The 72,089-nt window shown below is 43.6% G+C and overlaps 1 protein-coding gene, 1 long non-coding RNA gene and 3 other non-coding genes across 7 annotated transcripts; 3 read left to right on the top strand and 2 right to left on the bottom strand.

The window, feature by feature from the left end:
• Positions 1–6,971: 6,971 nt before the first annotated feature.
• On the top strand, positions 6,972–7,270 carry LOC146181060 (signal recognition particle RNA). Its single transcript, XR_014700470.1, has one exon.
• Positions 7,271–23,522: 16,252 nt separating this feature from the next.
• On the top strand, positions 23,523–23,821 carry LOC146181059 (signal recognition particle RNA). The gene has a single exon (XR_014700509.1).
• Positions 23,822–33,255: 9,434 nt separating this feature from the next.
• On the top strand, positions 33,256–38,852 carry LOC146181058 (uncharacterized). 2 transcript variants are annotated; one of them, XR_014700150.1, is made up of 4 exons: positions 33,256–33,756; positions 34,594–34,679; positions 34,913–34,978; positions 38,714–38,852. It is a non-coding gene; the product is annotated as an uncharacterized LOC146181058 (long non-coding RNA). The 2 variants fall into 2 exon arrangements; XR_014700151.1 differs by lacking the exon at positions 33,256–33,756 and having other exon boundaries at positions 34,303–34,679; positions 38,710–38,847.
• A 475-nt stretch (positions 38,853–39,327) lies between these two features.
• Positions 39,328–44,812, bottom strand: LOC146181057 (uncharacterized). Of its 2 annotated transcripts, none has more exons than XR_014700149.1 (3): positions 44,346–44,812; positions 41,654–41,855; positions 39,328–41,278 (listed from the first exon to the last, which is right to left on the bottom strand). XR_014700149.1 is itself a non-coding variant. In XM_084576238.1 (3 exons), exons 1-3 carry the CDS (start codon positions 44,478–44,480, stop codon positions 41,213–41,215), a joined length of 426 nt encoding a protein of 141 aa, XP_084432364.1. In that variant the 5' UTR covers positions 44,481–44,812; the 3' UTR covers positions 39,328–41,212. The 2 variants fall into 2 exon arrangements, 1 of the variants encoding a protein (XP_084432364.1); XM_084576238.1 differs by having other exon boundaries at positions 41,654–41,878.
• A 22,781-nt stretch (positions 44,813–67,593) lies between these two features.
• On the bottom strand, positions 67,594–67,666 carry TRNAP-CGG (transfer RNA proline (anticodon CGG)). The gene has a single exon. It is a non-coding gene; the product is annotated as a tRNA-Pro (tRNA).
• Positions 67,667–72,089: the final 4,423 nt, after the last annotated feature.

The following is a 72,089-nucleotide window of genomic DNA, read 5'->3' as shown; positions in this document are numbered from 1 at the left end:
ATTTTTTACTACATCAACTCATAAACTGCAACTACAAAACATGTTTTTAATAACTCCCATAAAAGTAAAATTTGCATAGATTTAGTGGATAAAAAGAATAGGTGAGAAGCTTTTAGTACGCTAGCAGCAGGTCTCCAAACTTTCAACATTTTTAAATAGCAAAACTGCATTTTTCCCCTGCACCGATATACGACTTTTTCCCAAAGAAACTACACCACACCTTGCAAAACTAAACCCATATTTGTGCAGAGACAATTGCCCACCACATATAACAATTTCACTGAAAACAAAAAATGGTGATAGGACCTCAATTACAGTTCTTATCTGAATACACCGATAAGATATTGTAGATTGCTTTTTTCAATGACAGCTATTTCATATTTCAGTAAATCATGAAGCTGCTTAACCGGCTTCAATGTTGTGGTGTATTGGGCATTATGGCACATAGGCGGGTAAGGCCATTATGCATTAGGCTTATTTCTGTAACCGGAACCACTTTTATTTCACTTTATAAGGTTACCTTGCCCGGTTTTTGGAAAGTTACTTCTACCACTTTTTTACCCATGCCTGGCAAACAGTAAAGAAATAAGATCAATAAATCATCTTGATTCTGCTCACAACAGTACATAGAAGAAAAATCTCTCACTTAAAGGTATTTTATAACCCTTTTTTTCTGCTGTTCGGGACATAATTCTACTACCACCTATGAGCATCATTGCAGCTCTCACATGGAGTTCTCCTGTTATCACTGATGAAAAGAATTCATTATATTGGACCACTCTCTCATTAAATGCGGCCCTTCCAAGTTCAGTTGGCAGCTTATATTTCACTTGGAGCATGAGCACATGCTAATTTTGCCTTTCATTTCGTTTTATTTGTATCTTTCAAGTGTATTAAAGGTGTATATGGCTTTTCTTTCTTGGTGCCTGCAGTATCTAAACTGTAAGACTTCTGCCACTCTTCCAAGTTACCTCTCTCAACTAGAGGACCTTAAAAGACAATAAAATAATGATTATCCTTTGTATTTTGCATTATCTGTACACATTGTTTCCAAGAATACTAAGCAAGGGTTGAGGGTGAGTCTAAGTCCAGAAGCCAGCATTTCAATAAAGGTACTTGTCCTCATCTTGGCAGTGTGGTTATCAGTTGTGGAGCTTGCATATACTTTTGTTTTACAAGAAGAAAGCAGAGGAGGGAAGGGTTAAGAGAATGTTATCTTTTAAATAGCTTTCTCTGAGCTGGGCTACAGCAGCAGCAGCAGAGTACTTTTGAAAAGCATTCCGGAGGTGGCGAATTAAATACCAGCGTTAGGTGTCCAGGAGTGTAGTGATAAAAAAAGAATTATATGTCGCACGTGAATAGTGAAAAATTATAGAACATTATCAAGAAAAAAAAATATAAAAAGACAGAACTTTGGTTAAACACATTGAGTCATGCATTGGAAAAAGTATTTATTACCTACTGTCTAGAAAAACAAAAATTGGAGACAGGGCAATGAATGAGCATAACATCAAATAGTCGTCGGGCAGGCACAAGCAAAACCTTCCTGAATGCAGTCTATAGCCTTTAAATGAAATTAGTCATAATGTTGATAAAATTAGGGTATTTATCTCGAGTAAGCTTTAATTTTTCAAAAACCAACTATAGGGAGCCATTTCTAATCCATGAATTTAGAGCAGTGGAAAATAAATATCTCGAAAGAAACGTTTGAATCCCTTAAATACAATCCCCCCAAACCATAAGTAGTTGGCAAGGCAGTCACATGCACCATGAATGGTGCAATTTATTTACAGCAAGTGTATCGCCACTAGCATAAGCTGAACATGTTTATTAAACATTTCCTCATTATCACTGGTGACTTTGGTTACCCCTTGAATATTTCGTCTGATAATGCCTTTTTTGGCAGGTAAGGCTTACTCAAATTTATTTTTTTCAGTTGTCCTTTCTCCTCAGCATTTCATTTATGTTTTGCATGGCATTCTTAGCCTATGCTAGTACTTAACAATTTCCAAATAGCTCTTAACAACTATTCAACTTCAGGTTTATTGCCTGTTCCTTTCAAGAAACATGTGCCAGCATTGAACCTGCTTTAGATGCTGACTTTTCTACCCCATACTGTAGTTTTCCCTGCTACTTCCACCTTTTTATTTTTTTTCTGGTGATAGACCATACAGACCATAGTCATAGAAGTTAATACTCAGGCAAACATAATTTCACTTCTTGCTCTGCCCCTCTTTCTCTCCCCTCCCTCCCTTTCTCAGTTTTCTTCTTGGGAAGTAAAAGGTTCTTCCCTGCCAGTGATGCTCATGGTGTCCAGATAGACAAGCGCCTTTTCAAATTTTTGGCTTGGCTTGCAAACTGAAGCTTTTCTGCTACCCTTCAATTCTCTTTCATGCTATCTAGTCACCTTGATCTTGTTCTATCCTGGATCATTTTATAACAAGTAGTATGTGTATGTGCAGGTAATGCCCAAAGTTCTATGGGCCTCTACTGCCCAAAAGGGAGTCTATAATCTGAAAGACTAACAGTAGTCCTGTCAACCTACATGCAAAGTAAAACCATAAATAAAATGTGATCTAAAGGCCTAAAACATATTACGGAGAGCTGCTAAATGTCATTTTGATTCCATAGCTTACTGTCTTCAGGATTTGTTATAAGCTTCACCATGTCGCATTTGAAATTGTATTGTGCAGAAGAAAATAATTCCTTTAGAGCTATGACGGTAAAGAGCAACAGAAGCATCAAAGAGCCTATAGAACTGTGAGCAAGAGCAGGTGGCACATTGTATCGGCAGGTGGAGCAGTTTCCCAATCATACAACATGAAAAAAGAAATGCTGCTTTCAACTAAACGCTAAGCTTTAAAATATGCAGTCTTCACGCACATACCTATTGTCAGCATTCCACCTGCACTCGTGCCACTTTTTTTCTGTTTCATAACGAATTTTTATGACATCTCTAGATAACTTGCAGATTACACTTGGCAAAGAAATTGTGTCATGCGTATTTTCATCAGTGTTTAATTAAATAACAAACATATTGACATGAGTAAATTTGGAATAATTACAAAAAAAACGAAAGCTGCCAATTTAGACATTGTAGGTTTGCTGGCCTTTGCCCACAAATTTACATTTCGCTTAAGCAACTTTTGTGTGCATAAATATCAAACAAACCGTTTGTATTGTTAACATTCTTTGTATTATAGTGAGATAATTTGTAGCATTTCAGTAGCTATAAAAGAAGTGGGTTTGAAGGAATACTTTAACAAATCTTGAAGATGGGCTACATGATGCATTGCAACTTGACGAAAGGTAAAAGCGCACAGGAAGACACAAACCCAAGTGAAGACGACACATGACACACGGGACAGTGCATGTCCTGTGTCGTCTTTACTCAAGTGTGTCTTCCTGTGCACTTTCAACTTTTGTTGCAAGAATACCTCTTCAGCAATCGGCACTGATGCAATATTTTATTGCCACTGCAGGACTCGTGTACCAGCTACTCCTGTCAGCATATACTCTGGGGAAAATATTGAAGATGTCGACCTGCTGCGCATCCACGTGGACCATGAAAGGCTGTTCTCTGCGACAAGTGAGTGGAGTGACTGGCAGCGGTTCTGTCCGCCAACATGGTCTTCAACATTCAATATGACTGCAAGCTATTCAACAGATGTTCTAGGTGCTTCTTCTTTCATTATGCATTGTACCTAGAGTGGTGGCTACCAAGTTCTTGAACAGTCACCTAAAGTATGTCAATTTTCATGTGCTAGGAGTTGTATGTTCTGCTGTCTTGTCATAAATATACATGCCTTTTTTGTATATCTACACATTTCTTAGCCATTTGTGTATGAGAGGGTGCCATGCACTAAATAAGTGATGCAATATTTTGCTCTTGCTCTGACATGTCATTATGTTGTGATACTACACTGTAATAAATTGTAGACATTCCTCCAGCCTAAGTGATTTTGAGTTGTCCAACCCTATAAACCAGCCAAATAACTTGCTGATAGTGTGAATAAACTTTGCTACCAAAACTGTAGGTGACACTTGTATATGATTGTAAAGCTGCCTCTGAGTAACTTTGCAGCACACACTTTTTCCCATTATTGTTTCAAGAATCTCCATGCCCTATTTTTGGCATGTTTTTGCTCAGCATGCTTGTCTGAACAGTTGCCAAGCATCTACATGACATGCACAGATGGACCTTCAAATTGAGCAGTATACATGCCATTGTACCTCATCAAAATTACATATACCTAAACATGGAAAGTATTTGTGTTAGATGCTTATAGGATGTTCTTCATAGACTCGCCCTGAAGCAGAAGCCTGGGATTGATGTGTGGCAGGAAAGGCATGCACAAATGTAGAATTCTGTGGCCCCATATTCTTAGTTGCATTGTTTTTGCCCTCAACTTATTGATACAAACACAGGAACTCGTCAATGCTGACTAGCAAACGAGCAGGCTTCTCTGCAATGCTTTAACCAGTGCAGGGGAAAGTGAAAATGACACTTCGGACAGATCACTGGTGCATGAAAACTTTTGAATTTGAGTTTTCATGCACCCTTGACCTGTCCGAAGTGTCATTTTCACTTTCTCTTGCAATGGTTAAAGAATTTCAAAGATGTCTGTTGGGTTGCCAGTCAGCATTGACAAGGATTTCCTGTGTTTTTACCAATCTGTTGAGAGCGAAAACGATGCAAACTAAGAATATGGGCCCACAGAGTTCTATATTTATGCTTACAATTCCTGCCGCATATCAATCCCAGGCTACTGCTTTAGAGCGAATCTATGTGGTGCAACCTTTGCCACCTATTTCGTAAGGGTGCAAAGGAAAAAGTGCACCCTTGGAGAAGTGTGCAACAATTGCACCCTCTAAAATTTTAAGCTGGGCACCCTTCTTTAAGGGTGTGGTATCTGCACCCTATTTTTTGCACCCTATTGGTTGCACCCTTTAGGTAAGAAAGGGTGAGCGTCTGGGGACAAGCCAATTTTCACCTTTAAGGGTGAGAAATTGTTTAGTGTGTATACCATTGAATTACTTTTCTTCGAATGTTATAGTATACTAGATTGTACTAAGTACAGTCAGATAGTGTGGCTGGCTTGAAGATTTCTGCAAGGTATTAATTTTTCACATGAGTTGTTTCCCAAATTCGTTGCTTATTCGCGACGTTCCACCCTTAAGACATCACCCGCTGCTGTCAACACACAGTCAATATAAACAATGGGGAGGTACTACAGCGCACGACCACTAGCGTACCCTGTCGTAGATTCGCTGCACTTCAATGCCAGTTTCCACTTCATTTCTTAAACGCCGCGCTTCTTTGTCGGCGCTTTGAAAAGGCGCTCCAGGCAAGACCGCTGAAAATATGAAATAACCGTCCGTATGTGTTTCCACGGGGCCATCAGGCGCGGATTCTTGTGCGGAACAATACCAAGTTCGGTTCAATTAGGCCAAACGCTAGGGAAGGTTCTGACATCGTCATTTGAAAAGTGCTCCGGACGCCGTCCGTCGATTGCTTGCACGGTAAGGTGGTAGCCGCGTGCAGTGGCGTCGATAAGGTCACCCGCACCCGGTGCGGAGGCGCGGCACAGCAACCCCCCCTCCCCCCCTTTCCTGTCCGCGCGATTCAAGCACCGAATCGCAACTTCCTTTCTACCTCCTCCATGATCATGGTTTGTGCTGAATTTCGCTTTGCACCCAATCACGCACTGCCAGTGGCATTTTTTTTTCCTTTTTAACACTTACACGCAGTGATCGTGCCCCGCGACTGATAATTCAGTTTAACATCAGATCAAAAGCACATATATTCGAAAAAGGCAGAAACATCAGCGCGTGTAAGTTGCGAGAAAATTCACTGAGCACAAGGCTCAAGACAGATGATTGCCCAGTACCGGACCATAAGAACAAAGCGCCCTCTCAACTACGCAATGTGTACACATTAGGCGTGTGAACCACTGAAGCCGTATGCACACAAATATAACAAGGATGTGAAGTGGTATAAATGCTACAATGACTATAACGGAGTAGCAATGCAACTTCGCATACATAATAGAAGACTATATTTAGAGACATATTTCGAGGCGAATAGCAAGGCGCCCGTGTGCTGTGCGATGTCAGTGCACGTTAAAGAAACACAGGTGGTCGAAATTTCCGGAGTGCTCCGCTACGGCGTCTCTCATAGCCTGAGTTACTTTGGGACGTTAAACTCCACAAAGCAAACAAACCAAACCATTGCACATCATCAGGGTTTCGTTTAAGAAAATTATCCTTTTCTGCCTTTGGGGTTATTCGTGTCATACCTGTCATTTTAGTTTTACGTAAATAAAATGAAAAGCGTATATCTTCTCCTTTTTTTTAAGATATCAAATTGTTGCGAGGAATTATTATGTGCAATTATGTGTATCCTTAACAGAATATCGAGCGTTGCTCTGTTTCTTGAATATTGAAATACTCAAACTGCGGACTCGTCGGTAAAAAACTTCCTTCCGCCGATTATGTTTTAGGTTTTGCTTACGCACGTTCAACTACGCTCGATTCTATAATTTCTAACAAAGAGCAGGCTGTCTAGAGGATCGATTCTCTGAGATATTCAGTATGGCAGATTCTATACTGTGCTAAGTCCATTCAAAATATCGCGCTCATTCCCTCGGCCTCCCATATTTCGAACGGGTATCGAAGCTCCGGTTTAAGGCCGAGGATGGCGCCACCAAGCGAACAAGAGAGGAGGTTACCTCGCTGCGCTTAGCGCGGCATCTCTTGAGGTCAGAATAAAACCAGACGCCCTTGCGGAAGCGTATATTTCAGCATGCTGATATTTCAGCTGTAAACCAGGATTTGTCACACAACTTCCTTATGAGAACACGAAAACATACGTGCGCCGGAGACAGTATCCACTAAAAAAAAAATGACTATAACGATGGGGGAATCAGACTATTGTGCATATAAGAAATGGCTACATTGATCACTGCACCGCCGGGGGTAGTGGCGTGCCCCTGTAATCCAGCTGCTTGGAGGCTGGCGATAGAGGACGGGTTGAGGCTGGGAGCCCTGCCCCACGTCTGCCCATGTTGATCGGGTGTCCGCGCTAAGCTGGGCGCCGATATGGTGGCCCCGGGGGAGCTCGGTGGCGGCCAGGTCGCCTAAGGAGGAGCGAACCGGCCCAGGGCGGAAACGCAGCAGGCAAAAGCTCCCGCGCTCTGCAGTAGCGGGATAGCACCTGTGAATCGGCGGCGTGGGGTAGCCCAGACAATACACTCGAACCTAGAGCCTTTTTTTCTTTTTTTTAAGTCGTTCGAGTTGCACGAAAAGCTACTGATATGTTGGTCCCCATATGTGGTCAATTTTGTCGCATGTTTTGGAATAGATATTGTATCGCGTTTACGGAAGCTGCACACATTAGTATCACTTTAATCTCACCACCTTGTATTTTCAGCTTGGGCGCTTACTGATGTTGCCGTGTGATGTTTCGAAAGTCAAGTTTATAAGAAGATAGCACTGATATCTTGGCATGTGTTCAGACTTACAGTGGCATGAACATGCATGAGTTTGTTTCCACGAGTTTTCGGAAAATTATCGCATAGGACAGGATATCTCCCCAATTAAGAAAATCTGGTTGAGACTCTCTACTCTAATTTAGACAAGTCTAAACATTTAGAACAATTTGTATTTATTCGTTAGTATGACTTAAATTACTGATTACTGATGCCCACTTGCGAATATATTTACCTATGACCCCCAGATTTCAGCCGCAATTGTGATGAGTTCATTCATTTTTTTTAGTTTGAGCACTATAAGCATTGCGCCTTTAAAAATCGCCCTAATGCTTTACCGTAGTAAACTCTGCAAGGTGCAGATTATACTACTGTCGGGATGGCGGCGATTGAAATCCAGGCACATCGTCCGCTTATCCGGACACTCACAATTGCACAATTTGTTTTTAATTTGTGCCAGGAAGAGGACTCTGTGTGTGATCTCTAGTGCGCTGCTCTAACTGTCGAAAACGAGGTGCGGAAATGAATTTGTTTGCCGCAGTGCGTCATATTTGAAAATATTTCTTTTGCTGGTATTTAGCACGTTTCACATCATTCGCAACATGCCTTGTACACTGTGTTCTCATGCCCGGTGGGACAAAGTTAGCAGCCTGAGCAATTTTACTAACGTGAGCCTGAACGAGGCTGAAGTAATTGTAACCAAAAAAGCGGCTGGCTCTACGGGGTCAGTAAATTATGATTTATTCATGCCTTTTAGAGTTATTTATAAAGACAATGATAGTTCTGATATTTTTGGTATGTGTGAGAACAATTTGTTTGAAGGGTTTTTTTTTCTTGCGCAACGTGGAGCCGGCTAGGAAGTAAACTTTGCCCGAAGGCGGGTTCAGTTTCACTTTAGCAGCGACAGATGCCACCACAGACACACTAACCGCAAGAAATGGGGCGGGAGCGCAAATTTGGAAATTATGGTACACACATTTCAAGGAGAAATCAAAATTAAAATTAGTGAATTCGACAAGTGACGACTACGGCCAGGCAGCTGAATAGTATACCGGCTTAAACGTTTACAGCCTACGTAAAATGCTTGATGGATGGCGCCTGATGCAACACAGAGTTACAGTGAACAAGAATATTTTCGAAAATATTCTAGTTCACTGTAAGAGAGCTTGAATATGCGATCATGTGTCTGCATAGAACTGAACTGATGAAAAACAGAAAATTACAAAAATTCTAAACATGAAAACTGCAGGAAGTTTTCCATTTATTACGAAAACATAAACCGGTAAATCTTAACATTTCTTCACTTGCAGACTTGAGCAAATTTGATTTGTTAAGTTTATTTTAAGGGGTACAGTGTTGACAAGACACACGGTTTGAAAGGTTACAATAAACATTAGCTGGGGTTAATCTTTAGTTACACCCGGAAGGATGCGTAAGCGAAGCCGACGTAGCTTGTATTTCTGTTCTTTCTTCTTCTGTGGCGCGGCGTGGCTGCCAACCGGGTTTACCCGGCGGCTGCGGTCGCTCTAAAGGTCGAACGTAGCTACCGGCCGGGTTTAAGGGACGAGCTGAAACCTGGTGTAGTATTGCTTACGCAATAAAATAACAAATTATTGTATATAACTAAAGTGCTTTTCAAAGAGCAAGCCTTTGCGATTTTGAAACTAAAAACAGAAAATCGCAAATCACCTCGCAAACCAGCAGTTATATTTTATAGTTGTAAGTAAAAGTTATAGGATGATAATAAAAACAAGCAGTTATAAGAAGACGAGGCTTTCCAAAGCCCCTCGAATGTCTATTTCAAGTCACGCCGTAGAATGTGGGAGCGAGATGTGGGAGTGACAGAACAGAGGTGAGTATTCAATAGCATCACAGCACAGCCATACCATTTCTTGCTTCGGTAAACAATATAATTGCTGATATCTCTGCAAAAAAATTAGTTTCGTGTATGACGATCAACTTATTCATGACAGAACTTTGATTAGTTCATCCCAATGTAACAGCATAGTACATGCATGTAATCGGCTCTTAGAAATGTTATTCAATCTTGAAGCGTCCCCACCGCAGACAAAATGGTGTCCACGCGTAGTATGTGGTTCTTACTCAGGGTGGCATGGGGTCTCCGTATGCAACGTCGCTTAGCGGGCCAACTCAAGGAAAGCACGGCACGTTCAAGGGCACAGCAGCTATCGTATGCCTACTGTTTGTCATCACCACCGTCGTTGCAGTCGTCGTCTACTTTAGATGTGCCACGCCAAGACCATACATTGTTCCCGTGGGCTGCAACAAGCTGGCTTCCTTGGATGACGTACAGCTTTTGGGCATGAAACAATACAAAAGCTCCCAGGACTGCATAAATTTTGGTCAGTTCGTGTGCTCTGGTTGGCCGTACAATGACACCTTTGCAGGTGCATCCACGGAGAATTTTCACTTGCCGCGCTGGCTCTCTCGATGGACAGTGCTCCACGAGGTGCCCGATATTCCCATAACGAAATGAGTGGAAGACACCACTACAGACATCGACGACTTGCAAAACCATGTTGAGTTCATGTGCAAGGAGGTGTTCCCGTGGCTGCTAGATGATACTGGCGCTCTGCATGGAAACCCTGATGATTACTCAGAGCCTTTGCGGGCTTTTGTTAAGCTGTCCCTGGTATGGGCCACGCCACTGTGTGTTCTTTCTTGTCTTTATAGAGCCTTGCTATGGCACCGCCCACTGTAGGTCAGCGACCATGAGCCCTTCGGCAATGTTATCACTTGGAAAAAGGTTAATCTAAAGATCAATAACCACAGAGACTTATTACAAAGGACGTATGGCCGTCTTCAGCCGCCCTTTTTCCGAAACCAGGCGATTTGCCTGCATTCACCGAGTTCGCAATGACAAGCATTGACATTCAGTGCTCTATTTTCGGAAACATGTTGCTGGTATTCAACACAACACATTCAAGGCCCCGTCATTTATTTATTCTTCAGTTACCAGCGATTGTTCTGAATATTAAAGCTCTAGACTTGTTCGACACCTTCCAATCAGGTTTCAAAGCGAAACCGCCGCTAACCGGTCAAGACACACTGGTCGCCCCCTACTGAAGCCTGCGTAATGCATACACATCTTCTTCTCTTCTCCCTCAGCACTGTGAAGTGACCTTCCATATTGCTTGGTGGTTCATTCAGCTCCTCGGCCCTGTCACAAGTGACACAATACGAAGTTTCTTCATGAAACGCCCGCTCTCTAATCAATTCTACCCAATGTCTAGCTGATTAATTGCGGCCCTTTAGTACACAGTCATTTTATCTAGTGTCGACAACAGCTCAGTGCCCAAAGTCAAAGACTCACCTATATGAACCTTTCTAGCAACGGACACAAGAGGGTGCTGGTGAAGGTCGGCTTCTTGTCCACCCTGTCAACCAAAGCAGTCCGCAATGTATACTCACTGCTTCAGCGAATCAGTACCGTGTTACGGCCTCTCAAAGAATACTTGACCAACATACATGAGTCTTTATGTCCTCTACGAACGCGACTACGGAACGAAACAGAGTTTCTTCGAACACTGGCACAAGAGTCGCGAGAAGCTGGAAAAGTCAGTGGGGAGTGATTAGTACCAGGCAAGCCTGCGGCTCTTCCGTTTGCAGTCGGCACACCTGGCTGTATACAACCCCATGACGACGTCATTTGCATCTCCGTGTTTGCCATTTCAGCCCCGTACTACGGCGATGAAAGGCACTAATGTCATAACTTACGGGGACCTCGGATTCCTGTACGCGATGCAGGTAATGTGGCCGTGCCATGCGAATTGCGGATGGTTTATATAATTCTATCACTTTGAATTCTTTGCATGGTGATAGAATATATTTCAAGGATAACATGTTTTAACATTTACAGGTCCGCATGTTTGCATTTTTTTCGTTGTACTTCTGCGCATGCCTCCAGATTAAAATGTTCAGGCTTGGGGAGGTTTTTCCTTCTAACGTGCGCCGATTGTTCGCTCGCTTTTGGTTAGCTTCTTACTCAGTGATGTAAATTACTTTATAAATATCAAAATCAGTAATTCGTGAGAATTTATTTGTGTTATCATTCTCTTCCCTAGAAAAAATATGCACTCTAAACACAACCATAAAAAAGTACAAATAATGCGAAATGAGTTGAAAAAAGAAAACATGGGAGGAAGGAAAGAGTAGGAGGTCGGATACGTCATCATCATCATCATCATGCATCTGCAATGAGGTTTTCAGACCTCTTCAGATATTCGATCGAAAAGTTATAATGCAGTAATCGAGCAGACCATCCGGATAATCGAAGGGCCAATGTCCGGCGCCAGCCGGCGAAAGCAGTTACCAAAGCTTGATGGTCTACGCGCAACACAAAACGTCTTCCCAAAAGGTAGACATGCCAATGCTCGCATGCAAGTGGACTGTACCGCATCTTCGCCCACGTACTGCAGAAATCGATGGTCGCCTGGGCTGCAACACATGGTCACCTCACTGAACCACAGTGCGAATTCCGACACGGCCGACAAATGGACAACCTATTCACCCTGACGCAGTGCATCGAAATCCCACGGCAGGAGTCACGGGGACTCGTCGGATACTTCCTAGACGTGGAGAAGGCATACAGCAGTGTCCCCCATGAACCTTTGCTACGTGGAATGAATGAGTTGGGTATGCCTAAGGAGTGCTTTAACCTACTAGACCGCCTATACCCAGGTAAGACAGTGGTGGCTAACCTTCAGGGCAGCATATCGCAACCAGTCGCTGTGCGACGGGGCCTAAAGCAGGGATGTCCCCTGACCCCGTTCATGTATATGCTCTACACGTCAGAAGTAGAATTGCTGCTACTCGATTCTGATATAGGCTTCCCACTCCCGTTTTGCGGGCGGGTCTCCCAAAAATACTGACGTTGTTAGGGCTAGCATTTGCGGACGATATCAATTGTTGGCTGAAACCGAGGCACAGCTGCAGCGGCTGGTAACACTGTGTGCAAAACATCTGGCTACACAGGGACAGTCTTTCAACCCCAAAAAATCAGCTGTGGTCCGGCTCTCGGGCCCGCCCGACGCAAAGCCTGCGGTGCTGCTGCCCAACGTAGATAACATATCGCAATCAACCCAATATCGTTACCTGGGAGTACAGCTGTGCACGGAAGGAGCCCTATAGGTTGCACATGAAAAACACCTAATAGTAAAATCCACCCGTGAAACTAGTATCCTACGCCGACAATGCCTGTGGGGCTGCAACCGATATGTGGTAGTGCGTGACCTAAGGAAGGGTGTGCATGTGTGAGGCCTACCCTGTGCCAACGCCATCGTGTGCCTCTCTGCCCCCAGAAGAGATTGGCTCGAGAGCGGACAGCGCGATGTGGGCCGGATAGCGCTTGGCTGTCGCGGTCGAGTTGCTGTTGAGGCGATTTAGGGCCACATGGGATGGTCGACCTTTGAAGCCTGGGAAGCCCACAGCACAATGGCATATCAGGCACGCCTACGCATCATGAAAGACGTCCGCTGGGCACGGAAGGTATTCCGCTTTGTGCACCTAAAGGGCATCCGCGCGCAATTGTGTACCCGTGTACAGCCCCTGCTCTGGAAATACGGCTTTTGGTCGAGCGGTACAACGGAGGCCGCCGAGTGCAAAACTTCCATACGGACGCAAGTACGCCAAGCGGAGAACACTATGTGGAATGCTTCAGTACAGAGGACGACACTGACGCTGTACCTAGAACACAAAGAAACAGTGTCGACGGAGCCTCTCTTCGACAGCAATGTCGGTAGCACGCTCCTGTTCGTTGCACAGACGGGAGTACTCCGCACTTTGATCTACCGCCGTCGCTTCGACCCCTCCCCAGAAATAGAGGCAGCGATGTGCAGGGCATGTGGGAGCGAAGACGAGACGGCGCAGCACATCATTCTCCGTTCATGGCTTCCGAGATTACCCCTCTCCCCCCCCCCCCCCCCCCTGTATGCGCGGAAGTCATCTCAAAGGCCATGCTCCATTGCGCAAAACTATCGCCCCAGTCGAAAGAGAACACCACGCTAACGCGCGCACTGGGATTTGAATCGGCCGAATGCGGACAACACAGTGGCGCCATCCGCACGGCGAAAGCCCGTATTCGCATGTGATGGACAATAATTAGACGCAGATAGTGCGCATAGCAGTTCTACCCTATCTTTTCTCATTTCTCTATCCTTTTTAGTTTCTCTATTCTCTGCCGGCTAGGGCACATTACTGAGCCCACCCGATGCAAAGGGTGCAGGCACTACTCATCACCATCATCATCACCTACAATGTCCAGCCGCCACAGTACATCTCCGCGCGCAATGCTCACGTCAGTTGCTAGCTAGCGCTCGTTGTTTGAGGGGCGGACTTAGTGAAGGTTGTTTAATATGAGTCCTTATGCTGGGTGTATGCGCCAGAAAAAAAAAAAATTCTAAAGAGGCCCTCAAGCCATCAAAAAGCTCTGCGAGTAGCTGTTTTCTTACGCTGCCGGAGGAAAACTCCCGTTCACAATTGCCTTCCGCGTTTTGAACACTGCGGTAACTTGACTCAGCCTTGGGTTCCAGGAAAAGTCCCTTGGTGGCTGAGCCGGGCGCGATTAGCGCGCCGTCGACTGCCTTCGACAAGCTTGGAACTCCGTGGCGCGGAGGGTCGACTGGTGCGCTTGCGGCATAAACAATTCGTGGCGCTAGCGGGCACATATGCCACCAGTGTCTCGGAACTGTGGCCCTACCGTACACAGAACGTGACATTTTGCTGTGGTTGCCAGTTGGCTTCGATGTTGCCCTGTTCACTTGAACCTGCGCACAGAGAAATGATTTTGTCGCTGATCGTTACATGATGGAAAAATGACGGCATAAGGAGAAAATTCTTCGTCCCTCGATGTAAATCCAGGTACAATTAGGACATGCTCTGAGAAGGGCTCCATGTTCGCTGCTCCATCAGATGAAGGCCACTTAAAAGCTTCTCGGCGCGCAATACCGCGAAAGGACCGTTTGCTGCAGCCGACTGACTGTCAGCGAGAAGCTCTTTGAACCCAGTTTTGTTACCAAAACGTGGCCAGCTGATTACAACGGGAAGGTGCTGGAAAGTACGCTAGGAACTGATGTTCTGGCTGGAGAAGCAGTTGAGAAGCTCTTTGAACCCAGTTTTGTTACCAAAACGTGGCCAGCTGATTACAACGGGAAGGTGCTGGAAAGTACGCTAGGAACTGATGTTCTGGTTGGAGAAGCAGTTCCGACGTTTTTTTTTCTCTGGTTTCCTGAAATACTTCCTGAAGACGACAACAATACAAAGAAAAGAACCCATAGATCCTCAAAGCCGTTCGCTTTCAAACCGGAGCTCCCAGCAGAGGACTACCTGCAAACCTATTTACATTGACGTCTGCATTTTAAGTGCACAATAATGTGTTCGAAAGAAATGATTACGTGTGTATAGGACTGAAATCTACCAATGTCATTAAAGGTGAGCGTGAGAGGAAGATTCAAGGAACCAGATTATGTTAGAATAAAATTATAACTCGGACGCAAGCAAACGTCAGACTCCTGATGCCCTCACTGAGCTTAAAAATGTTTGATTACTGGAGCCTTAAAGGGAGGCTGTACTGTTTTTACAACACATACAAGCTACGTGTTCCCTACATGAAATGTTGACGTGTTCATCTATATGGTATGGCCGTCCTACAAGCCAACGTTCCACATTTTTGGTGAACTGAGGGATGTACTGAAGCACTTTTATAGCACATTGTTACCATGCGTCGTGCAAACCCTACCGCTTGCGCCGTCTCGAGGTGGACGAGGGAAGTAGGGATAGATATGTCTCACCTCCGGAGGCGTCGTCGTATCACCTAAACTGCCTCCAACGCCTTGGACTACACTAAGTGACTCTGAAGCCAGTTTGCTCGAGTTCTAGTGGCCCCGGCACCTAGGCAAACGAGAACGGTGGAATGTTACAAGACGCCAGCGACCACGCTCTAGGGAAGAAGTTCGGACTTAGTTCTACAAAGATTTACATTATAGTCAAAATATAGCACTGACAAAGTGGAAACCAAGACACACTTCCTTATAGGCCAAAAACGTGTGTTCATCGGAGTTAACAATAAAATGATTACATAAGTTAAACTAAGCCTTTGTCTTCATGATAAACCAAGCAATACTGATTTAACCCAAGGAAGAACCACCCATAGTATTGCTTTCTCAAGCCTGTAGCTTAACCAGAGTTAAACTATAGCTATTTTGTTTATGAGGGCCGGCATGGGTTGAGCTCAGAAGGAACATCAATTTTGGCCGCCCATATGTTTAGTGCTAATGATGCTAGCTTAGGAATTCTTGCGGTTCAGATTGATGGGAAACCTATTGCTAGTGCGTGTTTTATAATTGTAGTAAACAGCTTTTCATGGGCCGTTTACTAGACACATAATAGCAAGCAGCACGAATTCGCAACGTGCCTAGAAAATCACGTCGACAGAGTACGATTAATTACAGTCAAGTGATTTACTCAGTCATGACACTTCATAGAACACTTGGTTAAAATTCAAGCATACTAATGAAATGTCTGGTAATGCGATTAAATTGCGTCTCCTGCTTGCGTGCGTGCTATATTATTATCTCCATTCCACTGTCAAGCTAAGAAATACAGTTGAAGAGCGCAGCTCTCTAGTGCATAGTCGATAACCACGTCATTACATAGCAGAGGATGATGACAGAAAAGGGAATCAATGACTCCGGTGTGTCAGTTCGTCGTTTCTCTGTTTCTTTTTGTCCAGTCCTACCAGAGGTTTCTCAGAAATAATTTCCGCCGCGAGCGATGACTAGAAGTTGGTTTGCAGTGAACGGCTGAGCAAACGAAGGAATATGCTGGCGTAGAAAATCCTTGAACATTGAAGTGGTCACCGTCTTGGGCGTCACACGTTACCAGCGAAAGTTGCAATGCCTTTCTTTACATTGACAGACAAAAGCTTGCATATTTGGCTTTGTTACAGTTGCGCATTATCCCTTTTAGAGCATGGTGGTGTGTCTGAAATATAAACTTATACAAAACAATTTTTTTTCAAGTTGCTCAAGTTGTTTTGTATTGAATATATATGAAATCTCTCAAAAGCAAGCGTGAATGAAGAAAACAGAAATAGTATCACACGAACGTTCTTCAGCTAAAAAGTAGTTTTTTTTATTTGTTATCGACGGCGTCAGTGCCTTTACGGCTTTTATTTGTGCAGAAGACATATAAAGAATAGGCTGGCAGCACCGAATTGAATACAAAGCAACTTGGGGACGACGACAAAAAGAAAGAGATGCATGCATTTTGTATGATGCCTTCATATTCATGCAATATTGCTCTAACTGGGATAATAGGTAACCGAAAAAAAAGCAAGACGTTCAACATGGTATATATATATATATATATATATATATATATATATATATATATATATATATATATATATATAATTATTTATTTATTTCAAAAAATTACATACAAATACGAGCCTGCCCAAGCCAACAACGGGCTTGTGGGGCAGCGCTCGGCAGAATGGAGCAAGCCCAGGGGCGGCACAGTAAGTCAATTACTCAAGACTCAAACTAAAAACTAAAGAAAGGCAGTAAGAAATGACGGGGAAGAAAAAAAGATAAAAAAAAATAAAAACAAAGAAAGAAAGAAACAAAATTACACATACAGATTAAAGATATAAGATTTTGCTTCTTTCCGCGTGCTGGAAGATAAAACATTATCTGGCAGGTCGCTTAACACATCAGGTACATAGAAGGCACGGACACGTTTCCCGTATCTTGTCCGTACTCTTGGTAAGGAAAAGCGGTCGCGTGGACGTAATGTTCTGGCGGGGACATACGGGAGGCAGAACTCATTGTTCCATATATAGGAAAGGATTACTGTTTCTTTGAATAACAGCCTGAACGAGGGCATGTGCGAGCATGAAAAAAGACCAGGATTGTTAGTAATGTGCACACCATACATCACCGCCCGAATTATGGATTTTAGTAAAGAATCGACTTTATTGCGCCAAAACACTGAACAGAAATAAAAAGGACAAATTCCATATCTCAGCACACTGTACGCCAATGCATGTGCTATTGTTTTCCTTACGTAAATTGGGCATAGTGCTTTAATAGAATACAGCAGGCAGGCTATTTTGCGCAGCCTTTCACAAACGTTAGCCAAGTGAGTGTTCCAAGACATGTTATAATCGAAATGAACACCGAGATAATTGACAGTTGAGAGGTATGGAATAGGAGAGCAAGAACAGTTGTTACACAGAGGAGAATGAAGAAACACTGGAGTGATGACAGGAATAGATTTCAGCGGATCGTGAAAACATGCTAATTTAGTTTTATTTTGGTTAATAGAAATTAAGTTATTACGGTACCAACTGATAACATTTGTAGTGTCAGTTTGTAATTCAGCCACGGCTTAATGGCAATTAGTATGACGAGATACTAAAAGCGTGTTATCTGCGTATTGAAACACCCGACAGCGAAAAATTGCTTGACTGAGATCATTAACGTACAAGTTGAATAAAAGGGGAGCTAAAATCGACCCCTGGGGTACTCCAGCGCTCAACTGCCTAGGTTTGCTTTTAATATTTCCGAGAACTACTACTTGGATCCGACCGTGCAAATAATTCTCAAGGAAAGTTAGGAAAGGCCCTCGGAAGCCATAGCTATGAAGTTTACGAAGTAAAATTTTATGGTTTACGGAGTCAAAAGCTTTTGATGCATCTAGAAATAATGCACAAGCGAATGCACTAATTTCAAGAGTACTGTTAAGGTAATCGGTTAATTCATCTAATGGTAATCTAGTGCCACGCCCACAAGTAAATCCGTACTGATTAGGCGACAGTATGTTGTGCGCATCAATGAAGCTCTGCATTACGTGAAAAATATGCTTTTCAAGTATAAGAGCAATGCACGAAAGTATCGAAATTGGCCTGCAGTTTGTGACAACATTGACCTGTCCGCTTTTGAACAGAGGAACTACAAGCGCTTCCTTGAGGCCAGGTGGAATTTCTTGCGTGGTTATAATGTTATTTATAATTGCTAAAAGAACATTCTTCAGGGTCTCGAAATTTCTGCGAAGGACGTCCACAGACACACCATCTAATCCAACCGACTTGTGCTGTTTTAAGTTAAATAAAATATAGCGATTATCATCCTCGGTACACTCAGGCAGGAAGGCAGACTCAACTACCGATTGTGGCATACAATAACTAGCCGTATTACCGGATAAACTTGCTGCAGTAGACGAGAAAAAGGAATTAAATTGGTCTGCTAACGTTATAGATGGTGGACCGAAATTCTTGGCAATAGTTTGGTATGCGCCTTTCCGGGGACGACCCCTTAATTCGTTAACCACGGACCAAGCCTTGGACGGGTTATTTCTAAATTCAGAAAATTTACCTCGGACGTGCTGTCGCTTGGCACTCCTAAGCACAGCAGTGACTTTATTGCGAGCTATCTTATAAGCTTCACGAAGATACTGATTATTAGGTGAGCGACGACAACGCGCCCAGGCTAGTTCTTTTTCAGCTATCGCGGGTAGAGCATTTCCATTTATCCACGGGCATCCCGGCTTTCGTTGCTTTAAGACGACTAAGTTTTTGCAAGAGTGCACTGTCTGCGTATAAACGGCAATAAAAGATTTATAGAGGTGACTGGCAGGAACTTCTGCTAGGAAAGATTTCCAGTCGTAGCGTTGCAACAATGAGTCCAGCTTTCTTTTATCAACAACCTCTATCTGTGATACTGGGTTGTTAGCCGCAGCATGCTGAGACGATAGAAAGCTTCACCCAACATAGAAGTGATCGGATAGCTTTTGCTCAATAATAAACGGAAATACCTGGTCGTTTTCAGTGCGAACGTTGACGTGATCTATGCATGAAGACACAAGTGATGTACCCAAAATTTCGACACGTGTGGGAAGGTTGATAATAGATTCTATCCCAACGTCAGCAAGCGTGTTCAAGTAATCAGCTACAATGTGTCGTTCTTTCTTCAGCACGTCAATGTTAACATCACCTATTATGCACACGTGACCAGATGGGAAAGCAAGTAGACGCAATTCGTCCACAAACTTTCTGACACTGTGATTTGGCGGCCTATAAATAGCGAGCAATGTGATGGCAAAAGATTGTGTGTGAATACGAAGGGCTAGCGATTCAGCACTTGTGAAAATTATGTTTAGAGGACTTGAAATCCAATCATTTTTAATCAAAATGGCAATTCCACCACCACGGCCGTCCTTGCGCGTCAAAAAATGATTGTGATAACCTTAGAGTTGAAAGAGACCAGTATGTTCCTGCCCAATATTAATTTCAGTTAAGACGAAAACATCAGCTATATCACGTACTGCACCAGCGTGGACACAAAATTCATTCCAGTGCTTGCGAATACTACGCACGTTTACATGAATAACAGTGAATGTGCCTTCACCTGGTTTTAAAAGAACAGAAAAAGAAGGAAAGTCTCGAAATTGTTCGCACGAAGCCATGAATCAAGAAAAAAGATTACAACAGACAAAGCAGGGAATAGATGAGGTCAGACTAGCCGAGACAAGTCACAAGGGCTCATTATGCGCACAACTAGGTCGCCCTCCTTCTTACGGGCATAAATTTTGCCATGTTTCACCCATACGAACTTGAATTCGGCCTCCTTGGCCTTAGTCTTTGTCTCCCAAAACAATTCTCTTGTATTTCGTCAAGTTTTCGACAAAGAAAACCGAGGGCTCATTTTCCTTCGCCAGAGATTCCAGTTTCTTTCGCTTTACCAGCCAGCTGTCACGTATGTCCGCCGAAAGGAAGCGCACTAAAACTGGAGCTGTTTTGCTCTTCCTGGGCAACCGGTGCACAGCTACTACATGACCTGGCAAGAATGAGTCAATGCCCTGTTGAGCGGCCAGTTCAGCAACGGTAGCAGTCAAGTTTTCACTAGGAAGTGTGGGTAGGTTATGAATTTCGAGGTTTGAGGACCTACTATACTGTTCAGATGCATTTATTTCGCCTCTAAGATCTTGAATGACAGCTGCCTGAGAAGCGACCTGATCCTCAAGTACCACCACTCTAGAAGACAATTCAGTCACCTGTTTCTCTCGCTTTGCTGATTCTTTCAGCAAGGAATCATATTTATTTGAAAGAAAGTCAACCGAGTCGTGTATTTCCTGCATTTTTGTTCTCACTACTTCGATCTCGGACTTGAGGCACAACAGTTCGTCTATTTTCGACGGAACCAGGGAAAGAGATTCAACTTTCTCGCGAATAGAATCCAGCAACGATAGCTTTTCAGCAATAGCTGTTAACTGGCTAGAACTGCCTTGGGAAGAATCCATTGATCTGCATGTTTTGCACCGCCACTTTTCTCTCTTTTTCGGGCCCATCGACGAAAATGTGCCTTCAGCCACGCCTGAGCACTCATGACCGAGGTGATACAACGATGCACAGTTGGAGCATTCCATGCACCGGTCTTCGTCAGCAAAATCATCCCCACATTGAGCCCAATTTTGTCCCTCCATCACACATGCGTACAAGTGAACACACGCGGTAGATCAAGCAAATGGCAGTTTTGCAGTTGGCGGCATGGAATGTACAGAAAAGTCGCTACAGCGAAACCAGCTCACCTGCAGTAACAGAACAAATCGTTTAGGGCCGGCTCTGGACGTGCCGCCAACTGCGCTTGCTACTTGCAAGCGATGCGCTTTTATGGGGACGATGACGGCGCTTGTTGATCAGAGCACCATCTTGTGACACGAACCGAAGTCAAGAAGAACTGGAAAAGTTCCACGTATTTTCAGCAGAGCTGCCACACCTACGAAGTCATCCGTGCAAAAGAGCATCCGACGTCCGATGACCACTTAAAACTGTTTCGACGTAGTTGCGCACCTGCAGTAACAGAACAAATCGTTTAGGGCCGGCTCTGGACGTGCCGCCAACTGCGCTTGCTGCTTGCAAGCGATGCGCTTTTATGGGGACGATGACGGCACTTGTTGATCAGAGCACCATCTTGTGACACGAACCGAAGTCAAGAAGAACTGGAAAAGTTCCACGTATTTTCAGCAGAGCTGCCACACCTACGAAGTCATCCGTGCAAAAGAGCATCCGACGTCCGATGACCACTTGAAACTGTTTCGACGTAGTTGCGCACCTGCAGTAACAGAACAAATCGTTTAGGGCCGGCTCTGGACGTGCCGCCAACTGCGCTTGCTGCTTGCAAGCGATGCGCTTTTATGGGGACGATGACGGCGCTTGTTGATCAGAGCACCATCTTGTGACACGAACCGAAGTCAAGAAGAACTGGAAAAGTTCCACGTATTTTCAGCAGAGCTGCCACACCTACGAAGTCATCCGTGCAAAAGAGCATCCGACGTCCGATGACCACTTGAAACTGTTTCGACGTAGTTGCGCACCTGCAGTAACAGAACAAATCGTTTAGGGCCGGCTCTGGACGTGCCGCCAACTGCGCTTGCTGCTTGCAAGCGATGCGCTTTTATGGGGACGATGACGGCACTTGTTGATCAGAGCACCATCTTGTGACGCGAACCGAAGTCAAGAAGAACTGGAAAAGTTCCACGTATTTTTCAGAGCTGCCACACCTACGAAGTCATCCGTGCAAAAGAGCATCCGACGTCCGATGACCACTTGAAACTGTTTCGACGTAGTTGCGCACCTGCAGTAACAGAACAAATCGTTTAGGGCCGGCTCTGGACGTGCCGCCAACTGCGCTTGCTGCTTGCAAGCGATGCGCTTTTATGGGGATGATGACGGCACATGTTGATCAGAGCACCATCTTGTGACGCGAACCGAAGTCAAGAAGAACTGTAAAAGTTCCACGTATTTTCAGCAGAGATGCCACACCTACGAAGTCATCCGTGCAAAAGAGCATCCGACGTCCGATGACCACTTGAAACTGTTGCGACGTAGTTGCGCACCTGCAGTAACAGAACAAATCGTTTAGGGCCGGCTCTGGACGTGCCGCCAACTGCGAGACATACTTTTTTTTGCGTAAAAGATAGAGTCCCTTAACATTTCTTTCTGGCACGCCATTCCACTGAAGCATTGTTCAATTAAAGAAACTGTAGTTGAACACATATTCCCTTCAAGCGCTCTGATGCATATTTTCTGATTGACCTGTGCAGTGCACGCAAAAATATGCTTCTTAATATGGCACTGTTTCAAATGCGTAGTAGTTCAAACAGAAATTTTCCGCAGTCTCACAGTATATTTCCCCCCGGGAATTTCAGTCTTTTCAACACTAACAATTTTTATACTTCAAATATTTGCAGTCGAGCAGCAAAGCTATATAATAACTCCTCAGAACAATTTGATATCATATAAAAAATGGAGAAATTAATGCGGTTTTCCTTTTATTTATGTAAAAATGACAATAATTTGGAGACAGGCATGATAGGAATACCGTAAAAGGAAGAGAAGAATAATTTCTTAACCGAAACTTGGATAACACGCAATAATGTGAATCCTTAACAGAATACCGAGCGGTGCTCTGTTTCTTGCGTATTGAAATGTTACAACTGCGCACTCGTCAGTAAAAAACTTCCCTGCTCCGATTATGTTTTAGGCTCCGCTTACGCACGTTCAACGACACTCGGTTCTATAATTACGAATAAAGAACAGGCGGTCTAGCGGATCGATTCTGTGAGATGTTAAGTATGGCGGATTCTATACTGTGCTAAAGACATTCAAAATATCGCACTAATTGCCTCGGCCTCCCAGCTTTCGAACGGGTATCGAAGCTCCGGTTTAAGCCCGAGGTTGGCGCCACCGAGCGAACAAGAGAGGAGGTTAGCTCGCGGCGCTTAGCGCGGCATCTCTTGAGGTCAAAATAAAACCAGACGCCCTTGCGGATGCGTATATTTCAACATGCTCATATTTTTGCTGTAAACCAGGATTGATCACAGAAATTTCCTCATGAGAACATGAAAACATACGTGCGCCGGAGAGAGTATCCACTAAAAAAAAAAGGGCTATAACGATGGGGGAATTAGACTATTGTGCATATAAGAAGTGGCTACATTGCTGAGTGTACCGCCGGGGGTTGTGGCGTGCCCCTGTAATCTAGCTGCTTGGAGGCTGACGTTAGAGGACGGGTTGAGGCTGGGAGGCCTGCCCCACGTCTGCCCATGTTGATCGGGTCTCCGCGCTAAGCTGTGCACCGATATGGTGGCCCCGGGGGAGCTCGGTGGCGACCAGATCGCCTAAGGAGGAGCGAACCGGCCCAGGGCGGAAACGCAGCAGGCGAAAGCTCCCGCGCTCTGCAGTATCGGGAGAGCACCTGTGAATAGGCGGCGTGGGGTAGCCCAGACAACACACTCGGACCTCGCGCCTTATTTTTTTTTCAAGTATATCTTTCGAATTGCAAGAAAAGCTACTGCAATGTGTTTCCTCATCTGTGGCCAATCAATGTCGCATGTTTTCAAACAGAAGTTGCATCGAGTTTGAGTAAGCTTCACGCGTCAGTATCTCTAATTTCACCGCCTTGTTTGTTTTCAGCTTGAGCGGTTACTGATGTGCCCGTTTGATGCTTGGAAAGTCTAGTTTATAAGATGTTACACTGATATCTTTGCATGTGTTCAGAGTTACAGTGGCCGGCACATGCATGAGTTTCCTTCCACGAGGTTTCGGCAAATTATCGCATAGGATAGGATATCTCCTTCGTTAAAGAAATGTGGTTTCGACTTTACTAAGTTTTGCAAATCTAAACATTTATAACAACATCTATTCGTTAGTCTGGCTGAAAATACTGAATAATGATGCCTACTTGCGAAGATATTTACCTGTGACCCGCAGATTTCAGCCGCAATTGGGACAAGTTCATTCCTTTTTTTAACATTCGGCCTTTATAAATCGCCCTCACTCTTTACCTTGGTAAAATCTGCTAGGTGCAGGTTACACTCCTGTCGGGATGGCGGTTATTGAAATCCAGGCACATCGTCCGCTCATCCGGACACTCACAATTGCACAATTGTTTCTTAATTTGTGCCAGTGAGAGGGCTCGCTCTAGAGAAGTGCTGTAACTTCCGAAAACGAGGTACGGAAATAAATTTGTTTGCCGCAGTGCGTCATATTTGAAACATTTCTTTTGCTGATATTTAGCACATTTAACACCATTCGCAACATGCCTTGTACACTGTGTTCTCATGCCCTGTGGGACAAAGTAGCTGCTTGAGCAATTTTACTAACCTGAGCCTGAACAAGGCTCAAGTAATTGTCACCCAAAAGGCGGCGGGTTCTACGGGATCAGTATATTACGATTTATTCATGCCTTTTAGAGTCAGTTATAAAGATAATGATAGTTCTGATATTTTCGGTATGTGTTAGAACTATTTGTTTGAAAGCATTTACTTTAGCGCAAAATGGAGCCGTCAAGGAAGTAAACTTTGACCGAAGGCGGGTTCAGTTTCGTTGTAGCAGCGACAGATGCCACCACAGGCGCACTAACCGCAAGAAATGCCGCGGGAGCGCAAATTTTGAAATTATTGTGCATCAATTTCAAGGAAAAAACAAAATTAAAATTAGTGAATTCCACAAGTGACGACTACGGTCAGGCGGCTACATAGTATACTGGCTTAAAATGTTATAGCCTACATAAAATGCGTCTTGGGTTCCACTTTGTCAATGCTGTATTAAAGTGAATCTTTGTAGAACGAAATCCAAACATATTCCCTAGTGCGCGGTCGCTGGCGTCTTGTAACTTTCTACATTCTCGTTTGCCTAGGCGCCGGGGGCCACTAGAACTCGAGCAAACTGTCTTCAGAGTCACTTAGCGTAGTCCACGGCATTAGAAGCAGTTTAGGTGATACGACGACACCGCCGGAGGTGAGACATATCTATCCCTACTTCCCTCGTCCACCTCGATATGGCGCGAGGGGTAGTGTTTGCACGACGCATGGCAACAATGTGCTGTAAAAGTGCTTCAGTAGATTCCTCAGTTAAAAAAAAATGTGGGTAGTTGGCTTGTCGGCGGCCGTACCATATGGATGAACACGTAGGCAAAACGTCTTGTAACACATGGCAGAAGTCAACATTTTATGTGGGGAACACGCAGCTTGTATGTGAGTTACAAACAATACATCCTTTCTTTTAGGCTCCAGTAATCAAATATTTTTCAGCTCAGTGAGGGCATCAGGAGTCTGTCCTTTGCTTGCGTGCTTCCGAGCAGCAAGCGGCTCTGATACACGCAAATGTGTGTTCACTTAATCACAAAACATTTATCTACTCCTCAGTTATTCTGCAAAATAATAAGCATACAGTCATAAGCTGCCAGATTATGTGAAGAACAACCTGACTTACATATAGATCGTCTTTTTATCTAAAACGCACCAACGCGCCCTCGTGGCATATCCATCCTTCTGAAAGGACAGCGCCTCCTTTATTTAACTTCAAGAAGTTAAATAAAGGAGGCGCTGAAAAGGCGAAATCAGTTGGCATCGTCTGCCACTATGGCCGTATCACGAGGGCTCGTAACGTCGCTTGCATTCAGAATTGTTGAATGCTACCTCATGACAATTTGCGAGCTACCACCTGCAGAGGGATGCCCATTGTCTATCGCTCACAACGCTGACACCTGATTTCGAGAAAAAGAGGTATTGACGACTATCGCACTAATGTTTTTGTTATCGCCATAGACGTGTGTGAGAACATCAGTCACCGCCGTCTGTGTGACTATTTTGGCACTAATGTGGAGGAAACAACGGCCTTAAGCAACATTACTACTGCGAAGAAAGCTGTAGGGCAAGGCTGACAATCTGCTTCGACAGACAATAGTCCATGTTAACTCACGAGGAGACTATGGCGCCTTCAACATGAGGCACAATACTTGCGGGCGTGCGTTGGAGGTTGTACTAGTCTGTGTTCATCGAAATCAGTATTTGGTAGTGCAGAATAAGACAGACATCAGAGAATATTTTTACAGCTCTTGCTATTAGTTCTTTAGTGACATGACAACCAAAAAGCCCTGTTGTCTTTTCAGTTGGTCCCAGCGCTTTCTCGGATGATTTGCATGGCTCACATATCACAGGCGTCTGAAACAATAAATGTTTGAAGTATTGAGTTTCGTTCGCTTCCGTGAATTCAGTCATATTATATTTGTGATTGTTTTTCATTCGTAATGAGGGCAATAATCACTTCTCAATGCTCTTAGTGCTTATTTGCTGATGCCATTTGTAAGGCGAAAGCCTTTAATGCCTCATCGTGTTCGACAGAGGGTTGTCAGCAGAGGTGTCGCGCTTTCGAGAGCGAGAGTTAAAAATTGATTTATAAACCTTGTCTCAACGCGGAATCGAACCTTCATCCCTTGGATCCCCAGCCCAGCGCTTCACCAACAGTGCCACGCCCCGGATCGTGAAACTGTCTCAATTCCCCGGATGATAGCGGGATTTCGCTAGTGATAGATACTGCGCTTTTCCTTTCCTGTAAACGAAATATAGAACGGCGGTGAACTTTGACGCATTAAATGTGATGCTTGTTTTGTTCGACAAGGGACGCACGATGCACTCTCACGACAGATCATGACGTCAGCAGGCGATTTATGCCTAGATGAAGCTAACCCCACAGGGCGTCTGATCCAGGCGTCCGTGCGGCGACTTTGATTTGCCGCTTCCTCAATCGCCGAACCACACAGCAAACAAAAGCAGACAAAGATATCTAGGAGGCGTTAGTACAGCGATCATAAGAGGTGTTTGAAATTGCTTTGCAGGATAGGCAAGGTGCTGCAGTTGATACAATTCTTCGCGGACACATGTTCCAGGCCGTAAAGAAAGGGAGGAAGGGGGGAGTGAAATTAGAGAGGGGAACAGAGGCTACGATCCACCGCGCAATAATGGCTTTCGCTTCATCGCTCTTTAGTGGTCCAAAGTGCCTTCTAGTATTTTTATTTTGGTAGAATGTTTTCCTGTTCTTTTTACGAACTACAAACTACGACGCTTTTTTATCAACTGGCAACTGATTATTTTTTCGTCTACATTTCAGGCCAATGGGAACAAGCCATCCACTTTACCCCCATCTTAGCGGTTATAGAGCGGTAAGATGCGCGTTTACTTGTGTATTTCGTGATGTTTGACAGAGTAGTGACACAGCTGAACTACAGAGGCGGCATATGGTCCTCCAAAGCCTCTGTTACTGAGATCATCCAGAAAAGCCTGTTCATGGCCATTCCTACGACCCGATGAGCAGGATGTGCAGTACTGAAGTTTACAAATCGCTGAGAAAATAACGAAATTGCAACTTCCTTAGATAACAGTGCTGTAAAGTTTCGCAGCTTTGGCATAAGGAGGAGCATAATGTCTGTGAGAGACGCTGAATTGGAGGACAGGGAATCACTACTGTTTGCTGTTCATACCATTGTCAGGCCTAATACCAAGCTGAGACACGGCCTCTATCTTGACAGTGATTGTCACAGAGGACGCTTCGCAGTATTTCTTTGTTGTCTAATAGTTGCACACCATACGACCATAAAAAAGAGCCAGACCCCTGGCTCATAGCCGTCAGCTACGGAATCCAAAATCACGGGTGTGCGCAAAAAGCTACAACGCCCGGCTCACCGATGGATGGTATACACAAATGCATCCTTGCGCAGCATAATGTAAGCGTGCCTAAACAACATAGGCAGGTATAATTATTGTAGTTTCCCCAAACTCGGGGACCCTGGTAACAATTTCTTCGCTTCTGATTATGAAGTCGAAAGATTTAGCAGTCTTAGCCAGAAATGAAACGTACAAGTTCAATGAATATAGATATTATGGCGGTGGGAAGTTTCGGTTTTCGCGATAATTCTGAGAAAGACGGCATGCATTTTCTTTAAACCACAGCGATGCTTATATTACCTTTGAATTGGCATTGTAGTACGAAATATTATAACTAAATTCAGGGTAATTGAAAATTCTCGCGTGGGTTTTTCAAGCTCCATGTTTTACTAGAATCACTCGAATTATTTATATCTAGCAATGAAAATACTAATTCTATTCGTCCTTTTTATAACTATCCCTTCAACATCTCAGTGAGTACTTTTAAATTGATGGTGTTCAAGGAATGTGAAATCTTTCAAGTCCGCATGCAGCTTCGAAAACGCATTATTTATAGATGACACCCTGAATTAACTAGATGATAAAAGAATGATAAATTTGCTTACTACCCGCAACTACAATTGCAACCTAATACCTTGGCTTGCTGTGGTTTATATCCAAAATAGAAACAAGCTTATTCGTCTGTAATTTTATTTTTAACCTATCATTTCGGCAAATCTTGTACATAATATCCACCTTGGCCGCTATTAGCTGCGTAGAGAGTAGCGGTGTACTGTTTAGGCAGCTTGGGTACCAAGAAGCAATGACAGAAAAAAAAAGCATATCTTTTTTCTTCTCACCATATACCTCAAGTTATTCATAGTTCTTAGCCAAGTGTTTCATTTTTGACGCGACGATTTACCTGATTTACGTCGAGTCCCATGTTGCTATGGCTCATAAGATTTTCCATCCTGCAAAATCTAACTTGATAATTTTCTTTGACGGACCAGTGTAATCCGATCCGAAACTCGGGGGAGTGCCCATCCCATTGTCGCTGCTACCCAGAGAGCCATCGTCGTTGGAGTGGGAAATGCCTCGATCCCACCCAACCATTATCTCCTGGCTTCAATCCCAGGCCCAGGCGCCATAGACCACCGCCGATTGGTGTGAGAGATTTGGCCTAAGGACGAGGAATAACTGCTATTTCGATAAAGTTACTTTCGTCTGTTTGGAGGACAAAAAGTGGCAATAATAAATTCGGCAGCTTTAGGATCATTAAAGTCTTCAGAAAGCCATCTTCATTTGTGTTCGTTTTGTGGCATACACACAAGCTTCAATATTATTCCCCTTTACGAAACAAGAATATATGTGAAACGAATATTAATCGCCTTCTCTAGCGTCCCCAAAAGCGTCAGTAATAACTCAACACCACTTGAGAAAGCATAACCGTTGTTTTTAAAGAAAAAAAAAGTTACCTCGCAAAGCACCAAATTTGCTGCAGTAGCTATACTTTGCTGGCGCACTAATACACTGCTACAGCTGCCGTCTTGCCTGGTTTTGTTGCCTCAGTCGTCGCATGCGAAGAAGATAATAACCAGAAAAGCCGAACAGCCCCTATTGATTCTTCACGCTAATCTGAGAAACTGGGCCCTCGCAAAGCATGTTTACACACAACTGATACGAATGCGAAGCGAGGTGAGATTCTCGCATACCCCCACCACTGCAATAAGCGCATTCTACTTAGCTGCGGCTCTTATGTACGGCTGACGTGTCACTAGACTGCCTTTCTGCTTAAGAAAGCGCTAAAGAAAGGGCCGTTACGGTGTTCTTTCACACCGCTCGCTCTAAAAGGTAAACAGTCAAATGTTCTTGAAAGGCACATCGGCTCTTTTTGAGGAAGGTGTAGTCTTACTACAACAAACAATAAACAATAGCACCGTGCTTCGCCGTACTTTTTCCGTGCCCCACTAGAGGAATGCATGACTTGTATCCAATGTTATGATCTCATACGTATACAAGGAGCTGAGTGAATAAATTTGCCTCTAAAGAAAGTTTTTGCTCACTTTTCTTTCATGGTCTTGTAAGTAGATGATGAATCGATGATGAATCATGTGCCGAATGTGCAACCTCCTCGACTGCAGTAGGAGGCTCTGCGTAAGCGTTTTTTTTTAAAGGTGAACTAAAGAGCGTTCTTCATTATTACGGTTAATTTTTAACTTCGACTGAAACTGAGCCTTCAAAAAACATGCCAGCAATCTTTGCTTTCGTGAGACTCGACCTCAGTACTCTGCGTTGGCCAATGAACATCCGCTAAATTGTGAAATCACCCAAAATGGCCTTTACTGTTGCTGTTTGATAGAAGGCGAATCCTATTTAGACACTACCACTACATATTTCGGGGGACGAACTGCAAATAATGATTGATGACCTAGACAGGAAAAGTAGAAAGGTAGGATTGAAAATCAATATGCAGAAGGCTAAGGTAATGTTCAACAGCCTCGGGAAGGAACAGCAGTTTACATTAGGTAGCGAAATACTGTAAGTAATAGGCGAATATGTCTACTTAGGACAGGTAGTAACCGCAGATCCGGACCACGAAAAGGAAATAACAAGAAGAATACGATTGGGATGGAGCGCATTTGGCAAGCACTCGCAGATTATGACTAGCAGCTTACCGGTATCGCTCAAGAGGAATGTATACAACAGTTGCATCTTGCCTGTACTCACCTATGGGGATGAAACGTGGAGGCTAACCAAGAGAGTTCTCCTTAAGTTGAAGACAACCCAGAGGGCTATGGAACGAAAAATGGTAGGGGTAACATTAAGAGATAGAAAGCGTGCAGAGTGGGTCAGAGAAATAACTCAAGTTACCGACATTCTAGTAGAAATTAAGAAGAAGAAATGGACATGGGCAGGACATGTAGTGCGAAGAGAGGATAACCGATGGTCGCTGAGGGTAACAAACTGGATTCCAAGGGAAGGAAAGCGTAGCAAGGGGCGGCAGAAAGTTAGGTGGGCGGATGAGATTAAGAAGTTCTCAGGGGTGAAGTGAATGCAGCTAGCACAGAACCGGGTTAAGTGGAGAAATATGGGAGAGGCCTTCGCCCTGCAGTGGATATAATCAGGCTGATGATGATGATGATGACTACATATTTGAGGCTCAGAAAGTTTGTCGCCGAAACAACAAGCGCGATGGAAGCGGACTATGTTCATGATAGCACTTCGAGTATGTATTACTCCGCCGACGTTAGAGCGGCAAGCTGCCACACGACTGCCTTAAACGTACTACTCTGCGCATCGAGTGACTCCCCGAACTATCAGCGGTGAGTTAAAAACAGCGGGAGCTGGCACTACCGCAAGCTCTGCTACATACGTCATTAGCCTGAAGTTTGTGAAAATATTGGGAGAGTGTGAATCGACTTGCTGCAATTAAAAAGGCGCGAACAAATTTATCTTTACTGCTTCTTTAAAGCTACTTTTCACATAGTACCAAGCGTTCCTGGTGAGATTAACTAGTAGTATGAAAGGAAACAATAGGCGTGTGTTTGGCACTTTTTGGTGGGAGTACGTAGTGACGGCACGTACGCAGCGACGATGCCGGTAACGAATGCGCATATCTGTACGTAACGCGGCCTGTCTTGCGGGCGCACGCACGCATCAAATCCCGGACTACGCCTGTTGCTTCGTGCTTTGCAGTATGAGTTGACAACATAGCGGCGGGCTGGCCACCCGCTTCAGAAGGAATATACATCGCCGCTGCTTTCTCCGAGGCGATAGCTCGCTCTGAATACTGGCCTTCTCTTCTGTTACACTAACTATCGCCCACACGACAAGGTATAAACTACAAATATCCCTGGTTGTCTAACTAACTTCGCAAACTTCAAGCTGCTAGGCCTAACTGTAAGCTATGTATGTGGTCGTCATAGCAACGACATCCATTCGCAAGCTTTTTGTCGCTTTGGTTTATGGCTTCTTGTAGCTTTCCCTTTCTTTAGTTTGTGTAGTTTCCCTCCTAGTAATAAAAAAGGCTTATAGTGTGGCTATTCTTCCCATCAGTAATTGCAGTAGAAAGTTTTTTCTTGAAACCGGCGCGCATGTGCGTGAATTTATTGTCACTAGATGGCGCCACCATACACACCGCTTGTGGTGGACGCGGCGGCACGGCCAACTAGAGGTGTCGTGTTTCAAATAGTGCCTGGAATTAAGAACATGCGTTAGGAAGCGAAAACATATTTAGTACAACCAACCTAATGCATCATATGCCAGTATTTAAGGTTAAAAATGAATAATTTTGCAACGCATCGCTCCTGAAGCAAAGTTTGCGATTTTTTAATACCTCAACTGCAGAAACAAATCGGGTTTCTAATAATGTTTCTAAATGTAAAACCAACATATATTTAGTGAGTAAAATATAGTAGATGACAAAATCATGGTCTTCAAACTTGCAACATTTTGAAATAACAAAAACAACGTTTTCTATACTCTAAAGATATACCGTACGATTATTTTTTTCGGGAAACTACACCGAATCTTGCAAAACTAAGGTCAATTCTTTTGTGTAGATATTTGCCCAGACAAATGAAAATTTCATTGGAAACGAAAAATGGTCATGGGACCTGGATTACGTTTCCTATCTAAAGCACCAATATATACTTTGTGGAAAAGCCAATATCAAGGGCTTGTTTTTAAAATTCCATATTTCTAACGGTTTTGCCATCTAAGAAAATTTGAAAGCTAGGCACACCTTCGGTGTCGCCAGCCCAAACTGCCTGCTACAGCTGCATTTGCTAAGCTGAATTATTACGTTGAGTACTTTATTATAGCCACGAATATAGCGCTGTTACGAGTCAATTTTCTAGAAAGGCCGCAGTGAGGCGATTCTCGTAGTATTTGTAAGGGAAACCTGTAAATCTTACAAATCTACCCATATATATGATCTCATGCAGGTTTTATTCACTCTACATTACACCTGCTGTGCCCGATAGTTTGAGCCAAGAGTTAGAAATAAACTATTAGAAACAGGCGATAGAACCCGGTGGCGCATTGCTGGCAGCCACTTAGGACAGCGCAGTAAATTTATATTTTGTAAGTAGGGAATTGAGGTTATTCGCTCCATGTACCAAATATTCTCTTTAGACAATAATTAGGACTTTCAGAGTTGCTGAGCACGTTCAGAAACCCCTGTTTCAATAGAGAGATTTAGCTTACCGGAGACGTATTACGTCTCCCGGAGACGTACAGACGTAGACGTATGGGACGCCTACTGCGCATGCGTGAAAACTGCCGATACGTACAGGCGCTGGAGACGTACTCCGGAGACGTATGCCGCGTGACGTCCAGCTTGCCGTAATCTCGCGAGATCTCACGAGATTTCAGCAGCCATGGAGCTAAGCCGCCAAGCTAAGCCAAGCGCCGATGGGATGGTGCTACGAGTGCTTGTAGAGTGCTGCTGTGCGCAACGGGCCACATAGTTCTCCCGTTTTCACATTGGCGTCATCAAATGCTGTAATACCCTTGCCCCGGCCGTGCCAAGAAAACATCATGCGCAAGCGTTTCAGTGCGGCGGACGACCAGCAAGTAGCTCGAGATCGACCATCCTGTACATACACTGTACAGCGCAGGGAGAAGGCGCCGTCGAAAGAAGTTGCAACGATTTCTAGGGATCCGCCGACGGCGAACGAGCGCTCGCTCCGCTGCGCAATGAAGGCGTTCGCAAAGGCCTTTGCAAGCCATCCAGCGTCAGAAAAAAAAAATGATTCTGGTAAGTCACTACCCACTGCCTTCTCTGTTCAGACGATCGGACTGGACAGCGGACTGTCCGAGCGGAACAATTAGTTATCATATGTGACGAAAACGGCACTTTCGAGTAGCTCTGAATGGCAATGACTCGGCGCCTGCCGATCGCGTGCGCTCCGAGTAGGAGTGGTGGTGGATGATGCTTTCCCACGATACATACGGCCCGCCCGTCTGAACACCGCCTAGTCGATTGCTGGGGAATAGCAGCGCAAAGTAAAAAGCCACTTACGTTGTGCGAATTAGATACATGATATTTCAGCATTTTTGCTAAACATGGCTCGAGTTGCATAATATAATACACGTCGTGTAGCTGCTTTTGTTTACATGTGCATGTAAATGTGCACAGCCACCAGGAGCCACAATAAATGAAAATTGTTTGCAAGATGGTTTACTTTATCTTCTCAGACAATTAATTGTCTGGCACCATTAGCTAACAGTACATGCTGAATGCACTGCCAAAGCCAAATAGTGCAAGAGGTCATTTAATTTTTTTTTTGCTCCAAGCTTATGAACTTGTGTCCCTGTGTCAGCACGTGAAATGAAGCATTTTATGCTGTTGGACAAACTTATTAGCATTTACAAGTCGCAGAGGCTGAACTGGTTTGCTCATTGTGTTATAAAAACACCTGAAAATTAAAAAAGGATCCTTGTTAAGGACCATTGCATTGAATGAAGGCAAGTGTCTGCGTCGTGGCACTTTTCTAGTGTCCTGGCGCAACTTTCAGCTGCACAATTAGATCCTGTATTATGTTGGCAAGTTAATTACCAATCATCTGTGTCTCATATGGTTATTCCCTTTCAGATGAAAATGAGCCTGCAAGTGCCTGAATGACATGGTGCCCAGAGAGACTCATGATGATGAAAGCAATCATGACAACTCCCGGAATAGTGAGCGACAACACTTCTTATATTACTTTCTTCAATGTTCTTGTTGAACACGTTACAGCTATTTACAAAGCACTGCAATGTTCAGTCTTGATTCTCTTACTGCAGTGTACAAAGTGTAGCCAGAGTGCTAAAGTAAGCTCGTGCATGTTGTTATGCACCGGAAAACAGCCCAAGATCTCATGGCTGCAGGAATAATTATTTCTTTCATTTGTTTCCTTGCTTCCATGGCACAGCCACAAGTCTGCACAGTGTGGAGCCGCTGCCGTCAACACCAAGCCTGCAGTCAGTGCCCTTGAGGGGTGAGGACAAATTTACGTTATTTTGAGCAGCACCAATTTGTAAAAAGTTTTATTTATCTCAATGCCTTAACAACTTACTATAGTTTAAAACTCAAGACTGCTTAGTACAACTGCACTAGAACCTAGTTGTTAGCTTTTGCATTCATGCCAAAACTATGCATGGACCAGCAGCAGCAACAGTGCATTATACAAAATGCAATGGCCTATGAAAGCAGCGATAAATGAAATAAATGAGTAGGAAAACAAATTATTCGCAAATTTTCATGTTCATGGTGCACACTCACGATACCATCGCAATGCTTTGTGTATTGTTATGCTTGTCTCAGACTGTTTTGAACCTACACTCCATTTGGTGGCATGACTGAGTCTTCGGTTTGAGAGAAGAATGACGTTTCGAAGATGAGAGAACAAAAACAATGAAATTTGATTGCACTTCTGCAGACTTATGTACATACTTCAAAGGTCTTAACAGCAAAAGGTCAAAGGCAAGTTCATAGCAATGATAGACTATTGAGCCTCTTGCCCAGGGCCAGTATTGTTTTTTTTTTTACTCCACAAGAAACCTTTAAACAATCAATCCAGCCCTCTCACAGAACTTTGGCCAATAAAACACGGCACATCTCTTCGGGTCAATCAGCCAGTCAATCAAACAGTATTGGTAAGCAATGTTCCTGCAGTCATACCTTGGGAACAGGCGAGGAGACATAGAAACTTCCTTTTTCACTTTGATAGCGTTGCAATAGTCTAACAAGGAGTCTGTCTGCCAGAAAAACACAGGGCATGTCTGATGTCACATACAGCGGATCAAAACAGCATCTGTAGAACTCAACTCCTAATGGATCAGTGTAATGGTTTTATGGCCATGTCCCTTCTCCCAAACAGCCACCGTATCTTCCTGTGCGGTGTGGCCTCAGGCACCCCTCTCCAGAATGTATTCATCATCGGGCAAAGTGTGGGAAGTTCCCACATGCTTTTTTTTTTTTGCGGCTTCACACTTTTGTGTGATGTTTGCCTGGACGCGTGATGCATTTCCAGCTCTTAGGTCATTGCAGCATGCTGCTGTGCATGTGCATAATCAACGCAAAAGCTCAGAAGTAATATTTTATAGAGACATTTCTACCGCAATTACCCATTTGGTGAATTTTATTTATCCTCAAGAAAAGGATGGCAAAATTATATTATTGTTTACTCCACCCTCCACTGTGGTCTTAATGCATTGGTTGATGTGAAAAAATGATTCAATTTGTTTTCAATGTGCATCAGAAGGAGCGTTCACTGACATAAAATAACATCAAATACCATGGAAAATCTTTTGCATATGCCAGCAACAGGCAAGTCCGAGTATAGATTGCTGTTGAACGTGACACTTAGTATTCTCTGCGAGCCTACAATTGTAATGTTCCGGCTCTCATTGCTGACAGCACGATTAAAAATTTTTTTTTTCTGGGAAAATAATCAGCGTTGTCTTTGAACAATTTATATTAAGTTTGTTTGATTGAAACCACAACAATAATGTTAACAGGAAGGCTTTGCTTTGCTTTGTCAACGTGTCTGCATCAGTGCCCGTCATAATAGAACAGTCATCTGCATGTGGTGGTGGCAAAACTAATAAATATCCAACAGGTGCAAGATAGGTGTCAACTTATCCGCAAAGATGACGGCCTGGAGTCCTTGGACATGGGCGACGTCAGCTAGTCGGATTAGACCTAGCAGAGTTTCAGGGCGTGAGCTCGACAGTAGTTTCCCAAAATTATTTTTTGTCTCTCGATTTATATTTTAGATTTCTGGACACGCCCATATCATATGTACCAGATCCACCCTATATATGTACGACAAATTTAATGGATATGTCGATGTGGGCAATGTCTTTGATGAACACTTTCAACAACAGTGGCCAAAGCAGGCTTCCTTGTGAAACACTGTTAGTGACTGTTAGATCGTTCAAATGGTGATTACTCAGGCATGCTATTTGTGTTTATTCTCCTCTCCTTCGGGGCAAGTGCCAAGGGATATACCCTACAACCTGTGTGCAATTCTGTTCACAACTATATAATCACACCAGGTAGATTGCTACAATGAGAATTCACTGCCTTTTCTTTTCCTTTCTTTTTTTTCATGAAATTCTAGTTTAAGATTCGTAATTATCAAAATACCCAATTGCTTGTCCATGAACCTTTTGTACTTGCTATATACCATGGCCTATTCCCCGCCGTGGGTATGTGCCATTACCACTAAAGACAGTCATCAATGGGTCTGATACATAGGTCAGGGGTGGAAGCAGGCTCAAGCATTTTGGAGCAGCTTTGGGAGCAGCGAGACAAGAGTTTTGGAGCAGCTTTGGAGCAATGAGACAAGAGTTTTGGAGCAGGTTCCTAAGGTCAAATGCCTCTGATAATTGTAGTAATTGTTTTTCTCTCTCTGACAGAAAAAGATGAGCTCTTCCTTTTTATGCAAGTTCAATGCCTCTCCAACTTCGCACTCATTTCTGACAACGGCCACCAACTTGAAACAGACTAGCCAGCAAACAAAATGCTTGCTGGTGTGCTTTATAACTGAACACCTAGTGTGACCTTGTGACCTAACGCATTTGCCTATTCTGACTTGACAGATTCAAATGTCAAGTTTACCACTTCAATGCACTCAAGCAATGCCACTAATTTGGAGCTCAGATTAATGGACATGACATTTCTGCTCTCTATCTTGTGCATATCCCTTTTTGATCCTATGCCTGTGCTGATAAATTCCTGAGCAGTGGTCAGTAGTGCCTTCAGGAAATGTAGATGGCACTGAAGGGTAGCCTTTTCATCCTTCAGCATTTTTACTTCACTACCTCCTTCCAATAGTTTTATCATTCTTTGCTTGAGCAATGCTGGGGCTCATTTTTTAAATCTTGGCAATAGGCCCTGTATGGCTTTCCAACACTCTTGAGACGCTTCCTAGTGAGTGACATCTTTGGAGTACCAACCTATAACGATTCAAGTATGATTTTGTCTGCCGTAGGCCCGACAAGCTTGTCACTGAAAAAGAGGCTCGATAGGTGCCTGCTTGTTCTTAGACCACAACCATTACAATAACTCATGTGGTTTTTCCAGTCAGACAAGTTTCCTTCCTAACGACTCACGGTAGTTTGCGCCTATCTGCTTCGCTTGCTGCTCTTGCTTCTCCCTCCACCGGTGATCCAAAGGCTGAGAGGAGGTGCTACGTCACATGCACAGTGCATGTTTTTTGCAATTATCTCCAATCGCCAGTGGCTCATATTAAATTTACTTGCAAACAAATATTTATTATGCCACATGCTTCCTTCCCTTACAAAAATTTCGTTTGTATTAAGCCCAGTGCTAGATGCGTTATATCTTTGCCACTGGTGCAAAGACATTGTTTGCGTGTTGCACTAAATTTGATGGTAGAACATTAAAACAGCCAATTTGGAGCAGTTTTGGAGCAATATTGCATTTTGGAGCAGGATAGAGCAGGAAAAGCAGTTTGGGAGCAGAATGGAGCAAATGGAGTGGCAATTCCACCCCCGATAGGTGCATTCACAAGAGGAGACTGCTGCACTTCTGTGCCATGATATAGGGGTATGCCATATGCCCAGACATTTCATGAATAATCATGTGCGTAGTTATTCACTGCAATACGAGCTGGAGAGCAATATTAAACAACCTCCAGCTTTCTCATAACAGCTTTAATTTTACAGTAATTTCTGTTAACACTGCACCTTTTCATTCCAGGAAGGTAGAAGAATACAACACGGATGTTTTATGCAGCACATGGTGACGAACACTGCCCCGTGTGAAGATGGACATGCGGAGATCAGCTGGTGAAATCTTGGCAATCAGTTGACAAGATGCTGATTGCGCTGATGAAAGAATGAAAGTTATTTATGTTGGCACTATATCACATTGCAGATAGCACCAGTTTATTTTCTCCAAAACTCTCTCGACCATGTTCACTTTGCCAAATAAATCCCAAATACATTTTTGCAACACAAATGCTGTCGGTGTGTTTCTGTTCTTGCATTTTATGGTGCATAAGTAGCTAAGGCTACAGTTTCGCAAATACAGGTCCAAAATTATCTGCAAAGGGCATTACACTAATTTTAAATTGCATATTTTAAGAAATATTTGCATTGTGAGAATTGTAAACATATGCAATGACTCGAAAAAAAAAATATGTGCGCAACCTCTCTCAAGTGAGCCTCAGCTACAACGTTGAAAACACTGTTAGTGGCCTGTGGTCACCACTTCACCAAAAGAAATTCAAAATGTCCCGTCACATAGTGGTAATTGCTAAAAACATATCATAGGTCAGTGTTTCTCAAATAAGGGCTCACGAAGTGATTTTCAGGATCCACGAAACCCACAGCTGCAAAAAAAATAAAGATATGAGTGATAGCTTTGGCCTGACTAGACACAGTTTTGCAGGGTTAAAATCTAAGAGATTCAAAGGCGACATTAGTTTATGAAAAAAAAAAGAGTGCGGAAACAGAGGGAGAGTGCATCTGCGGCATTCGTTGATGCCAACGTTGGTAAAACTCGAGCTCTGGCTGCACTACTGGATGGGGCTACAATGCAAAGCGTCTCGGGCATGATGACAACATGACAGCTCAATGAGAGTACAATTAATTCAGTAGTGTACAGAAAACTGAATAATGACTCTAGCAGCACATGCGACCAATAATTATATGAGCTGTGAATTAGCGGCATGAAGTGAAAAACCATAAAATGGCATCATCACTTTTTGCATCTGGTAGCACAGGTTCTCACTGAAGCCATCAGACGGCCTGACGAAGACAAGCTGTGGAGGTTCGCCGCCTCGTTCGCCAAAGCAGATGGCACTTCACACATACAGACACTTTTAAAACTCAGATGCCACCTTTCCTTAATCTAGACAATACACAAATGCATACACAACCGTTCGGGTGAAACACTAGAGACGGCCCACGCGGCACAACTCATGTACAGTGTTCAGACTGGTGGTCTAGTGCATATTTGCGGTCACAAGCATCTCGTGCCACTAACAGTTCGAAGTCAGCGTTGGGAACAAGTGAAGCCGTTGGTCCGGAGCACAGCTGTCAGGTGTCCACCGGTAGACGGTCACGCAGTCAAAGGAGCATGGGAGACAATGCCGAACCAAAGTCATCGCGTCCTTTCAGTTCGCCAAGTAGCGAGATGGTAAACCGAAACTGTCATATCGCTGCACACAGCACTCGGGCAAAAACCCCTGCATTTGAACACGAACACTATCACACGCCACCCTAAATGCCACCACGCACACAATATGTCATGTTGAACACTGTGAGACGAGAACAACGAGAAAGTAGTCATGCACTGCTGCAATCAATCGAGATAAATATTGCTGCATCTCGCATAAAAAAAAAATTCATAAAGCTGCATCTCGGCATAACAGCGTCAACAAATGAACAGCATAAATCTTTGGGTAGCATTGTTGCATGCAGTGATGCTCATCTTGGAAATGGAGTAACTGTTCTAGAAAACACGGACAACAGAAACAGAAGTGGACATGGACATACACAGGCTCACAACTGTATTTTACTAACCGAAAGAGGACATATATACAGCAAGCAAAAGTATAGCGTTGAGCATGCGGTTTTGTGCACTTTATATATGTCATCGTTACTTAGTAAAATCCAGTTGTGAGTCTGCAAGCCTCCTGTCCACTTGTTTCTGATGTCCAAGTTTCCTAGGTCACTTACCCTATTTACAAGATATGCACCACTGCATGCTGCAATTATTGCTGTAAGGAATACAGAGATGAATTTTGCAACTGTTGACAAATGCCTCAACTATGAAGGTCACTGCTTGCCATGCTTGTCCATATTTTACTGAGAAAGGCAGCCTAAAAAAAAAAAAAAATGTTCCAAATTTTTTGACCGCAGGACATAGGCCGACACTTATGTCTGAAAAGGCACAAGGTATTGACCAACTGAGGCAGACACAAGACAAAGTAGATAGACACATGACAGCTGTACAAAGATGTTCGGTAGTTCATTGCGCAACTTTATACATGCGCCCTACCTGTTACCATCTCAAAGTTTGGTTCTTGAAATAGTCAATAAAAGCAAAATCCCATGCTACGCTGCCAAACCCCCCTCTACAGCTTTCCTAACACTGCTAATTGCCTTGTTGAAGGCAACATGATGAGGTTGCAGTACGGCACCTCCAAACAGCTTGTAGAGTAGAGGCCATCGGGGGTAGGCTGCATCACTATAGATCACATATTTATGACCCATGGTGATCTTCTGCAGGTTCTCAAAGTGCACAGTCTCCTTGAGGATCCCTAAAAGATAGCAAGAATTAAAAATATAACCAATGCAGGTCTACACAGGTGCCTCTTCTTTTTGTATAATGAGATGTAATTACAGTTGCAAGTTTTTAGATACAATTTTTTTCCTACAAATTTATAAAATGCCACATGCTAACACAATCTTGCATCACATACTTAAGTGCCACGTTTCTTTACAGATGAAATGCTGTTTTTCATGAGGTGGGTCATTGAGTACCCTTTCCCAAAAACCAACTCAAAAAATATAAAAGTACTTGTGGAATTTTCGCAGCAGAGATGTTAGGCTTTAATTTGGAAATGCACTCCCCTGAATATGAAAAACATATTACAGCTAGTTACTGCAATGAAGACATGACTGAACAGGCTTACCTGCATCGTGACGTCTGCCTTTAAATGGCCCACTGGCAGACTATGGCATTGGTACACATTAGTGCCCGATATTTCTGCACAGGCTCCACTTGTGCCCAGAGAAGTCCTCCTTCTGAGCCACAGACGGTCGACAAATTTGCCTTGCTGTGCCATGATGAAACCCCAGCAGTTGAGCATGGGGGCCTTCCTTTGCATGCACCGCCTGAGGAGGAAAAATTGGAGCGGCTGCAAGCAACGATCGCTTATAGAGTGCCTATAAAGTGGTCATGAGAAAATAATCTTTCAGTGTGCACCTTCTTTACTGTGCCGTAGCATAATACTTATTGCATTGCTTTTGGAAGAGTTCACTAGTGTTACCTCGTACAGGCCCATCAATTTTAAGGTGAAAATCTTTATTGGCTCATACTGTCGGCATTCGTTTGTTTGGTCACACTATAGCTGTCAATCAAATGACGTCATGATGATGCCATCAGAAAAAATTAAAATCCTGTTTCCGCTGGGAGCCGAACCTCTATTCCTCGCATCCCCATCCGAGCGCTTTAGCCAACTGTGCAACGTTCGGGATCTTGAAACACACATCAAATGTCTACTGTAAGGATGATAGTAGCGATGACAATGAAGTTGGAATTAGCAGTGATGACATTAGCAATGATAATGACGGTGCATTTAATTCATAATGATGAGAGCAAACGTGATGCACCGTGTGCACCAGCAGCGCTTAGATTTTCACATTTCTGCAGTGTAGATTCCGCAGTGCGCCCGGATTTTTTCAACACTATCATCGACACTTGATTTTTTTTTTTTTCAAAGCAAGCGAAATTCAGAAACCTACACTAGGTTATTTTCTTTTTTTTTTTTTTTTTTGTAATTGAAAGATCATATATACATCTCACTTCTGCAAACAGTTTGAGACAGTAAGGATGTAAATAAAGACCAGGAATTTCACAGAAATCATGTGCCAAATCAAAAATGAGCCAGATTCTGCTGATGTGCAGATGGAAATGAGCCAAATCTATTTTATTCTTGAAAGCTTTCTTTCTCAGCTTTAGCATGATAGGGTGGACTACTGCGAGTGTAAATTCAATTATTGCTTCTCCATAGCTACTTCCTTATCACTGTCTGGATACGAAGAGATCACAGGAAAATCTGAAGCCAGAAGATAAGAACACTGGGGACATTGCAGCAGACGAAGCAGTTTGTGCATAAAGCTAGCAAAATAACTTATAAAAGACTACATTCAGTTTAGCCTGTTGGCAGCGGCTTTCTGCATTTAGCAACATAAGCAAATAGCCGAAACTGGCAAGAAACGACAATATTTGCCGCTGTCTTGTCGCTTTGCATCCTATGTGCATCTACCATTCCCCGGAAATACAATGGTGCACTGAATTAAAATAGCTCTTCATTAAACACATTCCAACTAATTTCTACCAATAGAAAATAGCCTCACATCTTTGCTTGAAGCAGAAGCCCACTAAGCATTTATTTGCTCCCTTTAGAGCAAATCAGTGCGGCTGATTGTGTGACAATGAATATTACAACTCTTCATCAGCTGTGTTCACAGTATGATCATTTACAGGTATTATTTTCACAAAGAGACTAAAAACGACTCTGAAAAAAATTTCCTTCAGTTGAAGTAGGGTCAAATATAGATTTTCATATCGATAAGGGCCAAATCCAAAATTGCTTACATTGTTTATATTATTGCACAAAATTTTATGAAATTTCTGTGTTGAGTATTTCTAATACATGAAGCAAATTAAAAAATAACTTGTGCTGATAACAACCTTTTGCGTATTTCTCAGTTTGTGTTTCCGTGGACTTCCCTAATTTAATAAAAAAAAATATTGACTTGTAAGTGTGCTAGTGTTTATGTTGATGACCTTATGCTGTGCTAGTGATAAAATCGAAAAGCAGCATAGCACTGGTTGCATTCGGGACGTTAAACAGTTTCACTAAATTCGATGTCGACAAGAGAGCACCTTCCCAAAGCTCTACAACCGAGTTGGAGAGCAGGGGTATATATATATATATATATATATATATATATATATATATGCCTTTGCACAAGTGTGCCTAAGTTAATTGACGTAAAAAAAAAAAAAAAAAAAAAAAAAAAGATCAATGATTACAGCAGACGTTCGGTGACTGGGCACGAGTCAACTGCAATCTATGTTTTACAGTAGCCAAAACTGCTCGCCTGCTAGAAACGACACAACGTCGTTACGCGCCAGAGAGCGCTGGTGCCTTTCGACTACAAAATGGTAGGGTTTTTACGTAGTTATATCGAGTAGAAGGCTCGGTAGCGTTTATGCACACATGGAAGCTGATGGGGATGATGTGCAATGAGTAGCGCGAGAGTGCGTAGCAGTGTGCACGCGGGATGATACGACATCCCGCCCGCTTCTCACAAGGAATTTATCGCTTTAAATGCGCTCCGGCCTTTCTTTTTTTTTTTTTTTTAAATTTGAAAGCGCTATAAGCGGTCGCACAAGTGTTAGACTGTTTTGATAAGCTCTGAACCTCAGGATTAGCGCTAATTCGCATTCAAAGATGACTACTGAAACGCCACAGCCAGTCAGCTTTGCTTTACATGTTTCGGCGGGCATATTTATTTGACACAGAAAGCACTGCTATCAATAATTTGGCTTGTAACCGTCAAGCCACCACAGCCACCACACCATGCGCTACTTACCTCGGAGAATCGCTGAAGAGCTTGCAGATCAAGCCACTTGTCATATCGTAGAGTAGATGACCGAAGTAAAAATCGAGCTGTGCCAAGGTGCCTCGGAGCCGGAGACCCTGACATGCTGCGCACTGATGACCTCATTTGGAATTAGGAGGGCTAACTGCAGCTCTCCGAAATCCTCTTTCTAGAATCTAAAAATCCTGTTGAACACTATGTTGTTGTTGGCGCCGATGTTGAAGGGTACCACGCTCACGTAAGTTCCTTCGAGGCTTTGGAATATCGCGCTCCCGTTGAAATCAATGCATGTCTTCAAATTCATCCCATGATAGGGTGCTCAAAAAAGCTGCCTGTCGTGAAGGGTGAAGGATGCTGTCGGCATGATGTAACGTAACGTGGGCAGGTTGCACCGATAGCACGAGCAAATTCTAGCACACGACCGAACACAAGCAAACACGATGTTTCCTTCCTCCATGCGAGCACCAAAACAAACGGATTTATTGCAACTAGGCTTGGATTGTTCAGGCTTGCTGCAGGTGGCAAAGTGGTTAAAAGTGAGCTCAAATTAATAATTATTCGAAACACAGCTAACACATCAACATGATGACTTCGGGGGATCTGCATGTGACATTATTTGAAGCATTTATTAGAAATAGCTTCTATCTTTTTTTATTGGATAGCCATCATCATCATCTGCATGTACGTCTAGCGATACGTCTTACGTATGGGCGATACGTACAGCTAAAACGTGTTTTGCCCGGTGTCAGCCGAATACGTCTACATCAATTTTCACGCATGCGCAGTAGGCGTCCGATACGTCTACGTCTGTACGTCTCCGGGAGACGTAATACGTCTCCGGTAAGCTAAATCTCTCTAATATTTGCGGTTAGAAATCTCACGTATACCTTTTTTTTCATCTGCAGAGAAATTCCGGGTTACGTAGATACCAAAACCGTTACCAGTCCATTCGTGCACCTCAACTGTGCGGCTCTCAACATGCTTTTAGCGGACGAAACAACCTACGGCTATGATGGGTGGCCTCATGCATGAGTAAGGGTGATATGCTGGCGATGGTTGTTTCGCGTCGGCCCTTTGGCGCACATGAAAACGTGAGTTACAGTGAGCGCGCCGCACTTTGCAATGCGGATAATGGCTACAAAGCGGTAAAGATATAAATGAGTGGAACATTATTTTTCAGCTGTAAAATACAAACACAGTCTTTTTTAACTGTTGTGCTGGCGCGGACGAAGAAACCATAGGCAACTCATAGCTCTACCGCTACACAGGGCTTTCGAGCCAAGCCAAGGCCGCAGTAGGGGATATTCAAAATGCTAAGTGTTCTGGCAACACTGGTAGCGACGGCCATGTTGTAAGGGGCGCGATCGGATTTTTTCCGTAGGATGCTGTGCGTGGAAGGTTCAGCAGGTGCCGCCCTGGGAGATCTTCTAGCTTTCCATCATGCAGCATACGCCTTCAGCGTCAGTTCTGAAATGGTCACCAGACCTCAGTGTGCTTCCGAAGCTAACCGATGCATTCGTGGCAGCATTTTGCACGCACAGTGATGCGTCCGGCAAGCAGCAGCGGAAGGCATACAATTTCGCCGTTGAGGCGTACGCCGAACCTTTTTCTGTGTCAACGTGCACGCCAGAGCTAAGGTAAATACTTGAAAATCATTACCTTCACTTATAGATTGTTTGCCATCCAGAGCAAATGCGTAGTGCTTGCTGCTCGTCTTCAGTTTCAGAGCTGTGCTGCTATTTAGCTCCCCGCTGACAGCGGTATGGAAGTCAACTTTAGAACTTAATAGGCACGCAAGGCTTTGCTCTCACTAACAGTGCTTGATCCTCGATTGTACAACTGGACCTTTGCGAAAAGTTGCAGGACGAGCTTTCCAATCATTACCTTCACTTATAGATTGTTTGCCATCCAGAGCAAATGCGTAGTGCTTGCTGCTCGTCTTCAGTTTCAGAGTTGTGCTGCTGTTTAGCTCCCCGCTGACAGCGGTATGGAAGTCAACTTTAGAACTTAATAGGCACGCAAGGCTTTGCTCTCACGAACAGTGCTTGATCCTCGATTGTACAACTGGACCTTTGCGAAAAGTTGCAGGACGAGCTTTCCAAGCCGTCCCGTCGTTCTCTCATAGTTTGTGTAAAGCAAAAACATCCCGTAGAGCACTCTGTGTGAAACATCAAGACCTGGTTAGCTTCAGATACCTTTGAACTGTTCCGTAATGAAGATTGAAACCTCGGGGATGATACTTGGCTTTTCAGGGGGCGCCAACTCATTATCTTGGATAACCTGGGTACGCTGATTCGACGTACACGCTCTCACATTTTCCGAATGATGCCGCGTCCTTCGTTTTCTGCTTACTCGCCTGCCGCGGACTGGTGGAATGCCGGCCGATAACTAGACAGGCAAACACTATGCTTTTAATATCTCATGCCCCACAACCTGGATTGTGTTGCTGACGGCATCTCTGCGCGTTCGTTAAATCCACCCATGAATGTAAAACAACAGTCCTCTGTTTTTTTTTGAATTCCATTCTACAAGTTGTTGTTTTTTTACCTAGTTGCAAAGATGGCATGTAATGTTTGAGAGAACCTTTGCTCTGTTTTGGGGCTTGGTTGATGTCCAGCTGAGCACTTGCGATAATATTCCAAGAGAACTGTACTACATTTGATAACAGCATAATGGTTTATGTAATGCTTGATCTTTAAATTGCGTGCGTCGTCCAATTTCTGCTGCAGCCCCAATGTTGTTCTTGCCCGTGGCACCTGCTACAGAAGCCAGAAGAAGACTGGAGCACCCTACCCGGTGACAATCACACTAAAGAGAGATACGGATGAAGTAACTGCCAGCATTTGTGAGTGTCCGGCTGGAAACGGAGTCTGCAGCCATGTGCTAGCTCTTCTGCAGTTCCTCACCTTCCTTCAAAAAGGCGGCTACAAAGAGGCGCCTCCTGCGCTATCCTGCACTGAGCTACCCCAGCAGTGGAGATGACCTCGGCAAACAGGACTCAAACCAGCCAGTGTACAGATCATTGACTGGCGACGGGTGCATGATGATGGATGCAGTGTGCCCAAGCGACTGAAAGTTTCGACGTCTAAATGCCAAAGTGAGGACAGTTGCCAAGTTGTCAACTCAGTGAAAGAGCTTGGAGAAACCCTAGGAGCCCTGGGAAAAACCTCATTTGCTTCCGTTCTGAGCAACACGCGACCTGTATTGCCGACAAAATCTGGCTTTGCACCACCCGGCTCACCTGCGACCTACCACGAGTCTCGCCAGCCGTCTGAGTATTCAACTTTGCTGGGCAACCGGCTGCCTGGAACAGATCAGATATGCACTTTTCCGACCATCGAGCTTTTTGTCGACGTTGAAGAGCATGTCTTTGAAGAACGATACTCGAGTGCAGAAAAGGCTATATTTGATGTAAGTATCTCAGTACCATAACTAAGAAGTTTTGCTATTTTGCGAATTGAAGGGGTGTTGTCTCGAGCATTTTGACTCCATCGTGACTTAAGTCATTGAAGAAGACATTGCCTTTTTTTTAAGACAATGTGTCGCCAGATATGTGAAAAAAGCATGATTGTATGCCGGAATACGAGACTGTAGATGATATCAAGAGAAAAACAATGGCACTGCTGAAGGATGTGACACATAAATGCCTAAAACACCGTTTCCAGCTGTGATAGGTTTGTATGCAGCGGTACATAGTGCAGGATTGCATGTCGAAGTTGTCAGTAGTTATGAGGCTGACGCACAAAACGAATTGTGATACCAGTCCATCATTTATTTGCTACATCTTGAATTACTGCTGCAAAATGTTAAGGAGCTCTGCACGCTGCAAGGTGCAGAGCAATTGTGCAGAATAGTTGTTTCATGTGAGCGCACGCTACACAGTTGTGGCAGCCACTTGTCTATGGATGCAAAAAGTAAGGCGCCTGTGTACTGTGTGCTGTCAATGCACATTAAAGAACCCATGTTGGTCGAAACATCTGGAGCTCTACACTGTGCGTACCTCATTCTAGAATAGTTTTAGGACGTTAATACTCTATAAACCATCTAAGATGCTGCATAAATCACTAGTGCTAATTAGGCCTTTGTATCCATGATCCTATAGTTTAAACAGCATTATTTTCTTAGCACTAATCTCCTTACTTTATACGGGAACTAGGTGCTTGCTAAGCAAAGGGTTACTCTAATTTTTGCAGCCGTAGCCAATATTTGTACCTGTATAATCTTTGTCTTGGTTTATATACCATGCCATTTGCTGTACAGCTATCATCTCAAATAACGGGCATTCAAACAAGTGACCCATTTGCTTATGGAATTTTTTCTTCACATATACTAATCAATGAGCATAGTTCTCCTTGTCCGAATTGTTGTAACCTGAAGTATCTGGCTGTCTATAGGTAACAACATGCCGTGATTGAATCCAATCAGCGCTTTAGTTTCGTGCCTAATAGTGTAGCTTTAAAATTTACTGATTTGCAGGAAATATCCATATCGGCTGAAGACGCCCGTGAGCAAGAGAAGAATACGCGGCAACAAGCACAGAGCCAATCTTGGATTGACGCTCGCCGACACAGGCTGACTGCTGCAGCCTCTGGCCAGATGATGATGAGAAAGGAGTGGACGCAGAAAGGCCTGCGCAACTTGCTCGACCCCAAAGACCTTTTCAGAGTGCGAGCCATTCAATACGGCAGAAAGAATGAGGCTATTGCTGTCGAGCGCTATTTGGAACTGCTAAGAAAGCTGGGGCATGATGTGACAGTAGAACACTGCGGCATTGTTGTTCCTCCTTCGTGTCCGTGGTTGGGGGCATCGCCCGACAGGTTGGTGTTTGACCCAGAAGAGGGAACTTTTGGAGTCCTTGAAGGTAAATGTCCATACTCGTTGAAGGATTCAGATACGGAATCAGTGAAGGCTTCTGACTTTTATGTTCAGTTTCTTGACAATGGTGAGCCTAGGTTATCACGTGATCATGAGTACTACTGCCAGTTAACCGGACAGATGGCCTTGAGCTCTTGCGAATGGGGGGACTTTGTAGTTTTTTCTCAGGACTGGATAATCATTGAGAGGGTGCGCTTTGATTATGCCGAGTGGAGATCAATGAAACCTCGCCTAGATTATTTTTTTTTTCAATGATATGCTGCAGTACGTCTGCCGTGAAGTGTAGATCTCATATAGAAATCATGTACGTTACTCTTACTGTGTTGTTTTGTGCACATTTTCTATTGTTCACCATCGAATCGTTCAGTGTACATGGTTCATTGTTGCATTGCTTGTCACTGCAGTTTTTTTTGCCCTTTGCTTTTTATCTTGGTGCTATCTACTTTTTACTGTTTTGCACTGTTTCCTCTACTTGAGTTTACATTTCTTTGTTTTATTTAACTGCAGTATATAATTTTAATGTTTGGCCTTCTAGTCTTATTACCATTCCTGCATGAACCTGAATATATACATTTTTATACTGTCACCGACAGTCGACTGTCCCTTCAATAAATGTCACAGCCTAAACAGGTCACAACCATTGTTATGCTTCACCCTACACGAAGGAGTACAGTGTTAGTCTTGCTGGGCTTCTTTAATTTGGGTAGCTACATCGCTACGCAGCATGCTTCACAGTGTTTGCAAGGAGCATCAGTCTGGCATATTTACGGCCTTTGGGAAATACTGGCGGACTTATGCTCTTGAGGCATGCAATGTGGCTTTCTTTGCATCTCCAAATATCCAGATATCACATAGATGTAGGAAACCCTCGTCCTTAAATTTCAGGGCTTCCTCCAGTATTACAAGAGCCCCACTACATGTCATATAAACAAATCTTGTGAGATGTATATTTTTGACAATGTTCGTTCAAATGTGAGCTGCAATGCCCATGGCTTTGAGCTTGGACCCACTTCACCTGGCACCTGGACATAAGAGCCAGGATCTGTACATTACTGGTTCAAAATGCTGACAGTGCAGTTAGCCAAAATGATAGTTACACGACATCGCAGTGCGATATGAATTGTGAGACCTGTCACAAAATACGATGGTGCTAGGTGACGCGGCCCGAGCCAAAATCCATGCAATCTACCATCTACGTGAAACAACTGCTGTATGGTGCAAACAGTCAAATGTTTAGGAGATTTACAGTGGCCATGTCATAAAGTGCTTGTTTTTTATATTTTTTAACTGTTTCTGGTTCATGCTACTGTTCGTCACTTAGAATGAGCTTTCCCAGCATGTAATGCTTCTGTTACAGAACTATTTTTTGTGTGTCCTGCCTTGTAATTACACGCTTAAGTGGTGATTCTGTTGCATAGATAGCTTCTTGCACTATTCAGTGCTTACGTCATGGAACTTGTGTTAAGAAGTGGTGTATGGTACATAAAATAGCATATTAAAGCACACTGCAAGGGGAGATTTTACTTGTTAACTCTTCATTTATTGCACTGTGTACTACTATTTCGTAAGTGCTTGACAAGAGCATGCACTCATACTCTGCTTAGCATGCTGCTCTAGTAGACTCTTGCTTAGAGATGAGGTCTGACTGAAAATTAGTTAGTATGGCAACCACAGTCCACATCTGAATAATAATTGGTGCCAGTGTGAGAGGAACAGGGCGGTCAAAAATGTGGAAGGACTTAATTCGTTGTATTCTTCTCTCAACATGCACTCTGAGAGATGCAATTGCTTGTGTTGCTTTCACTTCTGCAAAAAACTTGCTGTTACACAAAATAGGAAGAATATTCAGGCCCACACCTTTCTTTTTTAGAAGACCTCCAATCTTGAAACCTTTATCAGCCATAACAGCATCTCCTGTGTCAAATTCAAGGTTTAGAAAGCCACTCTGAATGACTAGTTTCCTGTCAGAAATTGAGCCTGTAAACAGCTCCGAAACAAAGTACAGAAGGCCATTTGGCATTATGCCGACAAGTCCTTTGAACGTGTTTGCAGACTTGTACGAAGAATATGTGCTTGACTGCAGTGCTAGCGAGCTGGGCACTGCACACTTGACGTCAGTCGCATCCAGAATTACTCTTGTTGCTGGATACTTTTCGACGAACACCGCAGGCATAGTTGAATCCACAGTTTCTCGTGGTGCCCACAGAGGTAAGTTCTTCAGCTTGGTATAGAGCAGAATGATCCATGTTGTGCATATCTTGGATACGGTTGCTTGCGAGATGGTGAACCTGTGAGCCAAGTCCTGCTCAAAGAGGCCAAGTCTTAGTCTGACCAGAACCAGAAAGAGCTCCTCGTCCTTGGCCAACTTTATTTTTCTTCCTTGACTTTACAGGTCTTTTCGTTTTCTGCACAGCAAGTTAGTGTTGTCGTCGGGGTGGATATATTTTAGCAGTGCGACAAAGTGTTCGTAATTGGGGAGCCCTGTATAAACATAAAATCCTCATTCGATTCTTTAATACGGTCCAAGCAGAAGGCAGCAGCTCTTGACTTTTCTGCTTCAAGTTGACGTCGCAAAACATTGTTGTCGCCTTCTAACTTATAAACTGCCGTTTTTGCTTGTGCCAGTTCATTCTTAAAGTACTACACTGTAGCTTCAGTCGGTGAATTTCCTCGGCCTGTGTCGGCATCAAAGCTTGCCCTTCAGCAAGGCAACTTTGCTGTGTTTGGGATGACAGCTGCTCGTCTGCAATGCAGACTTTACTTTCCGTTTCTTCCCGCGGTGTTGGACTCTGTTGCTCTTGCGGCTTTGCCTTTTTTGACGGCAAAGATGTATGTGCTTTTGGAACTTTTCTTTCTTTTTTTTTGTGCGCGCGAACACGAACACGCTGGGAACCACTTCATCTCTGAGCATTCTTTTGCCACTTGCCACTCCTGGTATAAAGTCATCTCTTTTGAAGTGCTTTGAGCATACCTGTGTATGCGTGGTGACCTGAAATAAAGGGCCTTCATCCCGTTTTATGGCAATAATCCATCTTCTGCGGAGAGCAGGATCTCGCGGAAATCCGTGGCAGGAAACCTGAAGAATAAGTACAAGAGGGTTAATTAGCAGCGATGAAGGGCACACAGCGACATGACTCTAATGTTGCGCTGCTCTGACGGCGAAAAGAATGCCCTGAAACTGAAGCGCAAGCTTAGCATGGACGAAGAAAGCTAAAATACAACTGAACGAGCGCGAGCTGCGGTAGAAATCGCCAGCGTTTTCGCTTGCATGGCGTTTTTCTCGCGGGAGAACAGCATCACTATAAACGCGATATACACGAACTCAGTTCACTTAAAAAAAAATGCTGCTGACTTCTCTCTCCTTGTCACAAGTTTAACTCGTAGGAATATTTTTAGAAACGAGGCGAAGCGTTACGCAGGCACACACCCGCGTGCCCGTGTGCACACACTTGATGGTGCCATTCAAGTGTGTGCACGAGGGCATGCAATATCGCGCCTAAGAAGGAGCTTGTATTAAACAAAAACAAGTAAACGTAAACTATAAATGCGCAGCGTACATTTGACACGGTGACGCACGACGGCAACAAAAGAAATCAAGGTTGACACGACGCCGAACAACAGGCAAAGCATTGAACGGACGGGTGGCGGCGTTTCTTTTTTTGAATGTGGCGCGTGAACTCACCGGTAAGAAAAAAAAAACAAATTCCTACCTTGTTCCCCGACTCAGCTTTGTAATCTCGCTGCGTACACAAGGGGACACAGCAGTGGAACGGGATCGTTCGCGGGAAGTAGGGTGACTGCGACCCATGGAGGAAGCTGCGACCGTTCCTGCCGTTCCACTGAAGCATGGATGGATGGATGAAATCTTAGAGCGTCCTCTTTGAAATAGGGTGGTAGCAGTTGCAATTATGGTCATTTTCCCCCCTATATCTTAATTATTGCAGCATGGAGCCAATCTTAGAGCTAATGCAAGCTCTATGGAACCAATAGAGCCGCCAACGACGCCCCTGACAAAATGGCGGGCAATAGTTCGCGTTTTTCCTCCTAGATGGGAAGCCTTTTTGAATATCCCCTATTGTATTGTCCGGTAATCTGATTTTTGTATCTTCGGAGTTTCTTATTGTATCTGGGGAAAAATGCAGACGTCAGGGTTCTTTATCGCAAATAATAAAGCGTAGTTTGTGCCGGTACTCTTCAAAGTATCAACAACATTTATTGTGTAAGCCAATATTCAGTAATCATGTTCCAGCGATCATGTTGCGCGTCGTACGCGACTTCTTATCTGCTTCACTTTTTTATCGAGTTTTGCTGTTTGTGCGCGATATCGTCAGCGTCATTATTTTTTTCCACCATATCCTGTATTTATGCAATAATTTGCAACTAGTATAATTTGTTTCGTTTGCTGTTATTATTTTATTGTGTGAATTCTGCATTGTAAACATTATTTGCCTTCATAACCTACAATGCCATGTACCCATGTTCTTTCCTCCCCTCCTTATTTTTTGCCAAGTTCCACTCCCCTCTATAATGCCCTCCGAGACAAGAGGGTAACTTAAATAAATAATGTCAATTAAGGATTCCAAACAAAACCTTTTCTGTGGCGCTCAAGGTAGCTTACATCAATGCGTATCTGGCTTCCTTCGCCTGCCTCTGAAATGTCTTTTTTAGCCTTTGGATCAAAATTGCTTGGACAAGCAGTATATGTGCAAACATGGTGCACCTCATATTTCAATTGACTTTAAATATCATCCGATGAATACATCACCACTGATCCCGCTGAAGGTCCTTATAATTGCTTGAGTGACAGCCTTTTATGACTTCAACAGGCTAGAAAATTCATATGAATACGGAATGAAGGCTCATATTTTCTTTCGTAAAATTTCTAGGATGCCTGAGAAGAGGCAGCGTGTACCTGAGTGACGTCTTCTCCAGGAAGACTGCGGCAGCAATCAATCGATGGCTCGTAACAGTGAAGTAATGGAACGCCGGGAACATCGAGCAGGGAAACGTGACATCTTCAACTCAGCCTAGAAGCTGAAAGCCGGAATAAATTGCTGTGAAGTCTAACTTAGTAAGCAGTAAGTGCCACTTTTGTATTCGGAAGGGTTTGAGCCTGTTTCGATTGCTTTAAAAAAACAATAAAAAGTGCTGTTTAAACTTTGATTTGTCAATGCGCTGGCTTTTTTAAGCTACATACGTGTGGACTCCTTTTCACTTGCCCGGAGAACACCATTGCTGATGCCACAAAGTTAGTGCCCTTTTAGGAGAGAAGTTGTGCATCTAAAAATACTGCCGCAGAGCTAATTTCCATGCACAATCCTACTGCAGACGTTTTAATGGGTAGACCATAGACCATGAATGAGTAGGCGACTAATTATACATGAATAAACCACCGGGAAGCGAGTATCACCGAAGTGGTTGGTCCATGTGTGGGTAAGGCATGGCCCATGCATGACCCTAGCGTGGCAGTAGGCTGGCCATGTCGGCCATACTCGTTGGTACGAGGTCCACTGCCGACAGTGGATAAACCACCGGGCAGCGAGTGCCGCAGGAGTGGTTGGGCCAAGTGTGGGTAAGCTATGGCCCATGCATCACCCTAGCACGGCAGTAGGCTGGCCAAGTCGGCAAGCCATGGCCCATGTATGACTCTAGCGCGGCAGTAGCCGGGCCAAGTCAGCCATACTCGTCAGCCCGAGGTCGATTGCCGTTGATCGGCCGTGTTTAGGTCATTGCCAATCCCCGACCTCGGGCTGAGGTGGGCGGCCTAGGTTGGCCCGATGAGTTTTAGTCGGCCATATTGGCAAGGGCCGAGCGCGGGCTGACCACAGGCTTGCCGCTTGGGTTTGGATGCGGAGTGAGGGAATGTCGTGTGAAATATCAACAAGAACGCCCCCTCCGCGGTGGCCATTTGGATCCCAAAGGTAAAGTGTGAAGTCACGCGCACTTTCGAAAATATCAAATTCTTGTATATGTGCAGAAAGAAATGTCTCAGTCAAAACGATTATGTTTGCAGAACTAGACCCGACTGCCGATGATAAGGAATCAAATTTATTCCCCACGCTTCTAATATTAGTATAAAGAACAGAAACGGGAGCAACTCTTAAATGGCTACTAGACCTCACGCTCTCCTATGCTGCGGCTTCATTCAACGAGGTAGCATCAAGGCATATTCAAGGCATCCCAGACAACTGATGCCAGAATATGTGAATCACTGTATATGACATGGAAATTGTATTTTGAGTATGTCGAGAAATATTTTCTTTGCCTCTTTCTTTTTCATTACTCTTGCTTTGTTAGTGTTGCACAAATAAATTTATTCTTAAACCTTGCTTGCCATATTTTACAGTTATTTCTCATAGACACGTCTTACATATATTGTTATAAACGAAGCGAAATTCCCATAATCTTTTTTCATCTTTCCCACGTCTTTTTAGTAGCCTGTATCGATTTATTCATTTATTTGAAAATACTGCAAGCCAATATTTTGTCCCATGCAGGAGGAGCAATACAAGATATTTAATGCTTCGCAGTTAAAAAAAAGTTACAAAAAATAGGCATTTCAGACGTCTCCAGTCAAATAACCAAAAACAACAAAATACAGCACTTGTTTACTCATAAAAATGCTCCTCTAGAGCTTTACTAAAATTTGGAGACTAGAAATTGGCCTCAGGAATACAGTTCCAATCGGCAACGGCCAGCGAAAAAAACCTGTACTTGAAAGTTCCAATCCTACAAAAATGAATTGGAGCAATTGATTTCGTGAATAATGTGTTCGGCGCGACAGCTCTTCGAGGATTGTAGGTCGGGATATGTTTAATTTATGTGTCAAAAGGTTTTGCATAGACAACAAACCGGACATTTTTCGGCTTTGTTCAAGTAATGGGATATAATTGGCTTTCATTAAAGTCGAGGGTGAGTCTATCTCCTGTATTTGTTATAAATGAACGGGACAGCTTTCCTTTGCACCATCTCTATTCGGTATACGTCCTTCTTTTCAAATGAATCCTATAAAACCGAAGGGTACTGTTATTGAGACCTATTAAATGTTGAGTACGCAAGAAAGTTTAGCTTACTCGGTGCATCTTTAACCTTCCGCCTTAGGTCGCACAGCTTGGAAAATGCTGATTAACATATGTCATTTATATGGGCAGTCCATGCCAAATCATGTGCTAGTGTAACTCCTAAGTATTTACCATGTGTATTTATAATAAGTAGTTTAGAAGGGTGTAAGAGAAAGAAGTAGAATGTTTTCACGCGTGATGAGCAAAAGGACAGTTTTTTTCTAGGTTCAATTGCATATCCCATTTAGCACATCATTCATTAACAGCTAAGAGTGAATTTTTCACAATATAGTGATCATTTTTTCTTTTAGGTTCTTAAAAAGTATGCAATCATCAGCAAAAAGCTTTAAGTTGACATTTTCGAAAATGGAAAGCAGCAGATCATTGATAGAAATTAGGAAACGCAGCGGCCCTATAACGCTTCCTTGGGGTACACCTGAACTGGTAGCTCGTTTGATTTGCAGCTATTAACATCTACTTATTGTTTTCTATATTTAAGGTAAGCAGAAATCCAGTTACTAAGGTAAGTAGGAACGCCAATACTTTCTAATTTATAAATGAGTTTAGTATGGGAAACTGTCAAATGCCTTCCGAAAGTGTAAATAAGAACATCAACCTGCCTTGATTTTTCAAGAACTAGTTGGAATTCATTAACTGTCGTAACTAACTCAGTCACAGTGGACACACCTCTACTGAAGCCATGTTGCAAAGAAGATAAAATGTTATTTTCAGCAAGGATGCCGGATCGAATCCCGGCCTCGGCGGCAGCTTTTCGATGGAAGCGTAAAGCAAGGCGCCCGTGTGCTGTGCGATGTCAGTGCACGTTAAAGAACCCCAGGTGGTCGAAATTTCTGGAGTCCTCCACTACGGCGTCTCTCATAGCCTGAGCTGCTTTGGGACGTTAAACACCGCAAACCAAACCAAACTTTTACGACTTATCCAAGGATTTTGGCGGTTTATGTGTACCTTTCTAAGTGAAACAAAATGTTCGGTACAGTATTCCATTGTAGGTTTAAAGTGATGACATAAACTATGCACGTCATTGCTGCAAGTGCTATCTAACAGTGATTGCAAGGCGTCGATAACTGCGTTATCTTCAGCCCAAACGTAGTCCCTCATCATTTTAACTGGATGCATCACAGCAGAAACAGGAGAATGACAACAAAAGTAAAAAAGACGATGGTTCAATATTCCAGGCTCAAGCTCAAGCACTCCATCAAAAAGGTTTGGCTAACAAAAAATAGGTCTAGAACAGATGACTGTCTGCCACGCAGAATAAAATCACCCGTAAGAATTAAATGTCGATTTTGGTAATGTAGTAGACGATCGATGAGACTAGGCATAAAAGAGTCCGCTGCATCAGGTGCACGATACACTGCACAAAGATAAAACGTGAAACCACGCGTTGTTTCATGCAAAAAACTTTCACGCTGATCAATTTCATCAAGGCGCTCAAAGTTGACTTCCTCCTTGAAAGCCACGGCGACACCTCCACCACGTGAGCCGCGATCACGTCTGTACAGGGCGTAGCCCACGGGCGCAATTTCCTCATCAAAAATACCAGTGTGCAACCAAGTCTCGCTTATCACCAGTAGATGCGACATAACGAAACCTTAAACAAATCTGTGACGTAACGAAACCTTAAACAATATAGGCTGCTCGATAAAAATATTTTGATTATTATATACGATGTAGGAGTTTTAATTAGGATAGCCTGTTACCTCAAACATCTCCATCGCTGGCCTTACCATTTTAAGACAAATTATAGAATATATGCTGTAATTACCTCATGAACATTCTTAATTTACTGCTTCGCCCACCCCCCTGCTTTCTTATTCCCCATTGTTAGCAGCGTCGCTTACAAAATCAATCGAATATATTTATTATTATTTTACAGGTACTTTGGACAAATAAATCCTTTCAAGGGCCGAGGAAAAGGACCAACCACAGGCATTTTAACGAAGTGGTTGAGCCTGCTTCGGGTGTTTTTACGCTGGTGAGATGACCTTTGAATTGATCACAGCCACTTTTATGCGCCTTATGCTACTATGATAGCGTATAGGAGTGGCTAGAGTTAATGTACATCTACACAATGCATCAAGATTTCCTTCACACCTCTTGAATTCAGGGAACCTCATTGCTACATGAAATGTTTAAAGAAAATGTTCAGTGAGCCCTAATTAATGCATCATTAGACATGAAAGGCTAAGTTGCAAACTCTGTCGTGCATTAAGAAAGAAATCATTCTGATATATAAATTCTGAGAATAAACAAGTATATATTTGGGCGGCAACTAGCAGTTACTGTGGTACTTATAGCAGATTGCAAAACCCCTTTATATGATTATTTCTTGCAGCTCCAAATATTTCAATATCTATAGTAGCTGAGACCTGAAGCAGGCAATGTGCAAAACGAACAACTATGTAGCAGTCAAAGGCGAAATTTTTGACCTGTGATTTTTCAGAATATCAATTCTTTGGACATTTTTATTGAATCCCAGCAGTATTCATAAGACTTAGTTTTTCAAACCTTTCATATTCGCCGCAGTGCTGCTGCAAATAGCCAAACCACTATATAATATGCGCAGCGGAAAGACACTAATTCAGAATTTAAAAGGGCCGGGAATTTGAGGAGACAGAAATTACAACCCAGAGAGGAGCCTAATAAAAGCATGTCTAACAAAATAAGTGGATTAATTCAGTGCATACGAATGGGTGCGAGCTCTACTGTTCTCAGATATCGTCCACTGCCAAAGCTTGCACTGCTCAAAGTTCACAGAGCTCACATGTGCTTGCTTTTTTCACAAATACAACAATCCTGACTCATTCGTCATTAAAGAGACCAGGTAAATGTTTAGAATTTTTGAATGATCCTAAGAAACCTTCAAAAGCTTACAGCATCCCAGTACTTTTGTCTAATGAATGCTAGAAACATTATTCCAAACCATGCGCCAAAGGACATTCTTTTCCGTTTCATCTAGTATTCTGCTTTTGCTCACATAGATGGAAATGCTCAAGAAATGATCCAAAATTGTGAGTTCCTTCGCATACCTTTCTGCAGTGTAATGCAGTAGAAGTGGTGCCTTTTTACAGCTATAACTGCCGCATTTTGAATGTGATTCGCCACATAGACTACAAGACAACGCAGGGAGAGAGAGAGAGAGCAAACTTTAATTGTTTAACAGAATAGCGTGGGTGGTTTCCTCAGTCCAGGATACCATTGGCCTGGGCTGTCTCCCGGGCCCTAGTGAGCAGGCTGTGCTGCTCAGAGACCCGTGTGGGTCAGCTTTGCCTCCCACTAACGCAGGGAAGTGTCCCACAAAATATGGCCGTTCAGTGAGCTCAAAGGAGGCTATGTAGCGCAAAAAGACATGGGCACAGGGAGAGGAGACGCACAGTGCAACAAATTTTTATTTTAACAACGACAGGTTTTTATACCTTCATATTCTAGTAGACTATAAGGTTAGCACTATAGCAAAGCGAATCTGACAGGTTACAAGCTCCCTTGACAGCAGCGCGACCGTAAGGCTGTTTGCATAATTTCCTTTCAAAAGGGACAATCCACTGGGCTTCAATTTTTGGCGTGTTAACTATTTTATGCACTTTTAAAACCACATGCTTTCTGAGATGGGGAATGCAATAAAATGCATGACAGTGGATCGACAAAACTTTCCCGCACATGCTGTTAACGCCCAGCCTATGGTCCCAAAGCTTTTGCCTCAAGCATATGCCCACTTGTCCTACATATTGTTTGCCACAGGAGAAATTTGATAGCCAACATTTTCAGTGCAATAAACGAATTTTTCTCCTAGCTTCTTTGTGAAGCTAATTGCCTTATTGAGTTTTGAAAAACTTTTCGCCCACGGATGACTCAACTTATTAGGAGCCGAAAAGAGTGCTTTGCCGCTGGGTTCCTGGGCTCAAAAGAAAATTGCGCAGTGATCCTGCAGCAGAGCGGGTTTTTCGGCTCCTAATAAGTTTAGTCGTCGGTGAACAAAAAAGTTTTTCAGAACTCGATAAGGCAGTTGGCTGCGCAAGGAAGCATGGGAAAAACTTTGTTTATTGCGCTGAAAATGTTCCTTATAAAATTTCTCTCCCCTGTGGCAAACAATATGTAGGAAAATTAGGCAGATGCCTCAATGATAAGCTTCGAAACCATGGGCTGGATGTTAAGTGAATGTGCAGGAAAACTCTGTCGACAAACTGCCACGTCTGTGAATGCATTCCCCATCTCAGAAATTGCATGGTTTCAAAAGTGCTTAAAAAAGGTTAACACGTAAAATAATTGAAGCACAGTGGATTGTCTCTTTTCAAAAGAAAATTATACAAGCAGCCCTTCAGTAGCACTTTTGTCAAGGAAACTTGTGTATCTCTCATATACGTTTTGCTAGTGACCGCCTGATAGTCCACTATGATATGAATGTGTAAAAACTTTTCTTCACTAAAATAAACATTTGCTGGAAGATAGCACTGTGTGTCTCGACGCTGTGTTCATGTCGTTTTGTGCTATGCTTCTTTCGTTTTATACCATGAACCAACAAGCAAAAGCATCTGTGTCCCTTCTGTGCACTCACAGTGGGAGGTTCATTTTGCGTCTAAACTTATCGAAGCCCATGTTTGCCTAAGGCATTCAGAACCACTACAGTCATTGCCATCGTTTACTGTTTGTCGTCTATGTAAACAGTGCGCTAAAACAGTCAAGCATGAGAATGGAAAGAAAACTGAAAATCTCTTCTTCCACCGTGGTGGCAATCGCAAGTTTATGTAAAGTGGTCTTTTTCTACAAATTTTCATTTTTCTAACCTTCTTGCAGCCCCAGTGAACCTGAAAAAATGGTTGCTGGTCTTGTGGAAGCTGCAAATGTGTCTTGCGGGAGGAACAATTTATTTCTCTGAGCTGACCAGCTGAGTGAGATGGTTCTTATGCGTTCAACTAAGTCTGTGCCTAAATTACAGCATATGGAGTGCCCCAAAAGTGAAACTTTGACCTTGAGGAATTCTTATTATTAGGATATGAAGATTACTTAAAGAATATTTCTGGTCTTTAAGTGAAGGAATCAGGCTAATTGCCTTCACATAGAAAACATAAAAAAACTGAATTATGGTTTGGTTTGGCTTGTGGGGTTTAACATCCCAAAGCGACGTAGGCTATGAGAGACGCCGTAATGGAGGGCTCCGAAAATTTCGACCGCCTGGGTCTCTTTAACGTGCACTGACATCGCACAGCACACGGGCACCTTGCTTTTCGCCTCCACCGAAAAGCGGCCGCCGAGGCCGGTATTCGATCCGGCATCCTTGGGAACAGTAGTCGAGCGCCGTAACCATTGTGCCATCGCGGCGGGGAAGCTGCATGAATATAATCTGAATGGTTTACAGATAAAAGGTAATGAAGTGAGGAAATGATGCCATTCCTTCCGACAGCGCAAAGTTTTTACCTGTACTACAGTACTATAAAAAAAGCCTATGTTGGACGCTAAATTATCACGGCCCCATAATTTTCTTTGTTTGAATGCCAATAATATGATCTTCTATCTAATGTGAGTATACGTTATATTTTGTTTTTTAGGTATAGCATTCATGATTTTGGGAAGAATCTGCAAGCAGCAGGCTGCAAGCTCAGAAAGTATTGGTCTTGGTCTTGAGAGGCTTGGTCTAGGTCTTGAGAGCGCGGTGGCACAGGTGCGCAAGCTTCCATTTCGCCTCAAAGAATCCGGGCGACAGTGTCAGCGATGTAAAAGGGCGAAGTGGGAGGCCTGCTAGTTGGTAGCTGCTCCGTAACACAAGAAGATGCTGCGGCCGTGTGGGAAATTATTGAAACTGTTCAAATATACGCCAGTTCTTTACTTGGCTAGAGCCTGCACTCCTTGAATGTGGCATCCATGGTACCACAGTCCTTAAAGAGGAGAAAATAGAAAGCGTTGTCCGCAATCCTTTGAAGATGTGGCCCACTTTCTCCGATGCCAACATGACAGTGTCAACCTGGTGGCATAACGCTAGCCCGTCTTCAATACATGTGACGTAGATTTAAGTGGATAACTGTACACGCGACTGGATATGTTTCTGGCCGCGAGTTTTAAACCATCTGGTAGACTGATGAGAGTGCGAAGGTTTGCTTTGAAGATGTCCCAACTCGTTATTTCGTCCTCGTGGATGTCGTACCCTTTCCCAGGCAAGTAGAATATCAAGCTTTCCACAATTACGGTGGGGTCTCAAATATTATGAATGATGACAGTTTATTACATGAAGATTCACTGTTCCTCGTTATCGCCTGAGGCACCGGAAAAGATTTCACGGTCACGCGGATGACAAATGACCATGAATGTAGGGAGTGTTAGGCTTCGCGAATCGCCGGGTTGAGTCAAGGTGGTCGTTTCTACGTAGCGACCGCCGCGATGCTCCGAGGTGTAATGGATCAGGACGGACAGAATGGCAAATTCCTCGCCTTAACCAAAATGCTACGTGTCAGGAACGTTCACAGCACGTTCTGGAACAGCACATGCCTAGAGCGCACCGGACGTCAAATCACAGGCAGCCGCCAAGGAATCGGGTCTGGAGCACGCGGCGTTGTTGTTGTCCAAATAATATGGGGCACATACCCACAGAGGGGAATCTGTCAAGAATTTGGCAGCAAAGAGTATTTGAAGTATGCTTGCATGTAAAGAAATGATTGTAGGCATACAGAAAAATGAATAAGAAGGTGAAATAACTGAAATAAAAAATTAAAAGTCATAACACAGAGGGGAGATTGATATTGAAAAATTTAGCAAGGCAAACGATTTGATTCCATAAAAGAAAGACCTGTGACTGTGTCCAAGGATGGAGGCGCCAAATGATAAAAATATCGGGCTACTTAAACTGAGGCCAAGCTGTTGCAATGACGTTTCCGTCATTAGTCTTCTCAACGTAGTGAAGGGACGGCCTAATAATAAAAAAATGATCTAATAATTCCTATTAACCGCAAAATGCACAGGCGGGAGAAAGTGCCAAACCAGGTTTGTGGCGATAGCAATACGCACACACACTTCGTACGCCTCGTCTTCATTGTCTCGACTCGCAGGAATATATTGTGCCCCTAAAGCGCGTGCCAGTTTTTGAGGCAGAAGAAGAAACAGACGATGAAGAAAGGGGACTTTTCTTGAATGTCGTCTAACCTAATGAATCCTCTCGACTAACTTGCAGAGCGCACGGCACAGTCTACTCGTATACCAGCAGAGGAGGTACCCCGAGCACTCCATTCTTCTCCGGGTAGTCTCCATGGGGCGCAAGAAGCGGAGCAAGAGGAAGCATCGCGGGGATGACGTGCGCAGCATGGTCCCGACGTCAGACGCGACCAGCGTCGTGACGCCGCGATCGGAGGTGGTGCTTTCGAACGTCGCCCGTACGACGGCCGCCACCATCGCTCCTGATGTTCCTGCCTGCGTTGACCCCGTAAGACACATTTCATAAATGTGTCTGCTGCCTTTCTCAAAACTAGGTGAACTCGGACCATCAATCGTGCCTCGCAGCTTATTCAACTTGATAATTAGCATTTTTATATAAGCTCGTAGGCCCACTTTTAAACGTTGCATTTCGATTTTGCAAACATCAGCAGCGTCACTAGTCCTAACTTAAAGTTTTACTGGCATTGTGGTAGCGTGGCTGACAATGCGTTGCCGCACATCCAGCCCCTCGTAACTATGGTATCCAGCCTAAAATAACTGCAGAGCTAGTAATAATGCGTAGACGAGCCTCTGATGTCGATAAATGCTTGCCTGTTCCCTCCTAACTGTTCCGGGTAAAGTAGAATCAGATTCTTGATCACGTATATTACTGCTATCGTGGTTGTACAAAACCCAAGAGCGCTTCCATTCAGGGGTACGGGATTAAGATTACTTGCTGCAATGAGATAATCAAAACAACTTTCAATTTCGACCATCAGGTGCACGTAGAAATAGGTCACCACCGGTCTCCTAGTGCTTGTGGAAGTCCCCACAATATGCCGTAAACAGTTATGACCCCCTCTAAGTTGGTTTCTTAGCACAGACATACTTCTGCAGTGAATCAGAAAAACTCATGCTGCTGCGAAGCATAGCAGTTTTCACGCCATCTTTTTAAATCTAACACTCCTGCACAATACATTTCTAGTAGCTTTAACCAGTCACCGCCACATGTTTTGTACTCATTTTACCACAAATTATAGTTAGACACTGAGTCTAATATATGTAGAGTCTCGTGGGAACATTTCGTCAACTTTCGCACTGTGCCTCGCTTCTGTGGCATGATGATTAAGACGTTCGACTATTGAATCGGATCAGCCAGGTTTGATTGAGGCAAAACGGAGAGCTGTTCCTGTGCTGTTTGATGTAAGTGCGCGGTTAAGATCCATAGGTGGTCGAAATTCTTTAGAATCCTCCGCCACGGCACCTGTTTCTCTCTATTCATTTTCACTCCCACATACCCTTACGGCGCGGATCAGGTATCCACAGAGGAAGCGTGACATATATACTGCGCCTTTTTTCTATTAACCTTAGTATAATTTCATTTTAAAAATGCTTTTCAACTTAAAAAACAAATTAATCTGCCCTGATAATCGCAGAGAACACGGACGCATTTCTGTAAACCAAAAGAATTAACCACGGAACTACAATGACGAGTTGGCCGAACGGTCGCTAAAGGTGTCGGAAAAAGCACGCACTTCATATAGACGGCGGGGCTCTATAACTTTTTTTTTTTTCACATTTTCAGCAGCTATTTATTAGGAATTTCTACTCAATGAGAACAATATTTTCACATGTGAGAGGCGTATTACCTGCATATTCTCATTAAATCGCACTGGATTCGAGCTTGGTATGCGAATTACTTTTTAAGGCTGCATGTAGCACTTCGACTACAGTGTGCAGGTACTACAGACAGTACAGAGCACTCGTTATGAGCGCTGCCTCTTCAGAATCACGCGTAGTATAGAAATCTTGTAATAAATTTTCGCTCCTTCATTGATGACGGCCGTTCGGGTCAGACATCATTTTGTTCTTCGAGCGTTTAACTGACTCAAAATAGAGATTTGAACTGAATCGCAAACTGATTATTCAAACCGGTTCGCGTGAAATTTGTGGGGTATACAGTCGCCGAGGGCTTTGAGACGAAAACTAAAGTTACTGAAGGCTGTCGTACAACAGCAAAGTAAAAAACGTTGAAGCTTGATTCTTTTGAATTCAGTATAAAACAGAGTGGCGCTCGTCTCGCGGATTGCACAGAAGTTAACCTATAAAAGATGTCGCTGTCTGTGGCTTGAGCACGAACTGAACGTACTGACCCCTTTTTGTGCTTAATGGTGGTAATAAATTACATCCAACCTGCCAAGTTAAATATAAAATGTACTTTTTTTATTGTTACGGTCTGAATGAAAGACGAACTGAGTTTACGTTTTCCTGGGAATCTTTTATAGAGGAATTTTCTGCACGCTCTGTTTTTAATTGCTGGTATAAGTAGTCGCTATTTCTTTGTTGAACTGTAATATATAGCTTTCTCTGCCGAATGGTAAATCATTAGTGGCAGTGACACAGCAGAAATTAACAAAAGGCAGGAAGTACCGAAATCGCGTGGTATTCTGATACAGTCCAGTCCACTTTAGTTTTATAAATATCAAACCTCCGTGCGAGAGGCATTCTATGAGTGTTCAATTTCAGCAGAATAATGAAATGAACAGAGACGAATATTTACTCTAATGCTGATTTGGAACATGTTCTTAAACATAATATGATTAAACGATGTGTACGACGCCATGGGCCAGGGTGTTTCATTTCGTTTCTGCTCTAAAAAAGCACAAAGCCGAAAAGATAGCATGGGTGATGGTAGCAGGGCCACTTGAAGAGTGCGGTGAGCTATACCTGCTGCTGCTGTGGTATAAGATGAATTATTGAGGGAACAGTAAAAAAAGTTCGAATATGATTTAGCTCTCAATTCGGCGGCGGAACGAAAAGGGTTTTTCAAATAATCCCACCGATCTTCTCAGCAGATTAAAACCTCCGTGTTGAAAACCTTTGCATGAAAACGAAATGTATCGGTGCGACAAGTACGAGGAGCACGCTATATCGTTCTATTACTTTTGACATGCCCTATAATTGAAATTGGCAGTCATGATATGTGCGAACTGGTGGTGGACACCAGTGCGCTTTCACTAGGACAAAAAATTGTTTTCTTATCTCCGATACAGAAGGCGTGATTGCAATCTGCAAAAAAAAAAAAGGTCGTACTCCGTTTACTCAAGACCATAATTGTATATGCAGAACTGTTCAGGCAGGATACTTTTGGTGCATATAAAGTCGGTCTTGAGGGCTGAAAACATGAAAGCGTTACTACTTTCCTTCCTCTTTCAACGCCTCAAAATAGAAAATTGGTAATCCGCTAATTCATTCTTCACGCATACTCATTGACATGTAGTCACAACATAAAGAATTTTATCCGTCCACTAAAAAATCCTGCCAACCCGGCAATATCAGGTTTTCTCGGGACGTCACACAATCTTGACTTCTCGTCACCTGTCAACTAACAACGGCCAGCAGCATGCTCCTCATTTTCAAATCAAAAAGCCGAAGGCGACATCATAGACTCAGCGACGACGACAGCGGCAATGGCACTTACATCTGTAACCTTGTAAGATAAACTGCGCGCACGAAATATATATATATATATATATATATGTATATATATATATATATATATATATATATAGAGAGAGAGCAAAAGTGTACGATTCATTTAAAGAATCATTTTTATTGGAGTATATATATATATATATATATATATATATATAAACAGGATATACAATTTTCCCGATTATCGATTTTATTCTGAGAACAGTTTCAGACGGAGGGCCGTCCTTCTTTAGGGTAAAATTCTAACCTGAAGAAGGAGGGTCCACCGTCCGAAACTGTTGTTAGAATAAAATAGATAATCGGGAACATTGTGTGACATAGTCAAAAGCAAATCTTCTCCATATCTATATATATGTATGTATATATATATATATATATATATATATATATATATATATATATATATATATATATATATATATATATATATATATTGAACTGTTTTATCATCGTGTATATATATATATATATATAAGCAGATAAATGAAGGGGAAATGAGGATGCTCGTTGTAATACATGAAGGAAAGAAGCCAACAGTCGGCGAGGGCAAGGAAAGCATTGGGGATTATGTTTTATGTCTTTTTTTAATTTTTACTTGGAAATCACAAAATTCAGTGATGTAATCTGCTTAGGGGAAAGGGAATTAAACACAAAGTAGAAGAAAAACAACGTGCCGATGGTGGGGACCGAACCCACGACCTCCGAGTACCGCGTCCGGTGCTCTTCCAACTGAGCTACATCGGCCGCTGTCTCCCCTGCTACTTTCTCTGGTAATAATGTTGTCTGTATACGAACCTTGAGAATGTTTTTAATTCTCTTTCTCCTGAGCAGATTACATTACTCATTTCTGTGATTGTCCAAGTAAAACTTAAAAAAAAAGACATAAAACATAATCCCCAATGCTTTCCTTGGCCTCGCCGACTGTTGGCTTCTTTCCTTGATGTATTACAACGAGCACCCTCATTTCCCCTTCATTTATCTGCTTGTAGCTTACAGGGGTCTCGGTTCTGGCAGTATTGAAGCCGTAGGTAGCGTAAGAGGGTTCTAGCACAGCTTTCGCCTTCGTCTTGATCACGTTCTACGTGACACTGGCGGTAACACAGGACGTTCCACGTCCGCCGCTATGGTTGAGGGTGGCGCTGGTGAACACTCTCAAGGTTCGTATACAGACAACATTAATACCCGAGAAAGTAGCAGGGGGGACAGCGGCCGCTGTAGCTCGGTTGGAAGAGCACCGGACGCGATATTCGGAGGTCGTGGGTTCGGTTCCCACCATCGGCACGTTGTTTTTTCTTCTACTTTGTGTTTAATTCTCTTTCCCCTAAGCAGATTACATTACTCATTTCTATGATTATCCAAGTAAAAATTAAAAAAAAGACATAAAACATAATCACCAATGCTTTCCTTGGCCTCGCCGACTGTTGGCTTCTTTCCTTCATATATATATATATATATATATATATATATATATATATATATATATATATATAGTTATGAGGTCGAGGTGGCGGAGCCCAACGGTAGCGGCAATGGCGAGAAATGTGGCCGACACGTCAGCGGTTGAAGCAGTTGGGTTTTGGTCATCCGAGGTTCACCATTCGTCCGGGTTGCGGTATCGCGTCAGAAACGGCGTGGCAGGAGCCACAGCAGCTACGACTGGAAAGTTAGGTTGGAGCAAGGGCTGTGCGGAAGGATAGCCAGAGTTGAAGCCCACATTCGCTTTGAGGCCCACAATTGGAAACTCTTGGCGAATGACAGATTGAATTAAGGCTATAGCAGCATCTGCTGGCCGAGGAGCGAAGGCACTGGGCACCATAGCCTTTGTCTCCTGGCGAACAATTCTGGTCAAGTTGGAGGGCTGAGATGGCTTCTGCAACGTTTGACTATCTTCGCACGAAGACGTAGCAGCTCTTTTTGGCAAGCGGTCGAAGCAATTTTATTCTAAAACTGCTAAAACTGGTTTTGTAAAGAGCCGCATTGGTATGGCAGTGAAAAAATACGCCAGGGACAATACGCCAAGCCCCCTCCAGCCGAGAAGCACAACAGACGGTGACGCTCACGACGGTCGCTCTCGAACACCGGACGAGCGCCTTCTATATTCTGGGCCAGATAGCCGTTGGCATTCGAACTGTCCAATTGTAATGCAGTGTTTGGCGGCGGGCCAAAAGGCCCAATGGCGAGCGCGCTGATCTAACGTAGTAGATCTGTCGCTGCGCGAAGGGAAGAGGGCGCGCCTCCATGGCTCCGGCTGTCGCTGAGGCGCCAGAGTGTCTGGCTGGCGCGTCGTGACACTCCCGTCGCCGAGGCTTCTCCTCAAGATGCCATTGCTATGCGAAGCAGCACCGGAGCTTGCAAAGTTTTGTCCATTGCTCTCCTGCGCCCATCCGACTCCAGTCGTCGGCCCAACAGCGCGCACAAATTGTGCATGTTGTGCGCCTGAAGACATATTAAGAGGGCAAATGCGATAGATGTTTTATTTTTAATGCTTTATTTATCTTCCTCTCTTTATTTTGCAAGCTACGAGAGGATGCTTTTGTAATACCCCGGTCACATAGCAAATTTATTGTCATTCGTATCGAGTGACATTAGCGTCTAATGTCATTATTCTCCTGCTACACAAGACATTTTAATGGCATTAGGTTGGAATGACATTCTTCATCGAATGAGTTTGGGGAACTCATTCGCATTCGATCGCGAACCGAATGTGTACTCTTGACGCCAGATACTCAGCAGAAACAAGTAACACAACAAAATATTCTGCGCACAGTGAAATTTAAAAATTTTATTTCTAGTGTTTTGTTTTCAAACCTGTCAATTTAGGAGTAAAATTATTCGCACTGCACGCTCTCGCGGAACGGCATTACTCTCGGTCACAGCAATGGTCCAGTCATGGCAGGAACTCACGATCATTTTGGGCTCTATTCCTTAGTGGCCGCACCTCCCCGTATGTTTATCTCGGAACTATTTAAAGTTGTGACTGAGCTTCTCGCAGTTGGGACGTCAATTACATTCTCTACGTGTCTCCGTGCATCTCCGCACTATGTATCCGTGTTCCGCTGTGTTCAGCCATATTGTTTGTTTACATTTATCTAATTTGTGGGTGACTCGATACTTGAGTTGGAGTTTTATGGCTAAAGTGATACAACACAGCCAAAAGTAATATTTTTCGCTTGAATTATCGTACGAAAATGTTTTGATCACCTTTAAAATGTTACACAGTGATTTCAAATACCTTTTATGCGCACAGACGTTCCCTAAGTGCAGTAGTTTTTATAGCTGATTGTAATTGCCACCATTTGCGAAGGGCATTATATTTTACCGTGTAGCACCGAAAGAAACCGAATGACATTCGATTAGAATGACATTTATTCTGCTCGTGTGGCAGAGGTATATGATGGAAGTAATGCCACTAACCTTTCAATCCTTCATTTTTTTTTTTTAACAGCCGCCGTCGAGCGGCTTTTTAAATGTTACTGTATCACGCACTTCAATTTTGCACTCTTTATTGTTTGTCCATACTCTTTGTCGCGTGATGCAGCTTTATCATTTTTTTTTTGGTCTCGCAAGATACGCCGTGATGTGCTTCGAAGGATTGCTCCACTCATGTGTGTCTCTAGAATGTTCCAGGTTATACGAGTCACCGTTTGCAGCTGTATTTACATTTCTCTTCGCCGTCTTTAAATTGAGAGTAGATAGGTGCGATGGGCATTTGTAATATGACAAAATCCAAGCAGGATTGCCGCTATCAACGCCGCCATGTTTCTTAGTGCTTTTACGGGCGCAAGTCAGCCGAAGAAGGAGTTGATTTCAGTCCAACAACTGTGTTCGTTTGTCGTCTACGGCACTGTCAACACCACGTGACAACATATACTTTGAATGCGCGCATACGGAGTCATACTAATCAATCATAAAAAATTACCATGCGAATTTATTCGCTCAAGAATTTCTTTCTGAAGAGATGTAACTCTGTCTAAGTGACCTAAAATTGGTAGCTCTTTCCCCAAATCCACATTGTGTCCGCTACTGTAACCTAGAGTTCTCTACAGGCTTCGTGGAAATTTCCTTACTGCTTATAAACATAGTTGACAGCTGAAATTTACCTGCATGTGAAACAATGGCAAAGTAATACATTTTTGCTTTATTCTTGCAGGACCCCCTTTTGTCAGTGACCGGCGAGCCGATGCATTCGGGACAGGATGGTCGCAAACGTCCCAGCACGACTCCTTTATCTGAGGCTGCAGCCGATCCATTGAATGACCGCAAAGTCACCAAGGCCTCAACTATTACAGTCGAGGCGGGGACCTCAGGATTACCTCTTCCCAGCCGTGACCGTCCGGTTCGACACGCTGCCGCATCGGCGGCAACTCTGCCCAGGAGTGACTCCCAGTTGTTCTTGGACCTGGGTTCGTCCGCATCCGTGCACCGCAGTGATTCGCCGGTTAACCTCGCCGCAGCTGCGAAATCACCCCTGCCAAGAAGTGACTCCTCACTGTTCCTGGACGCGGCTTCTGCTGTATCTATGTCCCGCAGCGGCTCCCCAGATGCCCTTGCCGTGGATCTCAAAGCACCCTTGCCTACTAGTGGCTGTCAGCCATTGATGGACGGGGCTTCGGCTGCCATCCTGCCCCGCAAAGACCCGCCGGTTGGTCTGGCACTGGCTTCGGCAACGTCCCCGACCCGCAGTGGCTCTCCGGTTGGCCTTGCCATGGTTCCAAAAGCGTCTATTCCCAGCAGTGAATCTCCTGTTCCGGCAGTCGAGGTGAAGGTGTCTTCGCCGGCGCGAGCAAACGCCAGACATTGCATTGCCCCAAATTCACAGCCAGCATCTGCGACGGCGATTGGGGAAAATGCCTCGGCGCAGCAAGCTGGTCAAGGGGAATATCCTGAGAGCCCTGCCCTGGCCACGTTCAGCAAGACGTACACTATGTTTGGTGTGACGGCGGTAAGGCGCAGCGAGACTGCCTACGACACCGACCTGATCGTGCGCTCTGGCGTGCCATCAGGGCAAGATTGTCGCATCAAACGCACAGGTGAGCAAGATAGGAAGGCATCCTTTGTAGTCTACAGCTGGTAATCTTCGCACATGTTGTCTTTACCTCATTCACGTTCAGCTACGCGAATGAGACAAAAGCTACTTACCAAACATCTCGCTTAACCCCCTGTGATC

The sequence above is a fragment of the Amblyomma maculatum genome, chromosome 8, assembly GCF_055883805.1.
Source record: "Amblyomma maculatum isolate TAMU_Amacu chromosome 8, ASM5588380v1, whole genome shotgun sequence".
Taxonomy (NCBI): domain Eukaryota; kingdom Metazoa; phylum Arthropoda; class Arachnida; order Ixodida; family Ixodidae; genus Amblyomma; species Amblyomma maculatum.
This window is presented reverse-complemented; position numbering and strand designations above follow the sequence as displayed.

What these genes read in the sequence shown, in the direction of transcription:
- LOC146181057 (XM_084576238.1), bottom strand. Translation starts at nt 44,480, where the DNA reads ATGAGGTCATCAGTGCGCAGCATGTCAGGGTCTCCGGCTCCGAGGCAC. An exon ending in CTCTTCAGCGATTCTCCGAG is followed by an intron (nt 41,879 to 44,345) that starts GTAAGTAGCGCA and finishes CGTTGCTTGCAG; the next exon opens with CCGCTCCAATTTTTCCTCCT. An exon ending in AGGCAGACGTCACGATGCAG is followed by an intron (nt 41,279 to 41,653) that starts GTAAGCCTGTTC and finishes GCTATCTTTTAG; the next exon opens with GGATCCTCAAGGAGACTGTG.